The 72089-nt window shown below is 38.3% G+C and overlaps 1 protein-coding gene across 1 annotated transcript; it reads right to left on the bottom strand.

The window, feature by feature from the left end:
* Positions 1-11937: 11937 nt before the first annotated feature.
* Positions 11938-59671, bottom strand: LOC129647308 (craniofacial development protein 2-like; the record flags this gene model as incomplete). The annotated part of the gene is made up of 2 exons (XM_055574450.1): positions 11938-12025; positions 58830-59671. Coding segments are annotated over 2 exons (930 nt in total), but the record flags the coding sequence as incomplete, so codon positions are not given.
* Positions 59672-72089: the final 12418 nt, after the last annotated feature.

Below are 72089 nucleotides of genomic sequence, written 5' to 3'. Positions count from 1 at the left end.
TAAGTGGTGGCAAATGGGAAGTTTGACAAATACTGTAAGTATCATCAAAATTTCTGGGTGTTTTATATTTCTAAATGTAGATCATAAAGATTATACTGTTTTACCCTGAGTTAAATAAATATGATGTGAAGGATTCATATTTCATTTTTCCCTATAAAAATTAGCAGCAATTGTTTCAAAAATGAAAATTTTCATAAGTTTATCTTTTAAAAAATATCACAATAGTAATATTTTGTCAGTGAAAGTCTAATCTGCTTATAATGAATGAACTGGCTTATCAAAATGATCCCAGTTTTTCTTTTGGTTTCAACATTGGAGAAGCTGTTTATTGCTCTGAGTGCTTTACTTAATAAATGTTGCTTAAAGAACTAAAAAACCAAAAAAAAAACCCTGTGAAATTACATGATATATAATGGTCTGGAAGTGCAGTGTGAAGAATCTCTGCTATTAGGCATTGTCTACCATTTTAAGAAGAAAGATGAATTGATAAAAGCTATTAAAAAACTTGAATTAATGCATATTTTATGAATCTACAACATTAAGGGAAAGATTAAACTTAAAGGTGGCCACTTCAGGCTGTACACAGCAGTTTTTAATTTTATTTTCATCTCTTTGAATAATGTGGGTGTAATGCCAGCAGACCAATTATGTTCTAGAAATGAAATAACCATCTTCAGGAGCCTGGCAATCAAGGATCTATTGTCCAAAATCTTCCTAGTGTTTATAATGTAAAACTGCCCAAGCATCTGCTTTTTTCATCCTGGCTGAATTCAGATGGTTTCCAAGGTTCGCAGGCCCACATAATCATCTCTGACCTTCCACTCCAGTGCTCAAAAGGCATTTTATACTGAATTTCCAAGTGCTCTGGGCTTCCCAGGTAGCACTAGGAGTAAAGAACCCACCTGCCAATGAAGGAGATGCACAAGACAAGGGTTTGATCCCTGGGTGAGGAAGATCCTCTGGAGGAGGGCATGGGTCCAGTATTCTTGCCTGGAGAATCCCATGGACAGAGGAACCTGGGCAGTCTATGGTCTATAGTATTGTAATTTGAACATAAATGAAATGTTTTAATGTTTTAATATGAAGACATTCCATTTAACACATAACCAGGTGCTAGTCAATTTAAAAAGATAATACTAACAGTTTTTACTTATCAAACATCTATATATCCCAGATAGATCATTTATGAATGTAATATCAAGTCCTTACAAAAAATATACCAAGCACTATTATTATTTAAAAACTTAAAATAAGTTAAAATCTAAAAAAAAAATAAAAAACTAAGACTGCCAGGAGGTGGTGAGGAAGAGGCTAAGTGACTGCTGGCAGAGCTGCTATGTGAACCGACATCTGTGTAATTGCAAAGACTACATTCTTAGTCAAAGCTATGGTTTTTCCAGTAGTCATGTACATATGTGAGAGTAGGACCATAAAAGGCTGAGTACCAAAGCATTGATGCTTTCAAACTGTGGTGCTGGAGAAGACTCTTGAGAGTCCCTTGGACTGTAAGGAGATCAAACCAGTCAATCCTAAAGGAAATCACCCCTGAATATTCATTGGAAGGACTGATGCTGAAGCTGAAGCTCCAATACTTTGGCCACCTGATACAAAGAGCCAACTCACTGGAAAAGACCCTGCTATTGGGAAAGAATGGCGGAGAAGGGGACAACAGATGGTATAACTGGTTCAATGGACATGAATTTGAGTAAGCTCTGGGAGATAGTGAAGGATAGGGAAGCATGGAGTGCTGCAGTCCATGGTCGCAAAGAATCGGACATGACTGAGTCACTGAACAACAATAATAACAAGCTACATTTTTCCAAACACACTTTGTAATAATTGATCAGTCATATTTCTGCTGTGGTTGGTACTGAATAAACTCTGGAGCCTGCAGTCTGTATCTGATAACCTCTAACTTTATGGATTTGTTTCCCAACTCTAAATTCTTAGCCACCTACAACATTCTTTCATGATTGAGTTAGCACGTTTGATTATGATGGCATTTTTGCTAGTGAACAATTTTGGCATTGCTCAGTGGGTTGTCCAACCTCTGGCAAAGTACCCCCAAAGTATATACCTTGAGTATGTGGAACACCCTCCAGCCAAAATTCTGCTGCCCAAATAACTGATAGAATAATTGTTTGGGTGGGTTATTTATATATCATATATCCTAGGCTGCCATCTGGAGACATATTAACCATCATTAAATATGTAATTTTTTATACCAGAGCACACTCTTTGAAGTTTCCCCTATAAGAATCAGCTTTGTCACAGATCAATGCTTGCAAATCTATATATGATGCTGTGTATGTGTGTGTGTGTGTGTGTGTGTGTGTGACAGAGAGAGAGAGACAGAGAGAGACAGATCAGATTTGTGGGTCACATTTTCAATCACTGTTTGCCTGTCCTTTCTGAATGACAATTAAGCCTCAGATAGACTCTTTCTGGAAGATTTCAGCCTGTCATTTTGAAGAGTTTCTCTGAGATCTTCCAAAGTGATTTTTATATGATACAGTGCCTACATTTTAAGTTTGACTATTCTAAGCATTTTCCCAATTTGGTGATATTCCTCTGAGCTATATTTACAAAGTGGACAAAAATATTGAAATCTGATTTTCATTTAAACAGAATGTGACTTTTGATAAGTTGCTTATTTCTTATCTTTGTTTTCCTAATCTGAAAAATGGGGAAAATAATAGAATCCACCTCTGTAGATTATTTTGAGGATTAAAGTAAATAATATGAAGAATGTATATTTTTGCTAAGTGCTTAGGCATATGCAACACTAGATAAATGTTAGTTATTATTAGTCTATAGGATATGAATTCCCTTGACATTCTGTTCCATCATTTAACTGGTAGAGATTATGCTACTGAGAGAAAGAGAAGGCCTGAGAATAAAGCTATACTAGAAAGGGAAGAGAAGGATGGAAGAGAAAGAGAAAGGGAGGGAAATGGGAGAGAAAACAAAAGAGAAGAGGGGAGAGCAAGAATAGGAGAATGAGGAGAAGGAAGAGAAGAAGAGGGAGGGAGGAAAGGGTGCTCTGGATGCAGAGAGGAGGTGTAGGATGCAGGCAAGTATGAGATGGGAGAGAGAGGCTGTAAGCTTTCATTACCTCCAATTTTCAAAAGTTAGTTTAATTGTAAACTGTTTAAAAATAATTTACTCCATCCACATTTTCTTTTTCTCAAGGTGGAGTTTTCACGTGGATTGTATACAACTAAGATGGAAAGGGGGAGAGAAAAGAGTGAGACTGTGGACAGGGTAGCTGTCTCTCCCCAGGCCTGAGCTTATTTCCCTTTTTTCATGCTTGAACTACCGGATTTGTTGTGAAGGGGAATGGGAAGAGAAGTGAATGGTTCTCTTTCACTTCTAGTCCTTGTGAAGAGAAGTTTCATGTATGCAACCTTTTTCCTGTCCACTGTTACCTAGCCCTATCCATCCAAGGATAGGATGGATAGGACTTCTCCACTCCAAGGTTGTGCATTTGCTTGTTTTTGGTGTATGGGGTATGTGTGTGAGGTGGTGGTGGGCAGAGTTTATGCTAAATGGATTTCAGAAAAGTTGTAAGACTCATACTGTGCCAGAAAACAGAGAAACCATTGACTTGTGATTTAGCAAGTGAGAAGAATTCTGAAAAGAGAAAAAACATTTGACTACTTTTTTACTAAAGATAATGACTGTTTCATGGATAGGGCTTAAAGAAAACATTTACTGTGCTGACTTCTTTATAGAAAAATTGGTTGCCACTAGATCATAAAAGCTCTATAGTTATAGATTATTTACCAGGACCCAGAGATTGTCAAAATGCAAAATTTTATCTGTCTTGATCTATTGCTTGGAGGATTTGATATTTTTACAACTTGTACTGATCCATCTTATTATAACTGATTACATTGAACTACTTAAGTCCCAGTGGATTACATCCTCATGAAATGGTATATAATCAGTTTGATGAAGCATAACTGGTATGTCACTGTAGAACAGGTTATAGCTTACATATTAGAAGCTGGACCACTAAAAATAAATTTCACTCTTGCAAGCAAGCTTATATAGTCATTTTCTTTTTGTGGGTCAATATGCTGCAAAAATTCCTGTATACTTTGTTGAAAACGTGTAACTTTTGCATATCTATAGCTAGGTTTTTATTATATTAATAAATATTTAATGTGTATTTTAAAATAAAATTGTTTATTAGAAGATTAATCAGTTAAGAGAATTGTCTGCTTTATCTTTTAAGAATTTAAAATTATATTTGTAATTTCATCAAATCAAATACAGGATGTCTCAGATCTTATCTCCTGACCCAAGGCTGATTTCTGGTAACCTTGTTAACATGAAGTTTCTTTTTGAATCTAGATTTTGTCACTTGTTTCTAGGATCTTTGAGAAATGACATTTCCATGCAATTAAGTCTCATCATCTGCAAAATGTTGTCACAGTAGCTTCAGTTGAGGTTGACTTGAACAAACTGTTTTACAATATTACATGTGATACTATGCCAGCAAGCCAGCTTAGAACATGATGCATAACACTGCTCTCAGCAAAATTTTACTGCCAGTTCCAGCAATAATCTGTACATACCAAGATACAAAATTAGATAGTTACTATTCAATTTGAACTTTTATGAGCTCCTACAAAAGTAGCTCATAAATGTACAAAAAATGGAGAATTTTACCTCTTAGCTTAGGAGACAAAAAGAGACCAACTAATATCTGCAGCATGCAAGACTAGATTATGTTTAAGTTCACAGAGTTACAAGAGCTCTTACATGGTAAGCCCTCACATGGTAACTTTATTATCTTCTGAATTTGTATATGTAATTTTTCTCAGAACTTTTAGAATAAGCCCATCCAAGGTGGAATACATACACAATGCAATTAAAAAATTCCACCTGCATACTGAACATAGGTCAATATTATGATGTTATTAATTTTATCCTTGTAAAGTAGTTTCATGTACAGTATGATTTTACTGAATTTTTACTGTTACCTTAGAAGTCAATGAAAGTTGTGATCTCATGCAAATATCTTAACTGCACCATTGTGCTTGGGACTGAGACGTTACAGGAATACAGTATAATGACAAGAGAAATAAGAAGTCTCATAACTAGTTCTATTCCAGTGACACTAGAAGTGTATATTTCATGTTTGGTTTTTCCTCCTTTTAGGGGGAAAAAAACATTTTAAGTGGATTTGAATCTGGCTTATTTTACTTCTTTAAATCTAGATTGATTTACTTTTGCTTACATGCCAGTGTGTCAATTTTTTCTACATTGCATTATTGAATTTCCCAAAATAGTGGTTGTACAGATGGTATTTTCACATTTCCTTTCTGTATTATAATGCCTTAAAAATCCATAAGTCAAAATACAGATTTGGTAAATTACAGCATATTTATGTTAAAATTTCATTTCATAGAGTTTATTTTGATGATCTATGATTTTAACCAGCTAGTTGTTTCAGCTTTCTTGCTATAAACAGGTAGCTTCTGCTGCCTGACCAATAACATAGCAATACCTGCAACTACTTCTGATATTGATCCCTTGAGATCCTCTCAAGCAGCTTCCTGAAATGAAGTGTCACCAGAGGTTAAAATGCTGCTTCTATTTCTACCACAAATCAAGCTTTCAGAAGGTGAAGCCCAAACCAGAGACCAGATTCCTTTTTTTTCCCCTTGAAATCTTTGAGAGAAAACAGAACAAAAGGCCGGAAAGGACAAGTGAGGGATCTGAGTCAGCAAAAGACAGACAGAGATCAGTATACAAAACCAACATGCTTCAGAAGTGTTAATGAGTGTCTTTGTACTAACCAAGTGCAGAGCAGCAAAAGGAATTGGACAAAATCCACGAGTAATGGTAGCAATATGACATTCTCATTTTGTTTTCCTGGTGGTTTCTTGATGAATCTAAGCTAACTTGAACTATTGTGAAAATCCCTGTGAAAATAATTTCCATGTGGATGTGATGAGAGTTTTAAAAAACAATGGTAATAATACTCATAGTAGTTAATATTGTTTAGAGGCTTATTTGGAGAAGGCAATGGCAACCCACTCCAGTATTCTTGCTTGGAAAATCCCATGGATGGAGGAGCCTGGTAGGCTACAGTCCATGGGGTTGGGAAGAGTCAGACACGACTGAGTGACTTCACTTTCACTTTTCACTTTTATGCATTGGAGAAGGAAATGGCAACCCACTCCAGTGTTCTTGCCTGGAGAATCCCAAGGATGGGGGAACCTGGTGGGCTGCCGTCTATGGGGTTGCACAGAGTTGGACATGACTGAAGCGACATAGCAGCAGCAGCAGCAGAGGCTTATTATTTTCCAGAGACTTAAAAAACTGTTTTGCATGTGTTTCCTAATTTGCATAATAATTCCAAGTGATGGTTATTGTTTTGACAGTTTTATAGAGGAGGAAACTGAGGCACATAAACAAGGAGCATAAATAATTTAACCAATTAAGAACAAAGCAGGTGCTTCAGGTCAGATCTTAGTTTTAATCCCAATGCCTAAAGAACTGGAAGGAGAGCAGAATATCTCATCATTTTAAACATCTTAAAGGTTAATTCCAGCCCAGATTGCCAAGACCAGGGCTTTGCCAAATGGTTCATCACAGACAATCCATGCTAGAGTCACTCTTATAGACCATTATACTCTCTATATAATCTCCACATTTCTGTCCTTTTCTATTTTAATTTCTGGTATTCCTCTACTTAAACAACTATTTCTAATCATATTTGTTATTCTGACTGCTTGGGCAAAACAGAGTTTAGAGTATCTCCAAAGACAAAAATAAATAAAATATTTTCTGACACAATGTAACATCTTATATGCTACTTAACATCCTTCCTTGTACACTGATATTGGATAAGAGAAGTAGAGAATTGTGACAATGTTCTGAAATTTTTCAAGGGGAAAATGCCAAGGAGAATTAGATCTATTATTCAAGCAATTGTTAAAATTTTATGTTCTATTTATTTCTGGTTGAACTGAACTGGTTTTTGATTTTTACTTTGTATATAGTAGTTAGGTCTCTGAAGAAACACCAATGAATTGGTGACTTGGATACCTATTCATGTAACCCAGCCAATTGCTTTCCTCCTGCTGTTCTTCAAATGTCCTGAAGGCACTTGCCTCATTCATCACTACTGTTTTCTCATTTCTTTCACATTTTTTTTACTGCATAGAATTTTCTTCACTGACCTTACTTGAAATTTATTTCTGAATACATATATATAAAATAAATACTCACATATTCCTACTGAAAATCATATACATGTACTGCTTTACTTATGAGGGCTCATTGGTAATTAAAGCCACATTGGTGTGTATGTGTGCATGTGTGTGTGTGTGTGTGTATTTAACAAGCCCCAAATCACTGCAGATGGTGATTGCAGCCATGAAATTAAAAGATGCTTACTCCTTGGAAGAAAAGTTATGACCAACCTAGATAGCATATTGAAAAGCAGAGACATTACTTTGCCAACAAAGGTTCGTCTAGTCAAGGCTATGGTTTTTCCAGTGGTCATGTATGGATGTGAGAGTTGGACTGTGAAGAAGGCTGAGTGCCAAAGAATTGATGCTTTTGAACTGTGGTATTGGAGAAGACTCTTGGGAGTCCCTTGGACTGCAAGGAGATCCACCAGTCCATTCTAAAGGAGATCAGTCCCAGGTGTTCTTTGGAAGGAATGATGCTAAAGCTGAAACTCCAGTACTTTGGCCACCTCATGCGAAGAGTTGATCATTGGAAAAGACTCTGATGCTGGGAGGGATTGGGGGCAGGAGGAGAAGGGGACAATAGAGGATGAGATGGCTGGATGGCATCACCGACTTGATGGAGGTGAGTTTGAGTGAACTCCGGGAGTTGGTGATGGACAGGGAGGCCTGGCATGCTGCAATTCATGGGGTTGCAAAGAGTTGGACACACCTGAGCGACTGAACTGAACTGACCCTTTGGAAAACTATGAAACTAAGAGGAGAAAAGTTATTAAATACTTAGGGTAGTTGCATTCAGAATTGAGACAATTAAAAGCAAAAATTTAGTGTTTAATTATGGCTCAAAAGAGTGGAGATACTTCTATCTTTAGAATCTTGAATATTATGTAACATCTTTTATTTTAGAGATACAGACTACTTGAAATGTTAACATAATGAACATTTGAAAATTTCAAAAACTACAAAGGAGAAAGTAAACCTACCCAAATCTCCTCAATTTAAACACTGAAATAAAACCATTGATTTTTTTTTTTATGCATGGTAAAAGGTCTTATAACCTTTATATATATATATTTGCTGACATATAAAAAAACATTGTTGTTCTTTAGTGGCTAAGTCCATCTCTTTGTCACCCTATGGGCTATATAGCCTGCCAGGCTCCTTAATCCATGGGAGTTTCCAGGCAAGAATACTGGAGTGGGTTTTGCCACTTCTTTCCCCATCTATATATAGATACATATATGAAAAAATTGCATAATAAAAGCAATGTTATAAAATAACCACCATTTTTAATCTTATTTTTTCTTATCTGACTATAATAAAATACTTTTAATGTTGAATATTCTTCCATAATAGCATTCTTATCCTCTTTTATTACTGGGGCTGCTCTGGCTGTGATGCCTATTATTATGGACTGATCTGTGTTCCCCTTCCCCCTCCACAGCAATAGATATGTGGAAGTTCCAACCCTCAGTAACTCAGAATGTGACCTTGTTGGAGATAGGGTCTCTCTGGAGATAAATCAAAATGATGTCATTAGAGTGAAGCATAATCCAATATGACTGGTGTCCTTATAAAAAGGGGAAACTTGGTGACAGATACAGGGAGAATGCCATGTGAAGATGAAGGCAGAAATTGGGGTGATGCTTCCACAAAGTCAAAGAATATCAAAAATGGACAGCAAACCACAAGAAGGCAGGAGAGAGGTATGGAAAAGATTGTTCTTCACAGCCCTCAGGTGAAACCAATCTAACTGAGATCCTGATCTTAGATTTCTGGCCTCCAGAACTATAAAGCAATAAATTTCTGATGTTTAAACCACTCAGTTTGAAGTACTTTTTTTGGCAGCCCAAGCAATCTAATAATATACTATGGACTCCACTCTCAGAATAATGTTTTTAAACTTATGAAAAAAAACCTAGGGCTAAAAAACAGTTATGAAAATATTAGAAACATTTTGTGACAGAACAATTAACATATGACTGTGTACTGACTACACACCACGTTTCCCAGTAGGTCTAATAATTTACCAGGCCATAATTTAACAAGAGTGAGTCAAGTTACCCTTGACAACTACAACATGATAGGAAAATATCTGTGATTTCTGTTGCTGACAACATAACAAGTACTGTTAATACTACTGTGGTTTATTTTCTCGATCCATAATTGAAACATCAATTATGGTTTAGTGAAAATAAGGAGGTCAGTTTTTCTTTTTTCATCCAAGTTCATGGATCCCAGATAAAAAATCTTCATACAATATGACATTTTCTCAATGGTTCATACTATAAGACCAGTATTTGCAGGATACATGCTAGCAAATAGTAGATACTCGATGAGAAAAATAAAACATTTGTCAATTTTGAATATAAAATAATGCATCAAAGGAATCAAATCATGCATACTCCACTACCTCCCATTGTAAAATGCCTTATCCTCAGTCCAGATAGCCCTTTAGATTCCTGTACCTATTTATTTGCTGGCTATTTTCACTTGGATGTCTTACAGAGCCTCCAACTCAACATGCACAAAACTCACTAAAGCTCAGTATTAGACCACATTTTCTAGAAAAGAGAGCCTGAGGCAAAGCTACCTGCTAGCACCCCACCTACTGCAAGGTTTGATCCCAGGAGATTTCGAGTGACCAATAAGGCAGGTCTTGCCTCAGGATGTGTTAGGCAGAATTTAGCTGAGAGCAATGAGAGGCAGCCCATTCAGCTAAACATTCAATCGCTGCCTAATCCCACCAAGCAATTTACCAGCCCCGTCCCTAATACGTGGAGAAGGAAATGGCACCCCACTCCAGTACTCTTGCCTGGAAAATCCCATGGGCGGAGGAGCCTGGTAGGCTACAGTCCATGATGTCGCTAACAGTTGGACACGACTGAGCGACTTTACTTTCACTTTTCACTTTCATGCATTGGAGAAGGAAATGGCAACCCACTCGGGTATTCTTGCCTGGAGAGTCCCAGGGCAGGAGGAGCCTGGTGGGCTGCCATCTATGGGGTCGCACAGAGTCGGTTATCACTGAAGCGACTTAGCAACAGCAGCAGCCTCTAATAGGCTCCCATCAGCCATCAGAACACCAAAATAGTCAGTCCCCCAACCTGCGCTCCAAAATGCTCCCCACCGGGCAACTGGTGGGACTTTCCGTACTCTAGCACATGACATATCTCACACTATCCTGTAATAAAGTAACTTTTGGCGGCCTCTGAACTCAGAGGCCTCTGGACTCACGCTTCCCGTGGCACTAGTGGTAAAAGAACCCACCTGCAGGAGAAATAAGACACGGCAGGGTCAGTCTGTGGGTCAGGAAGATCCCGGGGAAGAGGGCATGGCAACCCAACTCCAGTGTTCTTGCCTGGGAAATCCCACGGACAGAGGAGCCTGGCGGGCTACAGTCCATAGGGTTGCAGAGATGGACGGGACTGAAGCGACTTAGAACACACACATTAACTGCTCCTAAATATTCCATGAATACATACATCCAATTCTAACAGACTGTGAATTATGCAAAGGACATGTGCAGTAGAGCATCTTGTTATATAAGCTACAGCTGTCAATCAACAACCCCCCTGGATTATGCAAAAGGCCTTGCCTTAAAAACTCTGTATCCCAGCGCTCTAGGAACACTGCCTCCCTTGGCGTGGCCCAGCTTTCTCTTGAGGTGTTCTCTCTGTTCTTTCTTTGTGTGTACTCAGTCCTGTCCGGCTCTTTGTGACCTGTTCTTTCTTTCCTTATTAATAAACTTTCCTGCAAGGGGTAAAAACCTTAGATTCTTCTTTTTATCCTTACCAAGCACAAAGGCCCACGAGAGAAAGGGTGCCCAAACTGCTCCGCTAACAGTTCGCAGCCAGTTTCACCTGTTGCTGAATTTCCCAGGACATCTTCCCGGAGCCACTCTGAAACAATCGCATCCTGTAATAGTCTCCAGTGGCGGGAGAGTAGAAAACAAGAATTCAGCTTCTTATCCTTTAGCGCTTATCTCCTCTCTTGCATGAGTCAGTTATACAGTTGGGTCTTCACTCAGCAGCCCTTCTAGGTTGTATTATCCAGCTCCTTTTTCTTCCCCTTTCTCCTTTTTTTTTTTTTTCCTCCTTAATTTAGGCGGCGGCCCAGGAGCAGGACCCCGTGGAGCAGGTGGGCTGCTGAGGGGAGAACACGGGCAAAGGGGGAGAGCAGCGGACAGTCTGCGGTAGGGCCACCTCGGCCTCTTTTGCTCACGCAACACTCTCTTCAGGGACTGTGTGGCCTCACTGTTGCCTCAGGGCCCGCCAGCGCACCACCATCACCGCCATCTTCGGGCGGCCTTTCTCGAGCAGTGGCCTTTCTCCGTCTTCTTTCTCGGGCCTTCGGGCAAAGGCACAGGAGATGGATTTCAGGATGGCAGCAGTGGCACGATTAGCGGCCTGCATAATGCCTCAGTACGGTGGTCGCAGCTTGTAGCCCCTCAGACTTTGTTGGGTGAACTTGTGCACCTGCGTGGGCAACGCTGGGTTCTCCCTTGAGGCCCAGAGCCAGGAAGGAATCCCCAGGTGAGAAGTTCAGTACTATGTATCATCTTTGGTAGCCGCAAAGAATTATGGGTAAGTGCTTACCTTTCCAAATCTAGGTGTAGTTCTATTCACACTTCGTTCCATGTAGGACCCTTACATGGACCAGAGAGGAGCATATTACTCATTTCAGGAAAAGTTGCATTATTTCAAGCAAACAAGCAAGTTACCGGTCAACTGTAAAGTTCCATCTTTACACTTGGAATAGTTCTGTTTCGGTTTTTACTTCTTTGTCCAGTTCCATTTGAATTGTCTTCTGCCCTATTGAATTTGGCAAAAATATAATAGTAGGATAGAAGACTTTGTGAGCATGTCTCCACGAGGGTATACGCTGTACAAATTATCTAGAAAACTACTAAATAATAAAAGACACTGCTACATCTTTTCTAATATTATTATTTTCAAATATTCTGAAATATCTCATTCCCCACAATATATTTTATAAAAGGATTAAATATAAATAGTTTGAAACACATTCTTGAAATTAAACCTTTCTTATTGATATCTAGTAGATCCTTGGAATACTTCTAGTATGACTCCCCAAGAAGCAGCTTTCAAAATCAATAGGGAGTCCTGAACCCAGAGAAATCTGCCCAGGATGGTAGTGGAATTAGGGCAAAAGGAAAGATATATTTAACAAAACCTTCAAAAGCTACTTTTTAAAAATAGCTATAGACTGTTAAAATGCCTATAGTCTGTTAGATGCAGGCTTCAAAATGTTAAAGAATCCAAGTGTGATACTCTATAGTTCTTATAATTTAACTTGATTTTTAGAACATTTATTTCTCAGTAGACAAGCTTAGAACATATATGAAAGAGCCATCAAAGGGGTAATTATTGCTGGTACTAATCTCACCTAAGAAAATGTGGAGATATGTTTTAAGGAAAACAGGTGAAGATTTGTAAGTATTTTATTTTTAATAAATTCTGTCGTGTCATTAAATAAAGATTATTTAATCTTGCATAGAATTTATGGATTGAGGAGTGAATCTGTTAATAGAGAACATATTTCCTGACTTTATTACTGGGCTATATATCTTTTTGTCTGCATAGTATAAGCAACCTTAGTCATTTTTATGTGCTCTGTTGAGAAAAATCTTCAACAAGCATAAATAAGTGACTCAGTTTTATATTTTTGTTCTCAAGATTGTACATATTCTATTATCTGGTCTAATGTCTATATGGTTAATGTCTACGTGGTACAAAAACATAAATTTTATAATCTTTTGGACAATTTAGTGCTTTATCTTCTGATACACCAGAATTAAACTCTAGGTATTATCTTACCCAGTCAAAAACCCTCTTGCTATTCTGTGATGCAAGCATGAAACGAGTATCCTGATATTACCTAACAAGTCTAGATGTTGGTTCAGATACAAATGGATGTGGATACAATCATTTTCTGGAATTGTTAATTGTTTCTCCCTATGAAACAATGTGTTTGTCAGAGTACTGAGAAGTAGTGTATTTCTTAAAACACTGCTCTGTCTATATTATAGTTATCTGTACAGTCTATCTGTGTTTGTTAACCAGGAATAAAAGTCTTTGTTTGAACTTCTTTATGGGATTTTGAGTCATCAATTTACTATATTTTAGTTGGAATAAAGTTATTTTTATTTTTTGGAGGAGAAATCATAAAATTATATCTAGGGTTGGTTAAAATAATTCTACATTATCATACTGTTTAATCTATTGCACTGTTTCCAGAGTAAGAGTGGTGGGCTCTATCTCAGGAATAATTTTAATTACAGTAGGGATTTACAAAGAGCAAAGACAGTGTTTGCTGTGGTAGGCTGAGGGGGGTCATATAACATCTGTGACCAAATGGAGTAATACTGCTTTTGGTTTAACGTTTTGGAACAACATAACTTCATATAGGTTTATGAAGAGATGTCCAGTCAGCACTCACTGTGTGGCATCATGTGGGCACAGAGGGAGGGTATGTGCATGCATGAATGTTGAGATCCTTACACTAAGAAGACATTTCATCCACAACCAAAGTGCTGTCACTTTGGGAGTCGGATGATGTGGAGAGTGATTTCCCAGCTCCAGTAACTCTGCACAGCAGTCTGCAGCAGGAACCAAGGGGTATAATAAGCAAATAATGCAAATTGCTGCAAACCAAATAAATTCTGTCATTGCCCATGATTAGTAAAGGATTCAGCTCATTTTGCAGAAGGCTCTGAAGATTAAATTCCAACTCAGAAATGTACAGCTTGATCAGTAAAGTTTGTAAATGGCTTTACAGATGAGGGATGCCATTCAATAGTGGAGATACACTTCAATTGCCAAAGCATTTTAAAAACTCTGCAGCTGAGTTGTGCTGCAGCCCAGAAGCAGGTGCCTGGATCTGTTACAAGTTGAATGGAATCAGCAGAGTATTCATATTCACTAAGAGTATGGTCTAAAAGAACATAAATGATATACAGTGAGTGTTATTTATTGAATTCTCCAAGTCAATTAGCAAAGGAGGCCACCATCTAACAGGTATAGTCTGAGACTAAATGAGGAAATTGAGCTTTCTCAGAAATAATGATGACATTGTGTCATTTAGGTATCTCAAATTTACCCTAGGCCACAGTCATCCTTCCTTACAGGGGTGTATCACAGGAAAAATGGCATACAAATGGAACGTACCAAATTATTGTTGGCTGGGCTTGGGTCCTCAACCATAATACAGAGAACTCTCTACTAAGCTGATCCATGGCCACAGTTTTTCTTCAACAAGTCAGGTTTCATAGCTTCATATCAAAAAAGCTATTGGTGGGTAAAGCCCACTCACTGGCACATTTCCCCAAAACCAAGTTTCAGGTTTTACTTCTAAACAATATATAGAAAGAAATCAAATGGACAGAGGTGAGGAAGAGGAAAACTGGAAGAGAGACAGAGAGATTGATACAGTTTCAAGTCTTTGTCAGTTCAGATGGGCTTCGTATTCACTGCTTTAGTTCTATGCAGTATGCATTTTTTTTTTTTTGCAGAAAATATTACCCACAAGTGCTAATACACAGCTTCCCTACCCTTTTGCAGATATGTTTGACATGTGTGTGGAGATGGGATCAAACAGGTTTTGACTCTCAGCCCTTGCCTCTCTCTGAACTGCTGATTTTCATATCACACTGTCTCCCAAGGTTGGGTGGAACTCTCACCAATTCTCAGACATAACATTTTTGAAGACTTAATTTTTTTCCCCCACCTAACTATAGTCTTACCTCTTTCACATTCCCATCTCAAAAGTTTTTCTCCATTTAGTAAGGTATTCCCATCATTCCCTTAGTTGCCCAAGGCTGAAATATAAGTGCCATCCTTGATTTCTCTCTTTCCCTCATACCTCACATCCAATCTTCCAATCCAGGATAATCAGTTCTTCCTCCCAGATGTATCTCCAATGTAGTCATCTTTCTTAAAATTTGACAACATCCATTCATTTAGACCAACACCTCTTCTCCATGGGACTACTGCAGCAGCCTCCCTGCTTCTACTCTTGGTCCTCTCCATTCTATTCTCCATACAGCAGCCAGAGAGACATGATTAAAACTATAAATTTGTTCATGGCCTTCTGCTACTTATAACAGCTCAGGGTGTTCTGTTGGATACAGAGTTGCTCTATAAGACAAATTTTTACCTGGCTTGCCCTCTCTCCCTCCTGCTCACTGTGTTCTTTATATCCTGTGTTGCTTTTACTTCTTTAGATACTCCAAGTTCTTCCCAGGCATAGGGATTTTGCCCATATTTTTCTCTGCCTAAACACTTTTTGTCCTGCATCTCATGACCAACTTCACTCAATCGTTCTGGTCTCACTCTGCATGCTACCTTTTCACAGAGACTATTCCTGATCACTCTGTCTGAAATAAGTCCTTAATTTCCATTTTCACGTTCCTTATTTACTCAGCAGCTTCTTTGTTCACTCCTTTTCATAGCCCTTATCACAAATAACAGTTGTCCAATTACTACTCTGTTAAATCATGTACACTATTTTCTGGAAATAATAACCCATATTGAGATATTTAGTGATTTGGGCCCAATCACACATAATGTTTTCCTCTTAATATGCACTCTTGCCTTATTGGTCATCTAGATACCACACAGTAGGTCTATTTTTTAATGATCAGTTTTGGTTATGCTATCCTGCATTAGTCCTTCCCTATTCTACCTGCTACTACAGACTCTCAGATATCCATTAAAAGCTAAACTAAGGTGTTGAAACTTTGTTATATAAAATCAGGTGCTAAAGCTTTGTTATTCAACAGACTATAAGTAAAGTTCAGTTTACAAAGGGTGTGATTAGAGAATGGGTCTCAATTGGATTTCTCAATTGGATTTCTTATCATACGTGAGTGACATGTGCTATCCATTGGAAATACTGAACAGATAAATAAAAATCAAATGACTTAGAAAACTATTAGAAATTAAGCTATGTTTTATACATGTTCAAGAGTAATATTTTTATGCAAGATTATACTCCAGGGAAGGAATTGATTATTGTGTTCAACTGTTGCAAAGTTGTTGGATTTCCCATCACTGGTCATTACTGCCTTTATAATGATCACATACTAAAAGACTGCATATTCAGTGAATTGCCTTTTGAATGTTTCTGTTGGGTTGGCCAGAAAGTTTGTACAGGGTTGTTCTTATGAATGAACTTTCTGGCCAACTCAATACATCAAGAATCTAAGATTACATGATGCAAACTAGAGACAATGGATATAACAAGGGATCAGAAAAATATTACCTTAAAGCACCATGCCTAGTTTAAAAAGTTCATCTAATTCTCTTCCTTTTCTCCCCTTACTTTCTTCCTTTTTTCCTTCCTTTTTGTTATAGTTTTGGAAGGTAGTGGTCACTGGAATAAGCAGTTATAGTCTGTGAAATGGTTTTAGATTTTCTTTCTTATTGTTTTGACCAATGCATTGATACTTGAATTAGTTTACTATGGATGGCTATGGGTATGGTGTTTTCCAGCATTTATTTATTTATGACCTAATTTATTTATGACCTAATTAAAATTAAAAGAATAAAAAACTATTATAGAAGAGAAATACTTACAGGTCGGTTATAGACTTATGACAAAATAATAAGAATTTTAATGCTGAAACACCAAGCATGAAAAACAATACTTGTATTTGATTTTTTAAATTGATTTCTATCATTCATTCATTTATTTACCCCCAAATTATTAACAACTACTGAATGCCAGACAGTACATTAGGGTTGGGAATACAACAATTAGTAAAATAAGTTTCTGCCTAATAGAATATACCTTCTATAGATAGAAGACATGAAATAGAGATACAAACATGGCAGAGGAGTGATGAATGCTATAAAAAACAAACAACAAAGGTAGGCTAAGGAAAACTGATCACAGAAGTGTGTGCATGGGTGTGCATGTGTAAAATGGTATTTTTAGAAAATGATTAACTTGGAATAGGCATTTAAAGGACCTAAGAGAGTAAGCCATATGACTATGGTCAAAAGCACACCAAGAAGAGGGGGAAAAAATGAGCAAAGTCTCTGAAACACAATACAGAAGTCAGAATTGGGAGAAAGGAGCTGAATAGAGATAATTGGTGTCACAAGGTACATGAGGTCGAAGTGATGGTGGAGGTCTAGACTATGCAGGATTTTAAAATATCCTGAGTACCAGATGAATTTATTTATTGATAAGAATATAAAAATATTTATTTTGTATTTTAAAATTACATATAAAGTTATTGGTGGTGAAAGTACATGTTAGAGCAAAGTCAGAATTCTTTTTTTTAATAAAGGGCATCTCTATGGACCTTTTGGATATTTGAAAAAATTCTCAACCTTTTATTTCATACATTTAAAACCATAATTTTTAAAACATTAAATCTACATACATTTATAAGTCACCTAGTTAAATGATTCCTTATTCTGCAAGGGTTCTTTTTTATTATAATATTAATTAATGCATTATTTCCTCTCCAAAAATAATTTATCTATAAGAAAGAAGTTTACTTTAGATGTGACTTTATGTTAGCATATAACTGATTCAACAGTGGGAGAAAAGAAAAAGGGAAGGCAAATCAATTTTGATGGCTTTGCTTTTCAAAACCTATAATAAATTCAAGATTGAGGATTGAGAGTGGCAATCAGAAATGGTGTGAACTCCTTTAAGCAGAATTATATTTCACTGACACAATCCAGCAGGCTGGGTAATAGAGAAAATTCATAACTAATTGCTGCTATATCAGTTTTAATAGCCACCCTCATTTTGAGAACTTGATATATCCCAACTCTCAAGGGTATGCCTATAATTATGCTTTTGAGGTGTTCAAGTGCTTTATCACAGAGAGACACTTGAACTCCACTGTGAGAAGGTTAATTATTTACAATATCCTTGAAAACATTCTCTGGTATGAGTGGATTACATGAAGACACCTTGAAGTGACTACAGAAGTCCCAAGAAAGATAAATATAAAAATCAATGATTTGTCTATGCTGTGTCTTAGAGGACTGCTTTAGAATATTAATGATATTAGCTGCTAACCTTGTTTTCAAAACTGTTTAAAAATGTTATTTCTCCCTCTAGCAATGAATACCTCTGGAGGATTGTGCTTAAATTTAGCTAAGATTTACAGTTTCCTGACTTCTATTATGGGATTAATCCATGTAAATCTTTTGGTGATGAATAAACATGGCTTGCCTGCCATGTGTGTCTCTCTGGTTTTTAGTGTATGATTTCATGATTATAAAGTCTTTAAATAATTAAAACAAGGAATTGTCATTATTCTGAACTACTAGTTAGAATGCTTTTGGGTTTAGACTATTCTCTGTTTAAAAGTCTCATGAGAGAAAATATTATATAACTTTATAAACATAAATTGGGAGGAAGTTTGAAGTTTCAATAGTCTACTTCCTTGCCCACATGTTAGATGTCCAAGAAATGTTTATAGACTGATGTCCTGAATTAAACAAATGTGTTTTTAGATCCTTATTTACATTTCTACCTCTTTTTGTAAGCCCACTTTCTTCATTAAAAATGAGAAATTTCCCCTAAAAATATAAAATTTTCTTTTTTATTCTATGTAATAACATAGAAGCCATTTTTTTCCTTCTTCATCGGTCCTAGCTTTTAATTCCTCTCTCTCTTCAGTGTTATCAGTGGTCCAAACAAAATTCTTACCTCAATAACCCCTTCTTCATGGAGTTTTGGTTCTCTCCAGGGTTGCCAATTGAACTTGGCTCAGTGTAGGTAACAGATTACATCATATAACTCAGTCAGATGATATTTTACTTACTATATTTAAAGAATCATTCTTTTGGAAGCTCCCTTAGCTTTAGCATAAAGGGCAATTTATTAGGTGGGTGCTGACTTATCTCACAGAGCCCTAAGAAGACTTGATCAACCCGGGAGGAACTAGGGCTCTCTGAAGCAGCATTTGTGGGTCTTCCTTAACTATACTGGTATTAATAGAATCTTGCTCCACTGACACCTAGTTTCTGTGACTGTTGGTAAAAACTACAAATTCCTGAGACAGAGAATTTGATTGGTTAGCTTAGGGTCTGGTGACCATCCCTGATCAATTATCTGAAACTATAAATGAGGTCACATAGTAGAAGTGTGGCGCTATTACAAAGCTAGTGGAGGTGATGGAATTCCAGTTGAGCTATTTCAAATCCTGAAAGATGATGCTGTGAAAGTGCTGCATTCAATATGCCAGCAAATTTGGAAAACTCAGCAGAGGCCACAGGACTGGAAAAGGTCAGTGTTCATTCCAATCCCAAAGAAAGGCAATGCCAAAGAATGCTCAAACTACTGCACAATTGCACGCATCTCACACGCTAGTAAAGTAATGCTCAAAATTCTCCAAGCCAGGCTTCAGCAGTATGTGAACTGTGAACTTCTAGATGTTAAGCTGGTTTTAGAAAAGGCAGAGGAACCAGAGATCAAATTGCCAACATCCGCTGGATCATGGAAAAAGCAAGGGAGTTCCAGAAAAACATCTGTTTCTGCTTTATTGACTATGCCAAAGCCTTTGACTGTGTGGATCACAGTAAACTGGGGAAAATTCTGAAAGAGATGGGAATACCAGACCACCTGACTTGCCTCTTGAGAAACCTATATGCAGGTCAGGAAGCAACAGTTAGAACTGGACATGGGACAACAGACTGGTTCCAAATAGGAAAAGGAGTACATCAAGGCTGTATATTGTCACCCTGCTTATTTAACTTATATGCAGAGTACATCATGAGAAATGCTGGAAGAGGCACAAGCTAGAATCAAGATTGCTGGGAGAAATATCAATAACCTCAGATATGCAGATGACACCACCCTTATGGCAGAAAGTGAAGAGGAACTAAACAGCCTCTTGATGAAAGTGAAAGAGGAGAGTGAAAAAGTTGGCTTACAGCTCAACATTCAGAAAAGTAAGATCATGGCATCTGGTCCCATCATTTCACGGCAAATAGATGGGGAAACAGCGTCAGACTTTATTTTATGAGCTCCAAAATCACTGCAGATGGTGATTGCAGCCATGAAATTAAAAGACGCTTACTCCTTGGAAGGAAAGTTATGACCAACCTAGATAGCATATTCAAAAGCAGAGACATTGCTTAGCCAACAAAGGTCCATCTAGTCAAGGCTATGGCTAGTCAAGGCTATGGTTTTTCCTGTGGTCATGTATGGATGTGAGACTTGGACTGTGAAGAAAGCTGAGCACTTAAGAATTAATGCTTTTGAACTGTGGTGTTGGAGAAGACTCTTGGGAGTCCCTTGGACTGCAAGGAGATCCACCCAGTCCATTCTAAAGGAGGACTGATGCTAAAGCTGAAACTCCAGTACTTTGGCCACCTCATGCGAAGAGTTGACTCATTGGAAAAGACTCTGATGCTGGGAGGGATTGGGGGCATGAGGAAAAGGGGACAACAGAGGATGAGATGGCTGGATGGCATCACTGACTTGATGGATGTGTAAACTAGATGGACTCTGAGTAAACTCCCAGAGTTGGTGATGGACAAGGAGGCCTGGTGGGCTGCAATTCATGGGGTCGCAAAGAGTCAGACACTACTGAGCGACTGAACTAAACTGAACTGAACTGAACTGAGTAGAAGTGTTACATGAGGGCTTCCCTGGTGGCTCAGTGGTAAAGAATCTGCCTGCAATGCAGGAGCCTCAGGGAGACAAGAGTTCAGTCCTGGGTTCTGGAAGGTCCCCTGGAAAGGGCATAGCAACCCATTCCAAGATATTCTTGCCTGGAGAATTCCATGGCGAGAGGAGATTGCTGGGCTATAGTCCCTGGGGTTGCAGAGTTGGACACAACTTAAGTGACTTAGTACTACCAATAGATATGTTAAAGACCCACTCCTGTGAGAAGAGGGGATGAAAGTGAGTTCAGCCCTGAACTCTCCTGTGATAGACAGGGAAGCCTAGTGTGCCGCAGTCCATGGGGTTGCATAGAGTCAGACACAACTGAGCGACTGAACTGAACTGAACTCCTCAACCATAGTAAGAAGTAGTAATATCACATACTGAGACAGGAAGGAAGGCAGGGCACCAACTTTAAAGGAATGATATAGGCTCCTGCTGCTGCTGCTAAGTCGCTTCAGTTGTGTCCGACTCTGTGCGAGTCCACCAGGCCCCGCCGTCCCTGGGATTCTCCAGGCAAGAACACTGGAATGGGTTGCCATTTCCTTCTCCAATGCATGAAAGTGAAAAGTGAAAGTGAAGTTGCTCAGTAAGTGTCTGACTCTTTGTGATCCCATGGACTGCAGCCTACCAGGCTCCTCCAATCATGGGATTTTCCAGGCAAGAGGATATGGGAATTAGTTTGGTTCTAACTGATTAGAATCAAATAGGTCCAGGATGGCAGACTAGTCAACTTCCACTGGATATTGAGCCTTAGTATACTCTTATTGTAACACAACAGTAAGCTAAGCCGCATACTTATAGCTGCCATGACAGTTCCAAGGTCAACCATAAAGGTCAAAAAGTGGGCAGTGGCCCAATTCCTGGAAATCCCCACCCTTTCCCCTAAATATGTGAAATACTCCTCCCATTCATTAGCCTATTAAATTACCCACCCCTATAAAAACTGACAACCATATATCCTGGTGCCTGTAGCCTTCCAAGATGGCCCACACTCTGTCTATAAAGTGTGTTTCTCCATGAATAAACCTTTTTTTAATTTACTAAAGCTCTCACTTGAATTCTTTCCTATGCGGAGCCAAGAACCCATACTTGGCAGCAGTCCAGGGGACTCGGACATGACCTGGGATGTGACCATCCTGTTGCACCCTACTCTCTTTCCTGCAACAGTAATACTTCTCAATATGAGTGCTTTCACATTTTCCATGCTTTGCTATTATATATAGTCACTGATAGAGTAAGGAAACTTTTTACAGTTTACCTAATTAAGTTACCAAACCAAAGCTCTTATGGGAAATTTTTTCTGATATTTTATTCTTATTTATCTTATTACTTTATTTTTGGCTTTCTTTTTATGTAATATCACATCAATCAAAAAGCAGATATTTAATAAATGTTGCAGATGCAAATGTCATTTGCTAACATTTACACAGATACTGATCAGATGTTTTGTTCCAGAAATAATCCATTATGTACCAGACACTGTCAGTGGTGAGGCTGAGGTGGTAGTCAAAGATAGAGAAGGTGGAGAGATTTTATTAAGTTATTGGCAGTGAGAATGAAGAAAAGTGGATGGAAGTGAGATATTTGTGAAGTACAATTACCTTTTTTTGGTAATTGATGAATGTTGGGAGGCACCTCTCTTCCATGAATGTATTGAATATAGTCACATGAGCAATTTTTGTTCTGCAAGTCTGAATTGGTTTCTAATAAAAGCATTTTAAAAAATTTTATTAGTGCTCATGTTCCAACAGCCTTATGAAAATAAACATATTTTGAAGATGCAGTTTTCCTGATTTTTTTTGTATCATTATGAAATTTATACAAAATATGTTCAACATAAACCTTTAAAATACACTAACAAGAAAGCAAAACAGATTTGTCAACAACTAAATAGGTTGTCAAAATAAATCTGTATAATGTCAGATAAAAGTTACAAACATTGAATAAAAAAATTGAATGTGTTTTTAAGGTTCCATTTTTAAACAACCTGAAACAAATGTTGTTTCAAATCTTTCTCTTGCCAGTAGATTTTGTTACTGAGGAGGGATAATTTCACTAGTAGGTGCATTACTGCCACCTAAAATAGAGTCCACATCACCACAGATGTTCCTCAGACAAGCAGATGGGGACTTCATGGACGATTTGTCCTTCTTCCCAGGAGCAAGTGTCATTATAGAGGAGATTTGAAAACCTGCCTTTTAGTACCAGGTCAAAACACTCATTTAATTTGAATTTATGTTCCAATGGTTACCACAATGTAGAAATTTTATCTTAAGTTTATCATATAAACAAAACATTAACCATGGGACAAGAGGGTAGCCTCACAGTTTTAGATGTGTTTATGTCTTTTCATTTTCTTCCTTTCCACAAAAGGACTGCATCCTGTGGTTGGTTTCTAAATAAAATATTTCAGGTATCCTATATGCCTAGAGAATAAGATACTTAGAAATGCACTTTCCAGCTTGTAAAGGACAAAAGAACTCTGTATACCTTTTCAGATCACATTTCTCTCTATAGCTGTCAGAGGTAGTCTCTATTTTGAATTTTGAGTATTCTCTTCTCATGCATTTCTTTACACATTTACTGCATATATATTAAATATAAATATTGTTTGTGTGTGTTCTAAGTCCCTTCAGTTGTGTAGGGACTGTAACCCCATGGACTGTGGCCCGCCAGGCTCCTCTGTCCATGGGTTTCTCCAGGCAACAATACTGGAGTGGGTTGCCATATAGCCTTCTCCAGGGGATCTTCCCAACTCAGGGATTGGACCCAAGTTGCCAAGCAGGTTATTAACCACTAGTGCCACCTGGGAAGCCCAAAATATTGTTTGTTATTGTAGTTTAGTCACTAAGTTGTATCCGACTCTTTGTGACCCCATGGACTGCAGCACACCAGTCTTTCCTGTCCTTCACTATCTCTCAGAGTTTATTCAAACTCATGTCCTTTGTTTGGTAGGTTTTAAACATTAAATACTGTGTCAGTTATTCAACAGTTATCTCTCAACTCTTGCCAAACTTCTAACACTCTGCTGTATGATGCTGGGGCAGGGATTGTACAGACCGCATTTCTGCTTCACCAGCTGGTTCCCTGTTGGGCTGTGCCATTAGAGGTACTAGAGAGAGACTGGCAGGTTGGAGAAAATAGGGATTTGCTTCTTGTTTGCTTCCCGTCCCTGTGACACTTAGATTGACAATTGCTTTCATGGTACAGCATCAGTTCCTTCCATAAGCAGCAGCTAAATCCAGTTTGCAGTTTTGACCCTCCCAGAAACAGCCTTGTTGCTGCCACCTCAGAGGCTAGGGAGCAGCCATAGATGCCTGTCACATTAAGGTTTGGTTCCCTGCCTTATGGGGTCCTTCTTGATTTGTAAACAATGTATCATTAATTAGGCCACTTCCTCCAAGTTCTGAGTTTCAGTTTTGTTCCCACAGCCCCAGGGAATCTAGGTACTTCCTACTCTTACTACTCTATTCCAAGAGTCCCCTTTTTGCTTTTTAAATAACTTCATTAACTAGAGATACGGTGGTTGTTGTTAACAATTCATTTTGTTAAATTCTCTGTGTTTTCTGATTCTAATTTAAATAGAACCATTAACATAGGTAGTATTCTTGAATGTACAATTTTCAGACAGAATTTTGTTTGAGGTCCATGATGGTGTTTGTGTGAGTCTAAAAGTGAAAGTAAAAGTGCAAGTAGTTGAGTCGTGTCCGACTCTTTGTGACCCCATGGACTATACAGTTCATGGAATTCTCCAGGCAAGAATACTGGAGTGGGTAGTCTTTCCCTTCTCTAGCGGCTCTTCCCAACCCAGGGATCAAACCCAGGTCTCCTGCATTGCAGGCAGATTCTTTACCAGCTGAGCCACAAGGGAAGCCCAAGAACACTGGAGTGGGTATCCTATCCCTTCTTCAGTGGATCTTCCTGACCCAGGAATTGAACTGGGGTCTCCTGCATTGCAGGTGGACTCTTTACCAAAAAGTAAGTCCAGTGAAATAGTTTTCACTGATGTATTTTATCTTGTAGATATGTCGCAATTTATTCATTCTTCTTGGAAAGCTTATTTTAAAAAGTGCCACTCTAAATATTTCTGTATGGACTTGGTGCAAATGCTCATCTAAACATTTTACATGTGTACTCATGTAAACAGAGAAATTACCAAGAAGTGAATTTATTAATCCATAGAATTTGTGCATTTTTAACTTTATAAAATATTGGCAAGTTGTTTTCCAATGTAGTTGTATCAATTTATACTCCCAAAAAGAATGGTGTAAAAATTCTCATTGTTCTTCTAGGTATTGTTAGATTTGTTAGATTTTTAAAAATTCTGTAATTCTTAATAAGAATGATATTTTACTGTGATTTTAATTTGCATTTTTTCTGCTGCTGCTGCTGCTAAGTCGCTTCAGTCGTGTCTGACTCTGTGCGACCCCATAGATGGCAGCCCACCAGGCTCCTCTGTCCCTGGGATTCTCCAGGCAAGAATACTGGAGTGGGTTGCCATTTCTAATGTTGTACATTTTCCTCTATGTTTACTGGTCATTTTTATTTCTTTCTTTAATTATTTGTTTACATGTTTTGTCCATTCTTTTCATGGCTCTTGGTCTTCTGTTGATTTAGTAATATTTTATACATATGATAGGATCTAATTTTATGCCATTTAAAATGGTTTTCAAGTATTTTCTCCCATTCTGTGGTGTCTCTTCATCTTTAATGGTATCTTTTAATGAACTGACATTTTTATTTTGAATGTACTCAAATTTATGAATCCTAATATTTATAATTTGTGGGTTTTGGTGCTTTGTTAAAAATTCTTTGACATAATAAAGTTATTCACCTGTATTTTCTTCTAAACATTTAAATATTTGTTTATTATCTTTTGGCCTTTATCTGATATTTTTGCATAGACATTCAATTTTTTTTTCATGTAGATAATCTATCACTTATTGAATGATTTATCCTTTTATAGTAATCTATAATGCCACCTCTAATATTTATAAAATTTCCACATATTAGTTTAGACTGTTTCCACGGTCTAGTGATCTATTTGTCTACCACCAAGATGGATTTTAATTGTTACCACTTCACAAAAATACTTGATTTTTTTTTTTAAAGAATGAAAATCTGTCCTGTTCCCCCACTACTACCATCACTTTCTTCTACTCCTTCAAAATTATCTTGGCATTTCTTAGCCTTTATTATTCATATAAAAAGTTCAGTGTTTATTAATTTCCATTAAAAATCATCTTGGAATTTTTATTGGGTTTTCATGATGCCTCTAGATTAATTGGAATTTTTGGCATCTTTATTATCTAGTCTTATTCTTCATGAATGTGGTATATATCTCTTTTTGTTTAGGTCTTCTTTATTATCTTTTAATATATTTTAATAATTTTCCCCTTAAACACCATGAACTTTTTAAAAAATACTCTTTCCTAGGAACCCCATTACTTTTTTTGTTGCTATTATAAATGTTTTTTTTTTTTAATTTGTATTTTCTGTTTGTTGCTATAATAGGGATGTGATTAACTTCTACATATCTTATATATGAAAGCTTGTGAACTCTTATTTTAACAATTTATAGCTTTTTAACATTTCCTATAAAAGCCATTGTTACCTTCAAATAATGACAATTTTGGTTTTTATTTCTAACTACTATACATTTAAGTTACTTTACTAGGTAGATTAGGACAACCTCCTATACAATACTAAATAATCAATGACAGAAAACACCCTCGTTTTTCCTTTTGCCTGATTTCAAGGAGAATATCTTTAAACTTTATCATTCAGGATGTGCTTCCCTTTGTGTAATTGATAGATACCCTTTTTTCAGATTTATATCAGATTGAATAATTTTTTCAGATTATCCATAGTTTGCTGTTTATTTATTTGCTTAACATGAATGGGTGTTTAATTTTATAGGAAGCTTTGTCTATATCTAATGAGATTATAACCCTTGAACCAGAAGTGGGACTCAATAGAATGTGAGCAGAAAACAGCCTTATTCTCATCTCTTCTCCTTTGCATCATACCTGTTTTATGCCCTAATTCTGACCTTGAATGGAATATAATGTAGATCCTGTGGTATTTCCTGCCACTTCTGGTCTTCAGTCATTTCTAAGCTCAGAAATAATCTCATTTCAGTAGCTAAATTATTGATGTGGGGGTAATTTCTGTCTAAAGCCTTTCCCCATTTTCCATCTTGGTTTTATATCAGGCCTGGAAGATTAAAGTAGGAAAGGAGTATGGTCAGCTTCTTTTCTCCAAACTCTTGTCTTCTAGTCTACTGCTCAGTAGCTGTTGTGGGCCCTCCAGAGTCACTTCTGGAAAAAGGAGTCTCGGGGGGAAAAAAGAACAGGCTTAAATAGCTGGTATTCTCCTGCTTCAGTGTTGGAAACTTCTGGACTTAGCTGACATTCAAAGCTGCTTTTTTTTCTTTCTGGAGAGCATTCCTGGTATATCCGGAGGATTTCCTCCTGGTAACCTTTAACCTCAATTCCTGTCTTACAGGCTATATCATCTTCAGCTTGGCATTTATGACTCTGACTCTCAGTTTCTATGCTTTCAGGAATTCTTTGATTTGCTTGTTTCCCTCTCTAGGAAGTTCTTTTTGGACCAAGTCCTATTTATGATGATTTCATATTTGTTGCATCTTTGAAAAAACTATGCCACCAGAAGTTTCACCAGCCTGTGATTCCACCTAACTTCTCTGCTGCCCTGGGTCTATAGCTACAATCTCTTACCTTTATTTTTTCAGGCATGTTTAAGAAACTAATTCTTTGTGAGTTCCAAACTCTAGGGACATACATATCAAGCAGTTGGCTTGTATTTCATCTCTATTAGCTTGAAGAATCCTCTTCCCACTTTACTTGAAAGTTTCCAGGAAGAAATACACACTATCCAATAGATCTCTGCAAAAGACTATTCTCAACCAGCTGATCAACACTTTAATTACCCCTTGTATATCCTCATATTAGGTGATGAACTAAGTAAGCATCAAACTAGTTTTATACAATGTCTTCTGCAAATTCTGAACTAGTTGGACTAGATTCTTGTTAAAATATGCAGTTTTATGAGACTTACTCTTTCTGTTCTTTGTGGTTTCATAAAACGTTCCATTTTAGCATACACTTATAAGATGATCAAATAGATGGGTAAACAATGGAAACAGTGACAAGCTTTATTTTTTTTTTTGGCTCTAACTGCAGACGGTGATTGCAGCCATGAAATTAAAAGACACTTACTCCTTGGAAGGAAAGTTTTGACCAACCTAGACAGCATATTAAAAAGCAGAGACATTACTTTGTCAACAAAGGTCAGTTTGGTCGAGGCTATAGTTTTTCCAGTAGTCATGTATGGATGTGAGAGTTGGACTATTAACAAAGCCAAAAGCCGAAGAATTGATGCTTTTGAACTATGGTGTTGGAGAAGACTCTTGAGAGGAGATCAGCCCTGGGTGTTCATTGGAAGGACTGATGTTGAAGCTGAAACTCCAATACTTTGGCCACCTGAGGTGAAGAGATGACACATTTGAAAAGACCCTAATTCTGGGAAAGATTGAGGGCAGCAGGAGAAGGGGACGACAGAGGATGAGATGGTTGGATGGCATCTCCGACTCAATGGACGTGGGTTTGGGTGAACTCCGGGAGTTGGTGATGGACAGGGAGGTTTGGTGTGCTGTGGCTCATGGGGTCAGAAAGAGTTGGACACTACTGAGCAACTGAACTGAACTGATAAGATGATCCACCATTTTTTTTTTGGTCTATTAATATAGTGAATTAAATTACATTTTCTAGTGTTAAACCATATTGCATTTTATCTATGTTTATAAGTAGTTATTCACAAAAGAACAGCAAAACATTACCATCTATACTTACTTGAGGTTCTCACGGCAAGTATACTGGGATTATTTACCATTCCTTCCTCCAGTGGGTTGTATTTTGTCAGAGCTTTCCACTGTGATCTGTCCATCTAGGGTGGCCCTACATGGCATGGCTCATAGCTTCATTGAATTACACAAGCCCCTTCACCACCACAAGGCAGTGATCTGTGAGTTCCAAAGAATAGTAAGGAGAGACAAGAAGGCCTTCTTAAATGAACAGTGCATAAAAATAGAGGGAAACAACAGAAGGGTAAAGACTAGAGATCTCTTCAGGAAAATTGGAAATATCAAGGGAATATTTTGCCCAAAGAAGGGCACAATAAAGGACAAAAACCATAGAGAGCTAGTAGATGCAGAAGAGATCATGAAGAGATGGAAAGAATACACAGAAGAATTGTACAGAAAGATCTTAATGAACTGGATAACTACAGAAGTGTGGTCAGTCACTCAGAGCCAGGCATTCTGCAGTGTGAAGTCAAGTAGGCCTTAGGAATCACTGCTGTCAATAAAGCCAGTGGATGCAATGGAATTACAGTAGAGCTATTCAAAACCCTAAAGGATGATGCTATCAAAGTGTTACACTCACTATATCAGCAAATCTGGAAGACCCAGCAGTGGCCACAGGACTGGTAAAGGTCAATCCTTATGCCAGTTCCCAAGAAGAGTAGTAGTAAAGAATGTCCAAATCATCAGACAATTACACTCACCTCCCAATTAGTAAGGTCATGCTTAAAATCTTGCATACTAGGCTTCAACATTACTCGAACCAAGAACTTCCAGACATCTAAATTGGGTTTAGACAGAGCAGAGGAACCAGAAATCAAATTTCCAACATTTGCTGGATCATGTAGAAAGCAAGGGGATTCCAGAAAAAAACATCTACCTCTGTTTCTTGGACTATGCTAAAGCCTTTCACTGTGTGCGTACTAAGTCACTGCAGTTGTGTCCCACTCTGTGTGACTGTATGGACTGTAGCCTGCCAGGCTCCTCTGTTCATGGGATTCTCCAGGCAAGAATACTTGAGTGGCTTGCCATTTCCTTCTCCAGGGGATTTTCCTGACCCAGGAATTGAAGCAGTGTCTCTTATGTCTCCTGCAATAGCAGGGGGGATATTTACAACTAGTGCCACCTGACTGTGTGGATCATAACAAACTGTGGAAAGCGCCTAAAGAGACAGGAATACCAGACCATGTTACCTGTCGCCTGGGAAACCTGTATGCAGGTCAAGAAGAAACATTTGGAACCCTGTATGGAAAAACTGATTGGTTCTGGATTGAGAAAGGAGTATGACAGGGCTGTCTGCTGTTACCCTTCTTGTTTAATCTATATGCTGAGCACATAATGAGAAATGCCAGGCTGGATGAGTTACAAGCTGGAATTAAGATAGGTGGGAGAAACATCAACCACTTCAGAAGCAATGATGCCATTCTAATGGCAGAAAGCCAAGAGGAACTAAAAAACCTCTTGATGAAGGTGAAGTAGTGAAGTGAAAGAGGCAGCTTAAAATTAAATATTTAAAAAGCTAATCATGGTATCTGGCGCATTCAGTTCAGTTCAGTTGCTCAGTTGGGTCCAACTCTTTGCAACTCCATGAATCGCAGCACACCAGGCCTCCCTGTCCATCACCAACTCCTGGAGTTTACCCAAACTCATGTCCATCGAGTCAGTGATGTCATCCAGCTATCTCATCCTCTGTTGTCCCCCTTTCCTCCTGCCCCAAGTCCCTCCCAGCATCAGAGTCTTTTCCAATGAGTCAACTCTTCCCATGAGGTGGCTAAAGTATTGGAGATTCAGCTTCAACATCAGTCCTTCCAAAGAACACCCAGGACTGATCTCCTTCAGGATGGACTGGTTGGATCTCCTTGCAGTCCAAGGGACTCTCAAGAGTCTTCTCCAACACCACACTTCAAAAGCATCAATTCTACAGCGCTCAGCTTTCTTCACAGTCCAACTCTCACATCCATACATGACCACTGGAAAAACCATAGCCTTGACTAGACGGACCTTTGTTGGCAAAATAATGTCTCTGCTTTTGAATATGCTATCTAGGTTGGTCATAACTTTCCTTCCAAGGAGTAAGCGTCTTTTAATTTCATGGCTGCAATCACCATCTGAAGTGATTTTGGAGCCCCCCAAAATAAAGTCTGACATTGTTTCCATTGTTTCCTAATCTATTTGCCATGAAGTGATGGGACCAGATGCCATGATCTTCGTTTTCTGAATGTTGAGCTATAAGCCAACTTTTTCACTCTCCTCTTTCACTTTCATCAAGAGGCTGTTTAGTTCCTCTTTACTTTCTGCCATAAGGGTGGTGTCATCTGCATATCTGAGGTTATTGATATTTCTCCCGGCAATCTTGATTCCAGCTTGTGCTTCTTCCAGCCCAGCATTTCTCATGATGTACTCTGTATATAAGTTAAATAAGCAGGGTGACAACATACAGTCTTGACGTACTCCTTTTCCTATTTGGAACCAGTCTGTTGTCCCATGACCCATTCTAACTGTTGCTTCCTGACCTGCATATAGGTTTCTCAAGAGGCAGGTCAGGTGGTCTGGTATTCCCATCTCTTTCAGAATTTTCCCCAGTTTATTGTGATCCACACAGTCAAAGGCTTTGGCATAGTCAATAAAGCAGAAACAGATGTTTTTCTGGAACTCTCTTGCTTTTTCCATGATCCAGCAGATGTTGGCAATTTGATCTCTGGTTCCTCTGCCTTTTCTAAAACCAGCTTGAACATCTGGAAGTTCACAGTTCACGTACTGCTGAAGCCTGGCTTGGAGAATTTTGAGCATTACTTTACTAGCATATGAGATGAATGCAACTGTGAGGTAATTTGAGCATTCTTTGGCATTGCCTTTCTTTGGGATTGGAATGAAAACTGACCTTTTCCAGTCCTGTGGCCACTGCTGAGTTTTCCAAATTTGCTGGCATATTGAGTGCAGCACTTTCACAGCATCATTTTTCAGGATTTGAAACAGCTCACCTGGAATTCCATCACCTCCACTAGCTTTGTTCGTAGTGATGCTTTCTAAGGCCCACTTGACTTCACATTCCAGGATGTCTGGCTCTAGGCGAGTGATCACACCATCCTGATTATCTTGGTCTTGAAGATCTTTTTTGTACAGTTCTTCTGTGTATTCTTGCCACCTCTTAATATCTTCTGCTTCTGTTGTGAAAGTGAAAGTGAAGTCGCTCAATCATGTCCGACTCTTTACAACCCTATGGGCTGTAGCCTATCAGGCTCCTCCATCCATGGGATTTTCCAGGCAAGAGTGCTGGAGTGGATTGTCATTTCCTTCTCCAGGGGATCTTCCTGACCCAAAATCGAACCTGGGTCCCCCACATTGCAGGCAGATGCTTTACCATCTGAGCCACCAGGGAAGCCCTCTTCTTCTGTTAGGTCCCATTATTTCATGGCCAATTGGGATGAGGAGAGGCAGTAGTGACAGATTTCCTTTTCTTGGGCTCTAAAATCCCTGTGGGTGGTGCCTGCAGCCTGATATCAGAAGATGATTGCTTCTTGCAGGAAAAGTATAACAAACCTGGATAGTGTGTTAAAAAGCAGAGACATCATTCTGCCAGCAAAGGTCCATATAGTCAAGGCTGCAGTCTTTCCAGTGGTCATGTATGGTTGAGAGAGCTGGATGTAAAGAAGGCGGGGTGCCAAAGAATTACCTTTGAACTGTGGTGCTGGAGAAGACTCCTGAGAGTTTCTTGGACAGCAGGGAGAACAAACCAATCAGTCTTAAGGGAAATGAACCCTGAATACTCATTGGAAGGACTGAAGCTGAAGCTCCATTATTTTGGTCATCTGATGTGAACAGCCGATTCATTGGAAAAGTCCCTGATGCTAGGAAAGGTTGAGGGCAGAAGGAGAAGAGAGCATCAGAGGATGAGATGGCTGGATGGAATCACCAATGCAATGGGCATGAACTTGGGCAAACTTTGTGAGATATTGAGGGACAAGGAGGCGTGGTGTGCTGCTGTCCATGCGGTCACAAAAAGTTGGACATGACTGGGTGACTGAATAATACTTAACTGAACAAAGTCAGTCTAATTGCCATTTCTTTGCAGAGAACGTGTCTCTTCTCTCTGGTTGCTTTACAATCTTCTTGTTGTCTTTGGTGTCCTGTATTTTCACTGTGATTTTTCCATATGTGGTTTTCTTTTGTTTATCCTGTTTCAGAGTCATCATATCTCTTGAATTTAAGAATTTATGCTTTTCATCAATTCAGGAAAATTTTTAATGATAATGTCTTTCAAATTTCCTTATTTTGCACCTGTTCATTATCTTTTGGAACTCTAATTAAAATATGTTCAAACTAACTCTATCCTCCCTGGCTCTTAACCTCTATTCTTTATTTTTCTTTCTCTGTCTTCCTAATTTATTTACATTTATTTTTCTCATTAAGAGTAATCTTTACGGATGTCTTTAACTTGCTATTTCTACATATTCAAAGTATTATTATTTCAATTTTTATATTATTTGTTTCACTTTAAAATTTGTCTGCTTGCTTCAGACAGTATACTATTTTCTGAATTTTTAGATTCAATGTTTTATTCTTTAAAAAATATAAAATATATTTATATTATATTCTAGGTCTTATGATTCCCATGTCTGAAGATATTGGGAATGTAATTTGCTTTTTTAATCTGATGGCTTTTTAAAAATAGTGGCTTGTTTCCTCTTATGTTTTAGTTGTATAATTTTGACATAGGGTGCATGTTTGGGGTGTTTTTAAGTACTTACCTTGTTAAGTGTATTTTGATGATGTCCCCATAGAGTGCTATCAACTAGGGACAACTTTATGGTAATTTCTGAGCATTGTTTTCTGAATACTGGTAACATAGATTTCAAGCTCAAGCCCTTGTAAAGACATCTAAGGTTGAGAATTTTCAGGGTAGGTGCTTCCTTTTTTACTTATCCAGAGCTCCATCCATTTTTATTTAGTTGGACTAGGCTAGACTGTGCTGTGGTAACACACCTTGAAATCTCATTGACTGAGTGCAACAAATGTTTATTTATTGCTCAGGTTAAATCCAGTATGGATCCTGTGGGGGCTCCTCTATATCTGATGACTTACAATGCAGGTCCCTTCTATCTTGTGACATCACCATCTTCATACAAGACTTCTAAAGATATGTGTCAGGAAGAATATTTGGACTCAGTTCAGTTCAGTTCAGTTGCTCAGTCGTGTCCGACTCTTTGCGACCCCATGAATCGCAGCACGCCAGGCCTCCCTGTCCATCACCAACTCCCGGAGTTCACTCAAACTCATGTCCATTGAGTCCGTGATGCCATCCAGCCATCTCATCTTCTGTTTTCCCCTTCTCCTCCTGCCCCCAACCCCTCCCAGCATCAGAGTCTTTTCCAATGAGTCAACTCTTTGCATGAGGTGCCCAAAGTACTGGAGTTTCAGCTTTAGCATCATTCCTTCCAAAGAACACCCAGGACTGATCTCCTTTAGAATGGACTGGTTGGATCTCCTTGCAGTCCATGGGACTCTCAAGAGTCTTCTCCAACACCACGGTTCAAAAGCATCAATTCTCTGGCTCTCAGCTTTCTTCACAGTCCAACTCTCACATCCATACATGACCACTGGAAAAACCATAGCCTTGACTAGATGCACTTTTTTTGGCAAAGTAATGTCTCTGCTTTTGAATATGCTATCTAGGTTGGTCATAACTTTGCTTCTATTTGGACTATCATAGTGCTAATATAGAAATCATGTATATGTCTTCAACTAGTATAATTCATTATTTGTGATCAGTTCATGGAATTTGAAACTCAAGAAAAACTTTAAACTTTTTATTCCCACTTGGCCAAGGAAATATTTTTTATGAAGTATAATATGTAAATAAATGTACATATGTATAAATATATGTATATATGAAAATATATATCTAAATATATTCATATATACATGTGTGCCACGTGCTCAGTCATGTCTGACTCTTTGCAACCCCATGTACTATAGCCCACCAGGCTCCTCTGTTCATAGAATTTTCCAGGCAAGAATACTGGAGTGGGTTGCCATTTCCTTCTCCAGGGAATCTTCCTGACCCAGAGATGAAACCCATGTCTCCGGTGATTCCTGCATTACAGATGGATTTTTAACTTGCTCAACCATCAGGGAAACCACATATATACATATGTGCATATATACATATATATTTGTTTTGCATATAATTTGTATATACATACACATAGATTAGTATACAAAAGACCCCAATTCCCTGAAGCCAAATGTGAAAACATAAAAAGTCTCTAAGAACAACTTCCCCTAGCCCTGCAACTAGCCATCTAATACCAGGCCTCACTAAGCAGCAGGGTAGGATTAGCCCTGGACCTCCCTGGGCCCAACAACCAATCAACTCCAGATCCATAGCCCCTTCTACCAGCAAGCCAACATCATCTCCAGATCCTCTTGGTCCCAAAGCCAGGCATGCCAAGACCTTGTGCTGCCAACCAGTCAGGTGGCAGCCATCACCTGAGGCATGGCCTAACAACTAACCAGGCCAGAAACCAGCCCTTTCTACCAGCATTCCACAATATATAGTCTCACCACAACACAAGTGCTCATACAACTCATAAGAATGGGTTTTTATTCACTTTAAAGAATAAGGGCAGATTAAGAGACTTTTGGGATAACATCAAGTGTACTAACATCCTCACTCTAGGGGTTTCAGAAGGAGGAAAGAGAGAAAGAGGCAGGAAACTTATTTGAAAGAAATAATACCTGAAAACTTCAACTAGGAAAAGGAAATTGCTGTTCATGTCCATAAAGCACAGAGAATCCCCAAAAAGATGAACCCAAAGAGAGTTGCACCAAGACATGTTATAATTAAATGGTAAAAATTAAAGATAAAGAGAGAATTTTAAAACAAGCAAGAGAAAAGAGAGCAACTAGTTATGTAAAGGTCAGCCTCCATAAGATCATCAGCAGAAACACTGCAGACTAGAAGGGAGTGGCACAATATATTGAAAGTGATTAAAAGAAAAAACCTAAAACCAAGAATACTCTAGCTGCAAAACTATCATTCAGATTTAAATAAGAGATAAAGAGTTTCACAGAAAACCAAAAGCTGAGAGTTCAATACCATTAAACTGGCCTTACAAGAAATATTAAAGGGCTCCTTTCTCTATGCAGAAAAGAAAAGACCACAACTAGAAATATAAAAATTATAAAAGAAAAAATCTGATTGTTAAAGGCAAATATACAGCAAAGGTAGTAGATCAACTACTTATAAACCTAGTAGGAGGGTTAAAAGACAAAAGTAGCATCTTTCATGGCTATCACTGATAGGGATATGCAAAACAGAAAGATAAGTGATATGCAAAACAGAAAGATATAAAAAATTTAATGTGAAGAGAGGGAGTAAAAATGCAGGGCTGTTAGAAGGCATTTGAACATAGATCATCAACTTAAAATAATATTAAAATCATGGTAACCACAAATTAAAAACTTATAAGGATATAAAGACACCAAAAAAAAAAAAAAAGAGAGAAAGAAATTCAAACATAACACTAAACCTAGTCATCAAATCCCCCACACTACCCAAGGCAATCTAAAGATTCAATCCAATCCCTATCAAAATACCATTGGCATTTTCCCCAAAACTAGAACAAATTATTCTAAAGTTTATGTGGAAATGTAAACAGCTCCAAGCAGCCAAAGCAATCTTAAGAAGGAACAGCAAAGCTGAAGGTATTATCTTTCCTGATTTCAAACTATACTACAAAATTACAGTCATCAAAACAGTATGCTACTGGTACTAAAAAAGATGCATATATCAATGACATAAAATTGAGAGCCCAGAAATAAACTTACAGAGTTAATTAATCTAAGACAAAGGAGGCAAGAAATATACAATGTGGAAAAGATAGCCTCTTTAATACATGGTTTTGGCAAAACTGGATTACTACATAGAAAAGAATTGAACTGAACTACTTTCTCAGACCCTATAGGAAAATAACCACATAGAAAAGAATTGAACTGAACTACTTTCTCAGACCCTATAGGAAAATAACTTCAAAATGGATTTAAAGACTTAAATATAGGTTCTGAAATCATAAAAATCCTGGAAGGAAATATAGGCAGTTCAATTTTTGACATCAGTTTTAGCAACACTTATTTTTGTATTATGTCATTTCAGACCAGAGAAACAAAAGAAAAATACAGCAACTAAAAGCTTTTTCCCAACAAAGGAAACTATCAGCAAAATTGAGAGAAGATATTTGCAAACTATATATTCAATAAGGGGTTAATATCCAAAATACACAAAGAATTCACTCAACTCAGCATTGTAAAACAACCTGATTAAAAAATGGGCAGAGGACCTGAATAGACATGTTTCCAAAGAACAACTGTAGATGAACAAGAGGCACATGAAAAGATACTCAACATCACTAATCATTAGGGAAATGCACATCAAAACCACATCACCTCACATATATCAGAATGGCTATCATCAAAAAGACAAGTGTTAGCAAGGATGTGGAAAAAATGGAACTCTTAAGCACTGTTGATGGGAATGTAAATTGGTACACACACTATGGAAAATAATATGAAAATTCCTCATAAAGTTAACAATAGAACTGTCATATGATCCAGCAATTGCATTTGTGGGTATTTTTCTGAGGAAAGGAAAAGACCAATTCAAAAGGATACATGCATTTCAGTGATCATTGCAACATTATTTACAATAGCCAAGATATGGAAGCAATTTAAGTGTCAATAAATAATAGATGAATGGATATAGGTGATATGGAATACACATGTGTATTAATCAGCATTAAGCTATATTAATCAGCATTAAGATAGAGTAATGGGCTTCCTGGATGGCTCAGATGGTAAAAATCTGCCTGCAGTGCAGGAGAATTGGGTTCAATCCCTGGGTCAAAAAGATGCCCTGGAGAAGGAAATGGCAACCCACTTCAGTATTCTTACCTGGAGAATTCCATGGACAGAAGAGCCTGGTGGGCTACAGTCCATGGGGTCACAAAGAGTCAGACACGACTGAGTGACTAACATACACACATAAGATAGAGTAATATTGAAAGATAAATACCATATGATATCACTGATATGTGGAATCTAAAATATGATGCAAATGAACTTACTTACAAAACAGAAAAAGCCTCATAGATATAGAAAACAAACTTATGGTTACCAAAGGGAAAAAGGGATTGGAAGGGATAAATTAGGAGCTTGTGATTATCAGATACAAACTACAAAATATAAAATAGATAAAAAACAATGCCCTACTGAATAGCTCAGGGAACTATTTTTTTCAGTTCAGTTCAGTCGTTCAGTTGTGTCCCACTCTTCACAACCCCATGGACCACAACTCACCAGGCCTCCCTGTCCATCACCAACTACCAGAGTCTACTCAAATTCATTTCCGTTGAATCGGTGATGCCATCCAACCATCTCATCCTCTGTCATCCCCTTCTCCTCCTGCCTTCAATCTTTCCCAGCATCAGAGTCTTTTCAAATGAGTCAGCTCTTTGCATCAGGTGGCCAAAGTATTGGAGTTTCAGCTTCAACATCAGTCCTTCCAATGAATATTCAGGACTGATTTCCTTTAGGATGGACTGGCTGGACCTCCTTGCAGTCCAAGGAATCTCAAGAGTCTTCTCCAACATCACAGTTCAAAAGCATCTATTCTTCAGTGCTCAGCTTTCTTTATAGTCCAACTCTCACATCCATACATGACTGCTGGAAAACCATAGCTTTGACTAGACGGGCCTTTGTTGGCAAAGTAATGTCTCTGCTTTTTAATATGCTGTCTAGTTTGGTCATAACTTTCTTTCCAAGGAGTAAGTGTCTTTTAATTTCATGGCTGCAGTCACCATCTTCAGTGATTTTGGAGCCCAAGAAAATAAAGTCAGCCACTGTTTCCACTATTTCCCCATCTGTTTGCTATGAAGTGATGGGACCGGATGCCATGATCTTAGTTTTTTGAATGTTGAGCTTTAGGGCGGTGATCTTCCATCGTGATTATCTAGGTCGTGAAGATTTTTTTTGTACTGTTCTCCTGTGTATTCTTGCCATCTCTTCTTAATATCTTCTGCTTCTGTTAGGTCCATACCATTTCTGTCCTTAATTTAACCCATCTTTGCATGAAATGTTCCCTTGGTATCTCTAATTTTCTCGGAGATCTCTAGTCTTTCCCATTCTATTGTTTTCCTCTATATCTTTGCACTGATCACTGAGAAGGCTTTCTTATCCTTCCTTGCTATTCCTTGGAACTGTCTATTCAAATGGGTATATCTTTCCTTTTCTCCTTTGCTTTTTGCTTCTCTTCTTTTCACAGCTATTTGTAAGGCCTCCTCAGACAGCCATTTTGCTATTTTGCCTTTGTTTTTCTTGGGGATGGTCTTGATCCCTGTCTCTTGTACAAATCACAAACCTCCATCCATAGTTTATCAGGCACTCTGTCTATTAGATCTGGTCCCTTAAATCTATTTGTCAGTTCCAATGTATAATCATAAGGCATTTGATTTAGGTCATACCTGAATGGTCTAGTGGTTTTCCCTACTTTCTTCAATTTAAGTCTGAATTTGGCAATGAGGAGTTCATGATCTGAGCCACAATCAGCTATATAACTGGGATCAAATGTTGTCAATGATAGAAGAGAAGTGTGACCTGGGTACAGTTCAGTTCAGTTCAGTTCAGTCGCTCAGTCATGTCCAACTCTTTGCAACCCCATGAATCGCAGCACGCCAGGCCTCCCTGTCCATCACCAACTCCCGGAGTTCACTCAAACTCAGGTCCATCGAGTCTGTGATGCCATCCAGCCATCTCATCCTCTGTCGTCCCCTTCTCCTCCTGCACCCCATCCCTCTCAGCATCAGAGTCTTTTCCAATGAGTCAACTCTTCGCGTGAGGTGGCCAAAGTACTGGAGTTTCAGCTTTAGCATCTTTCCTTCCAAAGAACACCCAGGGCTGATAGTGGAGCACAAAAAAGTAGTATTTTCAATTCTACCTGCTAATTCAAGGAAAGTTTCAAATAGGAATTTATCCTTGAGGGGTAAGTTGAAGTGAAGGATGAATAGCTACTCTATAAACAGGTACACTATGCTGTGTGGTAAATAGGAAGCCACTGGAAGATTTTAGTTGGAAAATAAAGTGATCAGATCTAACAAGATCATTAAATTGAAGTTAGGCAAGACCGGAATCAGGAAGTCTGTTATAGTCCAGGCTTCTACAGCTGCATCTTTGATATACTATGTACTCACTCTCAATCATTAAGCTGCACCAATGAAGTCACCTGTATCTGCTACAAACTCAATGATTTCTTTTCAGTATTCATCCTCTCTGATACATTTGCTAATTTCTGCTCTTCTCTTCCTTTTGAAATTGCTTTCCTCCAATCAACAGAACACCATTTACTGGAGAAAAGTATTTTCTCTGTATCTGGAGAGTTGAAGGCAGAAATAATGATCAAACATTTCTCTGCTTTCCCCATTCCATGATGATATGATCTTCTTGATGCTGAATTTGGTTCAGATCCAGGAGAGCCTGATGTTGAAAATATCACTTTAAACAGAGGTGCAATAACTATAAATATAGTTTCTTTCTGGAAGGTAAGTGTATAAACAAGGAACACAGCCCAAAATGTGTCTGTTTTTTCAGTTTTAGTAGCAGTGCACTTGAAGAGGTTAAGCAAAAAGTACTGAGGTATGTTTATTGCATGTCCATAGATTTCAGTATTCTTAGTTAAATAAACCTGGAAATTGCATGTGTGGGTTTTGGGGTGCATTTCTTGGTGGGAGCAGGGGAATCTATGATGGCAGGAATGTGAGGTTCTAGCCAATCTGTAACTCTCCTGAAGTGCTGTACTTTCTCTTTACTGTAAAGTCTCCTCTAATTGACCCATCTAGTGTTGTTTCCTTAGTTTTATGCCTACTATTGCAAACTACACCCAAGTGATGCTCCAAGACACATTTTTCTGATATGGAAGGCTGATCTCTCAGTACTCCTCCTTTATCATACTTCACAATCTTTTTCTCCCCATATAGAATTCTCCAATGATATACTTCATCTATTTTTAATAAGAACAGATTTTCTACTTTATTTTGAAATAACAAAGCCACACTGTGAGGACCCAATGAAGGCGGAGACAGAGTATTAGTTTCCCATTCTGGTCCTCTGCTCTATTAATCTCTAAAACCTCCTAATGATGCCAGTAGACAGCTTGACTCTTGTGTAGATGCCAAACAGCTTACTCTTCTTTGGTTCCTTTCCTTAACACCTGGGCCAATGGTTACGTAGGTCTCAAAGATCCCCTCTGCTGGAATCCAAGCATTTTGTTTAGCAAGGGTGAGCAAAGAACCAGTGAAACAAATGAAAGAGGTCATTGAGAAAAACATTTATAATATGTTTGTAAATTTGAGCATAACATTACCCGTCCTTTCATAAAGGGAACTGAGAACAACTTGCTGTGTAAAATCAAAAGTGGAACTTCTCATGAGTTCCTTGGTGTTATTAAGCTATATTCACTCTTCTGGAAAGTATTCAACATCCTTCATCTGTTTAAGGCTTTGAAAATTGTGCACATCTAAAAAGAAAAGTTCTCAGTTTTTCTCTTTAGAATAAATGATGGTGTGATGATGATAGCTTCTCAGACAATACATGCATTTATGTGCATTGACAAGAGAAGATAGAGTACTAGAAATAATGGTAATGTGCATTCAGACATTAACTGCATATTCAAAAGTGTTTTAAAAACAGCTCTATAGAAAACACATAAAATTATGTTCCTTGAACACTGAAATCTAGTCATACTTAAGGGGTTCTACTGCTTGAATATACCCATTTGAATGAAGAGTTCCAAAGAATAGCACAAAGAGATAAAAAAGCCTTCCTCAGTGATCAATGCAAAGAAATAGAGTAAAACAATAGAATGGAAAGACTAAAGATGTCTTCAAGAAAATTAGAAATATCACAAGCTGGAATCAAGATTGCTGGGAGAAACATCAATAACCTCAGGTATGCAGATAATACCACTCTTATGGCAGAAAACGAAGAAGAATTAAAGAGCCTCTTGATGAAAGTGAAAGAGGAGAGTGAAAAAGCTGGCTTAAAACTCAACATTCAGAAAACTAAGATAATGGCATCCGGTTCCATCACTTCATGGCATATAGATGGGAAAAAAATGGAAATGGTGAGAGACTATTTTCTTGGGCTCCAAAATCACTGCAGATGGTGACTGCAGCCATGAAATTAAAAGACACTTGCTCCTTGGAAGAAAAGGTATGACCAACCTAGCATATTAAAGAACAGAGACATTACTTTACCAACAAAGGCAGATCTAGACAAGACTATGGTATTTCCAGTAGTTATGTACGGATGTGAGAGTTGGACTGTGAAGAAAGCTGAGCGCCGAAGAATTGATACTTTTGAACTGTGGTGTTGGAGAAGACTCTTGAGAGTCCCTTGGACTGCAAGAAGGTCCAGCCAATCCATCCTAAAGGAAATCAGTCCTGAATATTCATTGGAAGGACTGATGCTGAAGCTGAAATTCCAATACTTTGGCCACCTGATAAGAAGAACCGACTCATTTGAAAAGACTCTGATGCTGGGAAAGATTGAAGGCAGGACGAGAAGGGGACAACAGAGGATCAAATGGTTGGATGACATCACCAATACGATGGACATGAGTTTGAGTAGACTCTGGGTGTTAGTGATGGATGGGGGAGCCTGGAGTGCTGCAGTCCATGGGGTTGCAAAGAGTCGGACATGACTGAATGACTGAACTGAACTGAAGGGAACATTTCATGCAAAGATGGGCAAAATAAAGGACAGAAATGGTATGGACCTAACAGAGCAGAAGATATTAAAAAGAGGTGGCAAGAATACACAGAAGAACTATACAAAGAGATCTTCATGTTACAGATAACCACAAGGTTGTGATCACTCACCTAGAGCCAGACATCTTGGAATGCGAAGTCAAGTGAACCTTAGGAAGCATCACTATGGACAAAGCTAGGTGATGGAATTCCAGTTGAACTATTTCATATCCTAAACGATGATGCTGTGAAAGTGCTGCACTCAATATGCCAGCAAATTTGGAAAACTCAGCAGTGGCCACAGGACTGGAAAAGGTCAGATTTCATTCCAGTCCCAAAGAAAGACAATGCCAAAGTTGTTCAGACTAATTTACAATTGTACTCATCTCACAGACTAGCAAAGTAATGCTCAAAATTCTCCAAGCCAGGCTTCAACAGTTTGTGAACTGTGAACTTCCAGATGTTCAAGCTGGATTTAGAAAGGGCAGAGGAACCAGAGATCAAATTGCCAACATCTGTTGCATCACTGTAAAAGCAAGAGAGTTCCAGAAAAATATCTACTTCTGCTTTATTGACTATGCCAAAGCCTTTGACTGTGTGGATCACAACAAACTGGAAAATTCTGAAAGAGATGGGAATACCAGACCACCTTACCTGCCTCCTGAGAAATCTGCATCCAGGCCAAGAAGCAGTAGTTAGAACTGAACATGGAACAACAGACTGGTTCCAAATAGGGAGAGGAGTATATCAAGGCTGTATATGGTCACCATGCTTATTTTACTTATATGCAGAGTATATCATGCGAAATACCAGGCTGGATGCAGCACAAGCTGGAATCAAGATTGCCGGGAGAAATATCGATAACCTCAGATATGCAGATGACACTACCTTTATGGCAGAAAGGGAAGAAGAACTAAAGGGTCTCCTGATGAAAGTGAAAGAGGAGAGTGAAAACGTTGGCTTAAAATTCAACATTCTAAAACTAAGATCATGTCATCTGGTCCCATTACTTCATGGAAAATAGATGGGAAAACAATGGAAACAGTGGCTGACTTTATTTTTGGGGAGTCTCCAAAATCACTGCAGATAGTGACTGCAGCCATGAAATTAAAATACTCTTGCTCCTTGGATGACAAACTATGACCACCTTGACAGCATTTTAAAAAGCAGAGACATTACTTTGCCAACAAAGGTCCATCTAGTCAAAGCTATGGTTTTTCCAGTAGTCATGTATGGATGTGAGAGTTGGACTGTGAAGAAAGTTGAGCACTGAAGAACTGATGCTTTTGAACTGTGGTGTTAGAGAAGACTCTTGAGATTCCTTGTACTGCAAGAAGGTCCAGCCAGTCCATCCTAAAGGAAATCAGTCCTGAATATTCATTGGAAGGACTGATGCTGAAGCTGAAACTCCAATACTTTGGCCACCTGATGGGAAGAACTGACTCATTGGAAAGATCCTGATGCTGGGAAAGGTTGAAGGCAGGAGGAGAAGGGGATGACAGGGGATGAGATGGTTGGATGGCATCACCAGCTTGGAGGATATGAATTTGAGCAAGCTTCAGGAGTTAGTGATGGACTGGGAAGCCTGGCATGCCTCAGTCCATGGGTCAGAAAGAGTTGGACAGGACTGAGTGACTGAACTGAGCTGAACTGTTTGAAGAAATATTAGATTTGGAGTTAATATTTGGGAGGTTCCTAAAGGAATGTTATAGCAATTTGATTGCAGTAAAATGAATGTTTACAGTTCATGGAAGGAGACTATGTAAACTAGATTTATGGAAACAATCAGAACAATTAGAATTGGAAAGTACTGGTTCCTATGTTGCTGAAGGATTTTTGCCAAAATAAACTTACAATAGTTCATTAAAGACAGTTAATAATATTATGAGAAACAATACTAACAAGTAATTCAATAAAATATAAAGTGAAAATATGCTTAATAGTCTAAAGGTCTATATTATTTTGGAAATAGTATACCTTTTAAAGTCAGGAATTCAAGTTTCTATTGTCACTTACTAGTAATGAGGCCTTGGAAAATTCTCAAACCTCAATTATTGTAATTCTAAAATGGATTATAGGAATTACTTTATTAGATTTCTGTGAGGATTACTTGAAATTAAATATATGTCAAAGCATTTTTTAAACTGTAAACTATATGTCAATGCTACACTTTAATGCTACCTTTACATTTACCATTATGAACGGCATCATACTTACTAATTATATTGTGACCTATTCAGTCAAGGGAGAGAAACCTGCCATAAACTGATTTAGAGTAAAAAAAAAAAAGAAACAATGACAATTTTAGATATAGCTGATCCCATTTCTCAAATAGTGGAAAGGCAAACATATTAACGTGAGGCAGAGAGAATGAGCAACATCAAAAGTCTTTTTATAACACCAATAAAATGGACAAACTGCTAGTGTGAATAAGCAGGGGATAAAGACAAGAAACAAATTGTCAGCAACATTTGTGAGATAAGTACAGCATTAGAAGTACTGAAAAAATTAATCAGGTAAAAGTGGACATTTTTGGTAACTCATATCAATAAATTTGAAGATTATATAAAATTTAAGAATCCTTAGAAAAATATAATTTATCAAAAATTAGTCAAGAAGAATGAGAAATCTGTACAGTTCAAAGCAATTAAGAGATAGAGTGAGTGGTCAAAAATTTCTCATAAAATTGGCATATCTTGTGAGTTCTAAGCTTAATTGTTGTTTTTTTTAAATTAATTGATTTTATTTTTGGTTGAACTGGGTCTTCATTGCTGCATGAGGGCTTTCTCTAGGTGCCGCGAGTGGGGATACTCTTCACTGGGGTGCCTGGGTTTCTCCTTGCAATGGCTTAGTAGTTGTGGCTCACAGGCTTAGTTGTTCTGCAGTATGAGATCTTCCTGGACCAGGGATTGAACCTGTGTCCCCTGCATTGGTAGTCGAATTCTTTAACCACTGGATTACCAGGGAAGTCCCAGCCTAATTGATTTTACTAGTGAGTTCTGTCATTTTAAAGATAACCAAAAACAATTGGGAATACTCCTTAACTTGTATAACAAGACTAGAATAACTTGTTACCCAAACCTGTAAGGACAGTATTAAGGCCAATCTCATTTGTGAACATAGATGAAATATTTATAAAGAAAATAGTAGCAAAAAGAATCTCCATTAAAAAAAAAAAAAGAGTAATATGTTATGACAGAGTTGTGTTTCTCCCAAGGTTTTAATCTTAGTTTAACTTTAGACAATTATTAATAACTAAATTCCCAACATTATTAGATTACAGTCCTATCAATAGATGCAGAAAAGGCATTTGATAAAATTTTATATCCTTTCTAAAAGGAATAGTAAGCAAACTAGAACAAATATTTGGTAACTACAATGAACTTAAATAATGTACTTACTGTTGACAGTGTTGAACTCTCTCCTTAAGACTGGTTTATCCCTTGCCACATCTAGACAACATTATATTTGAAGTGGTAGCCAGTTAAGTAGAGAAAGAAAAAAAAGAATTAGAAAAGAAAACACAAAACTGACATTATAGTGAAGATTATTTAAATAGAAAACCAGAGGTTCCACAAACAAATTATATTAATGAGTTTAACAGATTTTTTAATTTAAAGTGAATTATTAATATACCAATAAGAAATATAAAATAACAAAAAATTTAATGTCATTCTAATACCATAAAAACTATCACATACTTAAAACAAATATATAAAAAGCTATGCAGGGCCAACAATGTAGAAACTATAAAACATAACTGAGAGACATTAGAAAGATCTGTGTAGTGATATGTACCATGAACTTGAATTTCAAAACAATGGTAATTTAGAGCTTGACTATAATTCCAGATCTCAATAGGCTGTTTTATTCTGTTTTGTTTTCAGTAGAACTTGGAATATAGGTTCTACAATGCACATGTAACAACAAAGGGCCAAGAATGGAGAAGACATATATAAAGAAGTAAATAGTGAAAATAGTTTCTCCACAAGATGTCATTTTTGTACAATAAATTGCAGTGATTAAGACAGAGGTAGATAAATAGGCCAATGGAGTGTCATAGAGAGCCCCCCCCCCCAAAAAAAACCCACACCTATGTATCCTTGATATAGGATATCAGTCATATCAGCCTGATAGACAAATAAGGACAAATTTTTAAATAAATAGTTCTAGGTCACTTGTGTATGTATATATGTGTGTATTATGTATGTATGTACCCATCTATCCTGTTATCCACCTATTCTCAGCATCTGGTCACCTTTCCACCTATTCATATTTCAATATTTTTCAAAAGATTTGAGATAGCTAAAATTCATGGAAGAGGAAAAAAAGAATTGAAAGGATCAGGAATTGTCTTTTTAATGTATAAATTGTTATTTCTGTTGGAATAGTCCAAGGATAACAGAAAATCAGGAAAGGGGTTCCTGTGGATGTGAAATGGCATAAATCAGGACAAACTCTGTTTCCTTTGCATGGCCATCCATCAAAAGGATTTGTAGCTTCTTAGAAATAAATTTTGGACAGTACTTTTAAAACTGGTTATAATTTAAGATTGAGAGATGATTCTATTTGGCAGAAAAAAGGACTAATTGACATTAGAATCATGTTTCCCGATTATTTAGCTTTATGCTTTTATGGCAGAATTGAATTGATACTGTGAGATTACTGTGACCTTTGCCGGTTTCTAGGTCTAGCTAAGTGAATTGTTTTGATTTGTGGTTCATGTGCCAAGAATTTTAGCTCCATAATCATTAACCTATATGGGTCAGATACCCTATTAAATGAGAGTATATATTATCCACAGCATGTTAGGTATATATTGACTATGTTAGTGCATATTATGGTATTTATTATAAACTAGTGTGTTTATAATCCGTTAGCATTTTAGTATATTTTAGGCTCAAAAATTTTCCAAACTGTGATTGTGTTAAACAAAACCATTTATTTTTTCTTTAAAGATGATTAGAAATTAGTAAGCTCTTATTTAGCAGCAAACCATAACCCACATCAGAAGGGACACACACACACAGATACGTACTTAAGTATATACATACATAACCTGAGAAAGGAAGCTATTTCAAAGACCTTTCAATAAATCTCTTAAATTAGATAACTGTATAGTACTGTTTTGTAGACAAGAAGAGACCATGGTGCTGGGAATATGTAAAGTTGCATTTGTAGAAATCTTCAGAGTATGAAAGATGCCTCACAGACAGTTTATCATTAACAAAACTTCAAAATATTTGAAGACTTTAATATCTGAAAGAAAATGTTGGATTGTATAGGTTAAAAATACTAGCATTTATAGGTGACAACACCTTAAAATTACTATGAACTGAACAGACCATGCTAGATGATATCACAATATCTCTCCAATTTGGTATTTTATGAAAGTGAAGTCATTCGAATACTCGTGTCCAACTGTTTGCAACCCCATAGACTGTAGCCTACCAGGCTCCTCTGTCCGTGGGATTTTCCAGGCAATAGTACTGGAGTGGATTGCCATTTCCTTCTCAAGGGGATCTTCCCAACCCAAGGCTCGAACCCAGGTCTCCCACATTGTAGACAGACACTTTACTGTCTGAGCCACCAGGGAAGTCCAACAATTATACCGAGAGTTACATATAGTACTGTTAAAAACTTCAGAATAAAATCCTTCAAACAGAAAATTATAACAGATGCAATTTAAGGGAAGATCTGGTACATACAAAGATGGTTCTCAGGATGGATTTTTGAAGCCTGGAACTTACACACTTTTCAGAGCAAAAGTTTAAAATCTTCCCAGGAGTAGCCAACAGACAGACTGTGTGTGCTGAGTTGCTTTCAGTTCAGTTCAGTCTCTCAGTCGTGTCCGACTCTTTGTGACTCCATGAATCGCAGCACGCCAGCCTCCCTGTCCATCACCAACTCCCGGAATTCACTCAGACTCATGGAGTTGCTTTAGTCATGCCCAAATCTTTATGACCCCATGGACTATAGCCTGCCAGGCTCCTCTGTTCATGGGGATCCTCCAGGCAAGAATACTAGAGTGGGTTGCCATGTCCTCCTCCAGGGGATCTTCTCCTGTGGTTTAGACTCTGCGCTTCCAGTGCAAGGGATGCAGTTTTGATCCCTGGTCAGTTAACTAAGATTCCACATGTTACTCAGTGAGAACAACGAACAACAACAAAGACAAAATAAAGAAAACAAAATTAAAAAGTAGAGGGTTGCCTAATAGTGGACCTAAAATGTGGAACTGGATAAATACTATATGTAGGGCAGCATTAGGTAGGCACCTTACCATCCAGTCAAGCACACTGGTGACTCATACTATGCAACCATGAAACACTGGACTCAACTATTTCCTGTACCTTAAGATGCAGGTACCAAAAATGCAATAAAAATATGAAAAATAGTAGGAAAAACTGGGGATCTTAAGGCATATTTGTTACTTCATACAGTTTTTAGCAAAATAAGTATGGCAAAAGAAAAAGCCAGTCTGAGGGTCACTACTCTAGAAGTAGAAAGAGAAGGAACTTTGTTAAGAGAGCAAATATCTGCCCTTGTCTACACAGTGAATTGTCTAAGAGACTAAAAATTGACAGAATAGCAGAGTCAGATAATTGAAGCAGAAATAAAGAGGACACACAGCAGAAGAAAAACCTTAAAGGACTCCTACACAGTCTCTGCTAGACAAGGAAATGGTGTAAAACCAAGATCAGATTAAGTGTGGCCTCTCCAGCCAATAAAAGTGACTCAACATCATAGCAAACTACTGTACATGTACCAAGGCCGGCAAGATCTGGGCCATTTACTACTCAACATCCCATGAAAAAATCCAAAGTAATGATGAAATTTCTTAACCCTAAAACACTTCCATCTTACTACTTGACTTCTTTAAGAATCAAACTTAGGAGGCAGTCCTAAGACGGCAGAGGAATAGGACAGGGAGACCACTTTCTCCCCCACAAATTCATTCAAAAGAACATTTGAACGCTGAGTAAATTTCACAAAACAACTTCTGAATGCTGGCAGAGGACATCAGGCACCCAGAAAAGCAGCCCATTGTCTTCAAAAGGAGGTAGGAAAAAATATAAAAGATAAAAAAAGAGACAAAAGAGGTAGGGACAGAGCTCTGTCCTGGGAAGGGAGTCTTAAAAAGAAAGAAGTTTCCAAACACCAGGAAACACTCTCACTGCTGAGTCTGTGGCAAGCCTTGGAAGCACAGAGGGCAACATAACAGGGAGGAAAAATAAATAAATAATTAAAACCCACAGATTACAAGCCCAGCGGTAACTCCCCCAGTGGAGAACCAGCACAGATGCCAGCACCCACCACTAGCAAGCAAAGGCTGGGCAGGGAGGCGCGGGCTGCATTATTTAGAGTAAGGACCAGGCCTGAATGCCCCGAGGGCAATCTGAGCGAACTAACTTGTGCTAGCAAACCAGACTGTGGGATAGCTACCACGTGAAAAGCCCTAACCTAAGACACCACCAGGCCCGCGCACAGAACAAAGGACTGAACAGAACTAGATGGCTGCAGATCATCCCCCTCTGGTGACAGGCAGCCAGAGCCAGAAGTGGGTAATCGCAGCCCCAGAGAGACATTATCTACCAAACTGCAAGCAGGCTTCTTTGCTAACTAAGACTTCTTGGGGTTCTGGACGGTCAACATCCACCTGAGAAGTTGCACCAGTTGTACACCCAGAAAACCGAGAGGCAGGGACGGGGGAGGTGATAAGTCACAGGGACCATGCTCGCCAAACACCTCATCACCTGAGCTGCTCAGACCTGGGAAGGGCACAAAAAGAAGGCCCTACTGAGTCTGCGCCTCTGAGGACTACCTGAGTGCCTGAACCTGAGCGGCTTAGACCTGGGAGGTGCATGCAGCCCAGGGCTGGCCTTGGACGGTTTCCGGTGGAGCAACCTAGAGCCTGAGCAGTGTGGGCAGGGAGGGGACACGTGCCGTGAGTGGGGGCAGGCCCAGTGTGGCTGAGACACTGCGAACACATGCCAGTGTTATTTGTTTGCAGCGTCCTTCCCTCCCCACAGCATGACTGAACAAGTGAGCCTAAAAAAGTGTCCACCACAGCCCCCTTGTGTCAGGGCCGAAATTAGACACTGAAGAGGCCAGCAAACAGAAGAAGCTAAAATAGAGGGAACCACCTTGGAAGTGACAGATGCAATAGATTAAAACCCTGTAGTTAGTACTGACTACATAGGAAGGGGCCTATAGATCTTGAGAAATATAAGCCAGACCAAGGAACTATCTGAAAATGAACTGACCCCACACTGCCCACAACCACACCAGAGAAAGTCCTAGATATATTTTTACTATTTTTATGATCATTCTTTTTTTAATTAAAAAAAATTTTAAGTCCTCTATTACTCCTTTAATTTTCATTTTTATAACCTACTATTACTTTGCAAAGAAAAAAAAAAAGACCCTTTTTTTTAAAAGCAAACTTCATATATATATATTTTTAAAATAATTTTTGTGACTTTTTTTTTCTTTTTTTCATCTTTTCTTTAACATTGTATTTTTGAATATCCAACCTCTTCTCTAGATTTTTAATCTTTGCCTTTTGGTATTTGGTATCAGTTTTGTACCTTTAAGAACCCAATCTTCAGTACCCATTTTTACTTGGGAGCGAGATTACCGGCTGACTGCTTTCTCCCCCTTTGGATGCTCCTTTTTCTCCATAAGGTTGCCTCTGTCTCCTCCATCCTGCTTCTCTTCTCTACCCAACTCTGTGAATCTCTGTGTTCCAGATGGTGGAGAACACTTAGGGAACTGATTACTGGCTGGATCTGTCTCTCTCCTTTTGATTCCCCCCTGTTATCCTCCTGGCCACTTCTGTCTCCTTCCTCCCTCTTCTCTTCTCTGTATAACTCCATGAACATCTCTGAATGGTCCAGACTGTGGAGCACACATAAGGAAGTGATTACTAGCTAGCTTGCTCTCTCCTCTTTTGATTCCATCTCACCTCATTCGGGTCACTTCTAACTCCCTCCTCCCTCTTCTCTTCTCCATGTAACTCTGTGAAACTCTCTGGGTGTCCCTCACTGTGGAGAACTTTTCATCTTTAACCTAGATGTTTTATCAATGGTGCTGTATAGAAGGAGAAGTCTTGAGACTACTGTAAAAATAAGACTGAAAACCAGAAGCAGGAGGCTTAAGTCCAAATCCTGAGAACACCAGAGAACTCCTGACTCCAGGCAACATTAATCGATAGGAGCTCATCAAATATCTTCATATCTACACTGAAACCAAGCACCACCCAAGGGACAACAAGTTCCAGAGCAAGACATACCGCGCAAATTCTCCAGCAACACAGGAACACAGCCCTGAGCTTCAATATACAGGCTGCCCAAAGTTACTCCAAAACCATTGACATCTCATAACTCATTACTGGACACGTCATTGCACTCCAGAGAGAAGAAATCCAGCTCCACCCATCAGAACACCGACACAAGCTTCCCTAACCAAGAAAGCTTGACAAGCCACCCGTACAACCCCACCCACAGTGAGGAAACTCCACAATAAAGAGAACTCCACAAACTGCCAGAATACAGAAAGGCCACCCCAAGCTCAGCAATATAAACAAGATGAAGAGACAGGAATACACAGCAGGTAAAGGAACAGGATAAATACCCTCCAAAACAAAAGAGGAAGAGATAGGGAATCTACCTGATAAAGAATTCCAAATAATGATAGTGAAGATGATCCAAAATCTTGAAATCAAAATGGAATCACAGATAAATCACAGATAAATAGCCTGGAGACAAGGATTGAGAAGATGCAAGAAAGGTTTAACAAGGACCTAGAAGAAATAAAAAGAGTCAATATATAATGAATAATGCAATAAATGAGATCAAAAACACTATGGAGGCAACAAATAGTAGAATAATGGAGGCAGAAGATAGGATTAGTAAAGTAGAAGATGATAGAATGGTAGAAATAAATGAATCAGAGAGGAAAAAAGAAAAACGAATTAAAAGAAATGAGGACAATCTCAGAGATCTCCAGGGCAATATTAAACACCCCAACATTCGAATCATAGGAGTCCCAGAAGAAGACAAAAAGAAAGACCGTGAGAAAACACTTGAGATAATAGTTGAAAACTTCCCTAAAATGGGGAAAGAAATAATCACCCAACTCCAAGAAACCCAGAGAGTCCTAAACAGGATAAACCCAAGGCGAAACACCCCAAGACACATATTAATCAAATTAACAAAGATCAAACACAAAGAACAAATATTAAAAGCAGCAAGGGAAAATAAACAAATAACACACAAGGGGATTCCAATAAGTATAACAGCTGATCTTTCAATAGAAACTCTTCAGGCCAGGAGGGAATGGCAAGACATACTTAAAGTGATGAAGGAAAATAACCTACACCCCAGATTATTGTACCCAGCAAGGATCTCATTCAAATATGAAGGAGAAATCAAAAGCTTTACAGAAAAGCAAAAGCTGAGAGAATTCAGCACCACCAAACAAGCTCTCCAACAAATGCTAAAGGATCTTCTCTAGACAGGAAACACAAAAAGGGTGTATAAACTCGAACCCAAAACAATAAAGTAAATGGCAACGGGATCATACTTATCAATAATTACCTTAAACGTAAATGGGTTGAATGCCCCAACCAAAAGACAAAGACTGGCTGAATGGATACAAAAACAAGACCCCTATATATGTTGTCTACAAGAGACCCACCTCAAAACAGGGGACACATACTGACTGAAAGTGAAGGACTGGAAAAAGATTTTCCATGCAAATAGAGACCAAAAGAAAGCAGGAGTAGCAATACTCATATCAGATAAAATAGACTTTAAAACAAAGGCTGTGAAAAGAGATAAAGAAGGACACTACATAATGATCAAAGGATCAATCCAAGAAGAAGATATAACAATTATAAATATATATGCACCCAACATAGGAGCACCACCATATGTAAGACAAATGCTAACAAGTATGAAAGGGGAAATTAACAATAACACAATAATAGTGGGAGACTTTAATACCCTACTCACACCTATGGCTAGATCAACTAAACAGAAAATTAACAAAGAAACACAAACTTTAATGATACAATAGACCGGTTAGACCTAATTGATATCTATAGGACATTTCACCCTAAAACAATGAATTTCACCTTTTTCTCAAGCACACACGGAACCTTCTCCAGGACAGATCTCATTCTGGCCCATAAATCTAGCCTTGGTAAATTCAAAAAAATTGAAATCATTCCAAGCATCTTTTCTGACCACAATGCAATCTCAATTACAGGAGAAAAATTATTAAAAATTCCAACATATGGAAGCTGAACAACACGCTGCTGAATAACCAATAAACCACAAAAGAAATCAAAATATGCATAGAAACGAACGAAAATGAAAACACAACAAAACCTGTGGGACACTGTAAAAGCAGTGCTAAGGGGAAAGTTCATAGTGATACAGGCATACCTCAAGAAACAGGAAAAAAGTCAAATAAATAACCTAACTCTACACCTAAAGCAACTAGAAAAGGAAGAAATGAAGAACCCCAGGGTTAGTAGAAGGAAAGAAATCTTAAAAATTAGGGCGGAAATAAATGCAAAAGAAACAAAAGAGACCATAGCAAAAATCAACAAAGCCAAAAGCTGGTTCTTTGAAAGGATAAATAAAATTGACAAACCATTAGCCAGACTCATCAAGAAACAAAGGGAGAAAAATCAAATCAATAAAATTTGAAATGAAAATGGAGAGATCACAACAGACAACACAGAAATACAAAGGATCATAAGAGACTACTATCAGCAATTATATGCCAATAAAATGGACAACGTGGAAGAAATGGACAAATTCTTAGAAAAGTACAACTTTCCAAAACTGAACCAGGAAGAAATAGAAAATCTTAACAGACCCATCACAAGCACGGAAATTGAAACTGTAATCAGAAATCTTCCAGCAAACAAAAGCCCAGGTCCAGATGGCTTCACAGCTGAAATCTACCAAAAATTTAGAGAAGAGCTAACACCTATCCTGCTCAAACTCTTCCAGAAAATTGCAGAGGAAGGTAAACTTCCAAACTCATTCTATGAGGCCACCATCACCCTAATAGCAAAACCTAACAAAAATACCACAAAAAAAAAAAGAAAACTCCAGGCCAATATCACTGATGAACATAGATGCAAAAATCCTTAACAAAATTCTAGCAATCAGAATGCAATAACACATTAAAAAGATCATACACCATGACCAAGTGGGCTTTATCCCAGGGATGCAAGGATTCTTCAATATCCACAAATCAATCAATGTAATATGCCACATTAACAAATTGAAAAATAAAAGCCATATGATTATCTCAATAGATGCAGAGAAAGCCTTTGACAAAATTCAACATCCATTTATGATAAAAACTCTCCAGAAAGCAGGAAGAGAAGGAACATACCTCAACATAATAAAAGCTATATATGACAAATCCACAGCAAACATTATCCTCAATGGTGAAAAATTGAAAGCATTTCCTCTAAAGTCAGGAACAAGACAAGGGTGCCCACTTTCACCACTACTATTCAACATAGTTTTGGAAGTTTTGGCCACAGCAATCAGAGCAGAAAAAGAAATAAAATGAATACAAATTGGAAAAGAACAAGGAAAACTCTCACTGTTTGCAGATGACATGACCCTCTACATAGAAAACCCTAAAGATACCACCAGAAAATTACTAGAGCTAATCAATGAATGTAGTAAAGTTGCAGGATATAAAATCAACACACAGAAATCGCTTGTATTACTATACACTACACTGATAATGCGAAAATAGAAAGAGAAATTAAGGAAACAATTCCATTAACCATTGCAATGAAAAGAATAAAATACTTAGGAATATATCTACTTAAAGAAACTAAAGACCTATATATAGAAAACTATAAAACACTGGTGAAAGAAATCAAAGAGGACTCTAATAGATGGAGAAATATACCATGTTCACGGATCAGAAGAATCAGTATAGTGAAAATGAGTATACTACCCAAAGCAATCTATAGATTCAATGCAATCCCTATCAAGCTACCAACGGTATTTTTCACAGAGCTAGAACAAATAATTTCACAATTTGTATGGAAATACAAAAAACCTTGAAAGCCAAAGCAATCTTGAGAAAGAAGAATGAAACTGGAGGAAACAACCTACCTGACTTCAGGCTCTACCACAAAGCCACAGTCATCAAGACAGTATGGTACTTGCACAAAGACAGAAATATGGATCAATGGAACAAAATAGAAAGCCCAGAGATAAATCCACACACCTAAGGATACCTTATATATGACAAAGGAGGCAAGAATATACAATGGATTAGAGACAATCTCTTTAATAAGTGGTGCTGGGAAAACCGGTCAACCACTTGTAGAAGAATGAAACTAGAACACTTTCTAACACAATACACAAAAATAAAGTCAAAATGGATTAAAGATCTAAACATAAGACCAGAAACTATAAAACTCCTAGATGAAAACATAGGCAAAACACTCTCCGACATAAATCATAGCAGGACCCTCTATGACCCACCTCCCAGAATACTGGAAATAAAAGCAAAAATAAACAAATGGGACCTAATTAAAATTAAAAGCTTCTGCACATCAAAGGAAACTCTAAGCAAGGTGAAAAGACAGCATTCAGAATGGGAGAAAATAATAGCAAACGAGGCAACTGACAAAGAACTAGTCTTAAAAATATACAAGCAACTCCTACAGCTCAATTCCAGAAAAATAAATGACCCAATCAAAAAATGGGCCAAAGAACTAAATAGACATTTCTCCAAAGAAGACATACAGATGGCTAACAAACACATGAAAAGATGCTCAACATCACTCATTATCAGAGAAATGCAAATCAAAACCACTATGAGGTACCATTTCACACCAGTCAGAATGGCTGCGATCCAAAAGTCTACAAGCAATAAATGCTGGAGAGGGTGTGGAGAAAAGGGAACCCTCTTACACTGTTGGTGGGAATGCAAACTAGTACAGCCACTATGGAGAGCAGGGTGGAGATTCCTTAAAAACTGGAAATAGAACTGCCTTATGACCCAGCAATCCCACTGTTGGGCACACACACCAAGGAAATGAGAATTGAAAGAGACACGTGTACCCCAATGTTCATCACAGCACTGTTTATAATAGCCAAGACATGGAAGCAACCGAGAAGTCCATCAGCAGATGAATGGGTAAGAAAGCTATGGTACATATCACAATGGAGAATTCAGTTCAGTTCAGTTCAGTCATTCAGTCGTTCAGTCGTGTCCGACTCTTTGGGAACCCATGAATCGCACCACGCCAGGCTTCCCTGTCGATCACCAACTCCCAGAGTTCACTCAGACTCACGTGCATCGAGTCAGTGATGCCATCCAGCCATCTCATCCTCTGTCGTCTCCTTCTCCTCCTGCCCCCAATCCCTACCAGCATCAGAGTCTTTTCAAATGAGTAAACTCTTTGCATGAGGTGGCCAAAGTACTGGAGTTTCAGCTTTAGCATCATTCCTTCCAAAGAAATCCCAGGGCTGATCTCCTTCAGAATGGACTGGTTGGATCTCCTTGCAGTCCAAGGGACTCTCAAGAGTCTTCTCCAACACCACAGTTCAAAGGCATCAATTCTTCAGTGCTCATCCTTTTTCACAGTCCAACTCTCACATCCATACATGACCACAGGAAAAACCATAGCCTTGACTAGACGAACCTTTGTTGGCAAAGTGATGTCTCTTCTTTTGATATGCTATCTAGGTTGGTCATAACTTTCCTTCCAAGGAGTAAGTGTCTTTTAATTTCATGGCGCAGTAACCATCTGCAGTGATTTTGGAGCCCCCCAAAATAAATTCTGACACTGTTTCCACTGTTTCCCCATCTATTTCCCATGAAGTGATGGGACCGGATGCCATGACCTTCGTTTTCTGAATGTTGAGCCTTAAGCCAACTTTTTCACTCTCCACTTTCACTTTCATCAAGAGCTTTTTAGTTCCTCTTCACTTTCTGCCATAAAGGTGGTGTCATCTGCATATCTGAGGTTATTGATATTTCTCCCAGAAATCTTTATTCCAGCTTGTATTTCTTCCAGCCCAGCGTTTCTCATGATGTACTCTGCATATAAGTTAAATAAACAGGGTGACAATATACAGCCTTGACGTACTCCTTTTCCTATTTGGAACCAGTCTGTTGATCCATGTCCAGTTCTAACTGTTGCTTCCTGACCTGCACACAAATTTCTCAAGAGGCAGATCAGGTGGTCTGGTATTCCCATCTCTTTCAGAATTTTCCCCAGTTTATTGTGATCCACACAAAGGTTTTGGCATAGTCAATAAAGCAGAAATAGATGTTTTTCTGGAACTCTCTTGCTTTTTCGATGATCCAGCGGATGTTGGCAATTTGATCTCTGGTTCCTCTGCCTTTTCTAAAACCAGCTTGAACATCTGGAAGTTCACAGTTCACATATTGCTGAAGCTTGGCTTGAAGAATTTTGAGCATTACTTTACTAGCGTGTAAGATGAGTGCAATTGTGCAGTAGTCTGAGCATTCTTTGGCATTGCCTTTCTTTGGGATTGGAATGAAAACTGATCTTTTCCAGTCCTGTGGCCACTGCTGAGTTTTCCAAATTTGCTGGCGTATTGAGTGCAGCACTTTCACAGCATCATCTTTCAGGATTTGAAATAGCTCCACTGGAATTCCATCACCTCCACTAGCTTTATTTGTAGTGATGCTTTCTAAGGCCCATTTGACTTCACATTCCAGGATGTCTGGTTCTAGGTCAGTGATCACACCATCGTGATATCTGCGTTATGAGGATCTTTTTTGTACAGTTCTTCTGTGTATTCTTGCCACCTCTTCTTAATATCTTCTGCTTCTGTTAGGTCCATACCATTTCTGTCCTTTATCGAGCCCATCTTTGCATAAATGTTCCCTTGGTATCTCTAATTTTCTTGAAGAGATTTCTAGTCTTTCCCATTCTATTGTTTTCCTCTATTTCTTTGCATTGATCGCTGAGGAAGGTTTTCTTATCTCTTCTTGCTATTCTTTGGAACTCTGCATTCAGATGCCTATATCTTTCCTTTGCTGCTTTGCTTTTTGCTTCTCTTCTTTTCACAGCTATTTGTAAGGCCTCCCCAGACAGCCATTTTGCTTTTTTTGCATTTTTTTTCCATGGGGATGGTCTTGATCCCTATCTCCTGTACAATGTCATGAACCTCATTCCATAGCTCATCAGGCACTCTATCTATCAGATCTAGGCCCTTAAATCTATTTCTCACTTCCACTGTATAATCATAAGGGGTTTGATTTATGTCATACCTGAATGTTCTAATGGTTTTCCCTATTTTCTTCAATTTCAGTCTGAATTTGGCAATAAGGAGTTCATGATCTGAGCCACAGTCAGCTCCTGGTCTCGTTTTTGTTGACTGTATAGAGCTTCTCCATCTTTGGCTGCAAAGAGTATAATCAATCTGATTTCGGTGTTGACCATCTGGTGATGTCCATGTGTAGAGTCTTCTCTTGTGTTGTTGGAAGAGGGTGTTTGCTATGACCAGTGCATTTTCTTGGCAAAACTCTATTAGTCTTTGGCCTGCTTCATTCTGTATTCCAAGGCCAAATTTGCCTGTTACTCCAGGTATTTCTTGACTTCCTACTTTTGCATTCCAGTCCCCTATAATGAAAAGGACATCTTTTTTGGGTGCTAGTTCTAAAAGGTCTTGGAGGTCTTCATAGAACTGTTCAACTTCAGCTTCTTCAGTGTTACTGGTTGGGGCATAGACTTGGATTACTGTGCTATTGAATGGTTTGCCTTGGAAACGAACAGAGATCATTCTGTCATTTTTGAGATTGCATCCAAGTACTGCATTTTGGACTCTTTTGTTGACCATGATGGCCACTCCATTTCTTCTGAGGGATTCGTGCCTGCAGTAGTAGATATAATGGTCATCTGAGTTAAATTCACCCATTCCAGTCCATTTCAGTTCGCTGATTCCTAGAATGTCGACATTCACTCTTGCCATCTCTTGTTTTACCACATCCAATTTGCCTTGATTGATGGACCTAACATTCCAGGTTCCTATGCAATATTGCTCTTTACAGCATCGGACCTTGCTTCTATCACCAGTCACATCCACAGCTGGGTATTCTTTTTGCTTTGGCTCCATCCCTTTATTCTTTCTGGAGTTATTTCTCCACTGATCTCCAGTAGCATATTGGGCACCTACTGACCTGGGGTTTTCTCTTTCAGTATCCTATAATTTTGCCTTTTCATACTGTTCATGGTGTTCTCAAGGCAAGAATACTGAAATGGTTTGCCATTCCCTTCTCCAGTGGACCACATTTTGTCAGATCTCTCCACCATGACCCGCCCATCTTGGGTTGTACCACGGGCATGGTTTTGTTTCATTGAGTTAGACAAGGCTGTGGTCCTAGTGTGATTAGTTTGACTAGTTTTCTGTGAGTATGGTTTCAGTGTGTCTGCCCTCTGATGCCTTCTTGCAACACCTGCTGTCTTACTCAGCCATTAAAAAGAATACACTTGAATCAGTTCTAATGAGGTGGATGAAACCAGAGCCGATTATACAGAATGAAGTAAGCCAGAAAGAAAAACAACAATATTGTATGCTGCTGCTGCTAAGTCGCTTCACTCTTGTCCGACTCTGTGCGACCCCAGAGACGGCAGCCCACCAGGCTCGCCCGTCCCTAGGATTCTCCAGGCAAGAACACTGGAGTGGGTTGCCATTTCCTTCTCCAATGCATGAAAGTGAAAAGTGAAAGTGAAGTCGCTTAGTCATGTCCGACCCTCAGCGTTCCCATGGACTGCAGCCTACCAGGCTCCTCCGTCTATGCGATTTGCCAGGCAAGAGTACTGGAGTGGGGTGCCATTGCCTTCTCCAGTATACTAATGCATATATATGGAATTTAGAAAGATGGTAACAATAACCCTGTATGCAAGACAGCAAAAGAGACACAGATGTATAGAATAGTCTTCTGGACTCTGTGGGAGAGGGAGAGGGTGTGATGATTTGGGTGAATGGCATTGAAACATGTATAATATCATGTAAGAAATGAATCACCAGTCCAGGTTTGATGCTGGATACAGGATGGTTGGGGCTGGTTCACTGGGATGACGCAGAGGGATGGTACGGGGAAGGAGGTGGGAGGGGGGTTCAAGATGGGGAACACGTGTACACCTGTGGTGGATTCATGTTGATGTACGGCAAAACCAATACAATATTGTAAAGTAATTAGCCTCCAATTAAAATAAATAAATTTAAATTAAAAAAAGAATCATACTTATTTGCTCTTTGTTCAGTGTTTTGAAAGGTTTAATGTATTTAAAAAGTTGTATGACCATTGAAATGAAAGCTGAAAGAAGTATATAGCACAGTCACTAGGAGTTCAATCTAAGTGGCCTAACCCAGATTTAAAGACATGTATGACCCTGTGACACTAATTTCTCTCTTCTCTCTAAGCTTCAGTTTCCCAATCTTTACATTAGGTCCTGTCTCTTGGAGTTTACAAGGGAATTAAATAAAATGAGGCATATAAGCTTCAAAATATATTCCCAGGCCCATAGCAAGCAACAGATCATTATTATAATGAGTTCTATTATAAAACATTCATATGGACATGGATCCCAAATGAAGATTAAAAGATAAACTCAAAACTGTTCCTTGGGATTTTTAAAGATATTTTCATAATTAAAAGATTTTATATGATAATGGCTTATAAGAGAAGATTATGAGTTATGGCTAAAAAGAGAAGATTCACAGCAACACTCTGACAATTTAATATTAAAGTTTTCATCATTTAAATAACAGATATAGATGTTAGAAATATAGAGCAGTGAAGATAATCAGGGATGTCAGATAATAGGAAATACTTAAGGGAAAATATCCTACTGAGGATGGCAAAATAAAACTGGGTTAAGAAACTCCTCTGAAAATTTAACAAAGTTCAATATTCATTTAAAAAGAAGGGACTCAACAAACATAAGGCACTACCAGCACAAAACAGCAAACAAGACAAAGTTCATGACAACATTGTTCCCATCACACCAATCCAAAGTCTTCACTAGGAAAAAAAAAAAGAGGGTAAACAAAAATCCTCAGAATCCTTATTAACACAATCTCCATGCTTTTTCCTAATCTCCATTGTTGGGGTTGGGGTTGGGGGGAGGGAAGAAAGGCAGATAAGAGAGGAGGAGGTTTCACTCTGGGAAAATGTTGAGAAAAGCCATCATCAAATGTGGATGTTCCTGTCAAAAGCAAAATAAACAACTAGAGATTTCCATTTTGATATCTCCCTTTGATATTCTCCAGAAAAGCCATGATCACACTAGCACCAATAGACTGTGACTTAAAGAAACTGAAAGAAATAGAGAAAACAAACTTGAGAGGAAACAAGACGCTAACTGATAAACAATGGAATTCTATAAAACAATGAAAACTCCAACTACATCCAACAACATAAAGAGATCTCCCCATTGTAATACAGAGCTAAAGAAAAAATTCATTAAGAACACATAAGTTTAATTTCATGTTTCCAGGAGTACAGAAATAATTTATCATCTGAAAAGTGAAAGTGAAAGTCACTCAGTCATGTCCAACTCTTTGCAACCCCATGGACTATATAGTCCATGGAATTCTCCAAGATAGCATACTGGATTGGGTAGTCTTTCCTTTCTCTAGGGGAACTTCCCAACCCAGGGATTGAACCCAGGTCTCTGGCATTGCAGGCAGATTCTTTACCAGCTGAGTCAGAAGGGAAGTCCAAGAATACTGGAGTGGGTGCAGCCTATCCCTTCTCCAGTGGATCTTTTGGACCCAGGAATGGAACTGGGGTCTCCTGCATTGCAGGTGGATTCTTTACCAACCGAGAGAAGCCCAATTATCATCTACAAACATTTAAATATTTTACTTTCAAACATAAAAACGTATGTTTATTTGCTTATATTTGCTATATGGATAAAGATTCTTTTTTTCCCAGTAGAGGTCTGCAGATTAGTTCCTCTTCAATTTTTTTCGTCATTATTAATTTCCATTAAGAAACAAAAACTTCAAAACAACTGTGAAACAAACTGAGGGCAGAATCCTTTGGGGAATCTACTAAGTTGTTTACATTTTATTGATGCCAGTTGTGTCAGATTTCATAGCAATTTTTTTTTCAGGAATTTACCTTCATCAAATTTTGCAAAAGCATAAAATTATGTTTTATAGAAACATCTCCCTTGCTTTTACATGTTAACTGAATTTTTAAAAATGCTTAATCAAATAATGTAATCATAACTTCCACAACATGTAAAATGTGTTTGAGAAAAAGCACAACTTAGTCTTGACAAGCACGCAACTAAGTTAGTGAAAACAGAATATATGGGCCACAGGTGACCACCACAGGTCATGCTTGTTCTGTTTTATAGATGAAAGAGTATCAGATGATTGGACAGATTACTTGAATGACACAAGTCAGCTAAAGTGACATAAAACTGAGATTAATGTCAGAAAAAAATAAAATAGAAGAAAATGGCAGAAAGATAAATGCAATTAAAAAAAAGATTATTGACTTGGGTGGGGCGGGGGAAAGGAGATCGGCATAAGGAACAGACAATGATTATTCAACAAAAGTTATTTAACCTTAAGTACTGAACTCATACAGAATATTTACATACATAATAAAATTTCATTTCAGTAAATAAAGGAAAACCTGAATCTGCAAGTAGTAAGGCACAGCATATCACAGGCAAATATTAATATAAGCTAAATTAGTAGTAATCTTTTTTAAAAAGTCTTAATTATGCTAAGTTTTCAAGACAAGAAATATTTCCTGAGACACTGAGGTAGGCAAAAAAAAGAAAAAATGTGTCATTTAAATGAGTAAAAAGTTAAGCTAGCCTCATAATACTCCAGACAATGTGCAATGCCAAAAAAAAAAAAAAATTAGAATAACAATGTTTATAAATTTCTGAGGTAAATAAAATATAAACTAGGAACTTAGACCCAGCTAAGTTGTTATTCTAGAATACAGGCATTACCAAACATGAAAGTATTCAGAAAATATAGCACCAAATGTACATGATCATACAACTGAACTAAACAAGAGAGCAATTTACATTTCAAAAGTGTAAAAATGACATAAAACTTGACAATATGATAATACAGTGTCTCTAATAATCTTTTCAATTTAAAAGAAATCTTTTAGGAAATAATTTCTGTGATGAAAAACAAAGTTATAATCTGTCTAGTCTTCTTTCATTATAATGCACACAAATAATATGAAATTATAATTAGTTAATGTTAACACAATCATTATTTCTGGGTGGTAAAATTTTAGATTTTTTTCCTGTAAGTTTGAACTTTTTGTAATGGATTTAATAATGCCTCTGTAATGTATTTTATAAAGACAGTTAACATGATTATTCTAAAAGAAAAGTTAGAATATACAGGAAATTATAAGTAATTTGGGCTAACTGTCTGGACCTTTGCTTTAACAAAGCTCTTCATTTTCAGCTGATCAAAATACTCAGCTGATCAAAATCCTATATCTGACTGCATAGTGAACACACCATTAATTTTTAAAAACAAGTTAATAAAAAAGCAGACTGCTATGCTAGCAGCCAGTCCTGCAGAAGACTTTTAGAAATTTCCCTCATTAATCCCTTGTCAAGCAAAAGTCCTAATTGACTCCAGAAGAGAAATTGGTGGAGGAAGAAAGGAAATGGTTTAAGAGGATGCAAAGCTTTGCTTTCTCACAAATCACATAAGTGATTATTATTCTGTGTTACAGACTGAATAATTATAATATACTCTGTTTAGGACCCTGTTGTATTTTCCGGTGAGTGCAGGTTTTTCTAGTATTTTTGAGGTTATAAGGCACACTGGGAGCCTTCTAGTTCCAAAGCATATGTTAATGCCACATATTAACAACTTTTCCTATATATGGAAAGTTAAAAATGAAATTCATTCTAAAAAATTAAATGGTCCCTTTTATAGGTGAAAAATAAAAGAAAGCCATTTTAAGTTAGAAGAAAACTGAACATGTCAACACTGTGAAACAAAAGTTACAGTAGTTTCAAGTTTGAGAAAAGAAGAAGGCTTTTTTATGAAGGGCAATTATGTTTTGCCTTTGTCACATGAAGACTTCTTTTTTAATGATCTGTTTATTTCTAGTGTTGAGCTAAATTTAAGTTTAAATTGCTTTATCTGGAAATATAGTTGAAAAATGATAAATACTTAAACATCACCTAGGCAAGTTTGGTGACCTCCAATAGGAAAAAAAAAAAAAAAAAAGCCATTCAAAGGGAAAACAGCTGTGCAAATCTCAGGTCCTTATAGGCCCTGTAAATCTAGTTAACACTCTAATTAACATTCTAAATATGATTTTGTGTGTGTGCATGCTAAGTCTCTTCTGTTGTGTCTAACTGTGACCCTATGGACTGCAGCCTGCCAGGCTCCTCTGTCCTCGGGATTCTCCAGGCAAGAATATTGGAGGGGGTTGCCACGCCCTCGTCCAGGGTATCTTACTGACTCAGGGATCAAACCCCTGTCTCTTATGTCTCCTGCACTGGCAGGTGAGTTCTTTACCATTAGAGCCACATGGGAAGTCCCAGTTAAATCTGTGATAACACATTATGCTGTTTTTTAGAAGACACATAAAGTTACTCATTTATTAAAAAAAAAAAAAATTCACATTATAGAGGTAATTGTTTCTATTGTGTTTAACTATGGTTTACATCGGAGAAGGCAATGGCAATCCACTCCAGTACTCTTGCCTGGAAAATCCCATAGACAGAGGAGCCTGGTAGGCTGCAGTCCATGGGGTCGCTAGGAGTCAGACAGGACTAAATGACTTCACTTTCACTTTTCACTTTCATGCATTGGAGAAGGAAATGGCAACCCACTCCAGTGTTCTTGCCTGGAGAATCCCAGGGACGGGGGAACCTGGTGGGCTGCCCTCTATGGGGTCGCACAGAGTCGGACACGGAAACGGAAGTTGCTCAGTAAGTGCCGACTCTTCACGACTCCATGGACTGCAGCCTACCAGGCTCCTCTGTCCATGCGATTTTCCAGGCAAGAGTACTGGAGTGGGTTGCCATTGCCTTCTCTGATGGTTTACATATTTTAAAATAAATAAAAAGAAAGGAAAAAGAGGTTCTGGGTGTGAGTAAAATATAGCATCAATTATTTATATTGGGAATAAATCAAAAATATATCCTTAATTAATTTCCTGTGCCTCTTTAACTTTTGAATATTTACTCTACACTTATAAAATATCAGACCTAGTGCTATAAACTGGAGCCAGAGAAATAATAAAAACAGGTACACTGTCTTTATGAACAAAATTAGAGGAAGGAAAAAGACAATCCAAGAAATGAAAAACAAAATTGTATTTTTGACTAGTGGTTCAAGGTGTGATATATAATCCTATGAAGATTTATAATAATGTATTTGACATGGAAATATTTTTTTTTTTTGGCCAAAAGCTATTTTTTGTTTGAAGCTAAAACCTAAGGACATTTTAAACATGTTTGTTTCCAATAGCAACCATCTTTGAAATGCTGAGGTCTGTGTTACATTTTAGAAACAACTTAAGTGCCATTGCAGCATGGAGAACTTGGAAAGAGAAACTGAATTCCAAGGTTTCACCAAAAATATTCACATGTAAAGGTGAACACTCTCTAAAGAGAAAAATTTCCATTGAAATGATAATGCAGTGAACTTTCAAAAGCAAAAGCAACAGAATTCATATATATGAAAGAGAAGGCATTCAAATGTTAAAAAAAAGTAGACAAAGTAGGAGAAAAATCTCATACAGTAAAAATTACTCTTTTTAAACTCTTTGGGGAATCTCAAATCTATCAAGTACTTATAAATTCACTAATAGAAATATAATGTCATTTTAAAAGATGAAAGTATCTTAAATTTCATGAGCAGATTTTAAAACTTTATATCTCTTTGATATTTGATTCATTACAGTTAAAAGTGTAACAATGTCTAAAATATGATACTTTAAGTAACTTTAAAAGGAAACTAAAGAAATAAATCATACACGTCTTTTATCTTGCAAAGCACAGTAAACAAGGGTATGCCTATTATGCAGATTTAAGTTCATGCTTTCTCCATTAACCATGAGCCATGGACTTCCCTGGTGGCTCAGACAGTAAAGCGTCTGTCTACAATGTGGGAGACCTGGGTTCAAGCCCTGGGTTGGGAAGATCCCTTGGAGAAGGAAATGGCAATCCACTCTAGTACTATTGCCTGGAAAATCCCATGGACAGAGGAGCCTGGTAGGCTACAGTGCATGGAGTCGCAAAGAGTTGAACACGATTGAGCAACTTCACCTTCACTTTTCTCCATTAATAAGTTTCTAGAGACTTAGTTCATCTTCCTCTTCAGATACAGATAGGGAGACACTCTTATAAATGGAGACTTACCTTATAAATATAATTTCTCTTATAAAAGGGTAACTTCTACCAGTTTTTTGAGATTTTTGTGTATCTGCAGTTACTTAAAAATAACTGGCTCAAGATAAACCTTATGCCAGAGTCAAATTTGAGGGTGCCAAATCTTGCTACCTTTTGCTGGGCTTCAGGTACATCCATATTTAGCTTACAAGGATGCAGACACAGTTGGACTGCAGTGTTCCAAGGCTTGTACTCAGAACTAGTGCGGGTCACTCCTGCTCCCATTCCATTGGCAAGAACATGGTCATATAAGGACATTCTAGGAATGCTGGGCTGGGAAGTATAGTCTTCAGCTGGTGGGCACTTGGCTCACTATAACTTTATTTCCTACCAAAGAAAGGGAAAGCAGATTTTGGTGCTGTCAGGAAGTGGGAAATTTTCCTTTCTCCTCCTTTCTTCCTGGTCCTTTTGGCTAGTTGAGTAATTAAAATAGCATAAGCTGGATTAACGAAAGAAAATCAAATTTAGTTTTGTATGTATGGGAATGATCTTGGATGGTCTTGGCCTGCAGTGGCTTGAAGCAAGACTTTGGTTCCTATCCAGAGACTGAAGTCAGGCTGCATCAGTGAGAGCTCTGAATCATAGCCACTAGGCCACCAGGGAGCAGTGGCCAGTGACAAGGCCTTGGCCCATCTCCTGTATAGAAATGAATCTGCATAGAGATGAAAAGTAGTTATACAAGTGTTTATTAGGAGAAAAAACAGTAAGTGTGGATGGACAGACAGGCAGGCTCAGAGATAGAGTCATACCTGTGTTAGTTTGAATTGCTTTTATGGGACATTTCTTCTGACTTCCTTTGACCAATTATGTTGCTTTGCCTGGTTCTAAGTCCATATTTGGTATATCTCAGAGTCCTCCCATATGTGCCTACACATCTCTTAGACAAGTTGGATTCTAGCAAATAGATCTATGGGTAGTTGCATCACTTACTGTGAGATGATGCTCCCTCCCCTTTAGACCTTCAAGGAGCCTTTCTGAATTGTCTAGTCTGTAAGGTCTCCTAGACTTTGAGAATGAGGAATATGTGGTCTTTTATCTTTTGTCTGGGCAGGGCTCAGCTTTCTTTCTCCTTCTGCTCAGCCTGTGACCCATCTATCTCCTTCCTGAGTAACACCACATAAATAAGCCACAAGCATAAGTGGCTCAAAGACAGAAAGGTAAAATAAAGTATATGTGCCATCCTGAGCTAAGAAATGAGATTGGGCCCTGGGGCTTCCAAGGAGAGGAGGGTCATTCACAAGATGGTAAGAAGAGTATATGTTTGGTAATTAGTTGTTTAATCAGATGTTTGCCCTACCATATAAATGGGGCCATTTAGATTTTTTTTATTCCTGGTAATAACTCCTTTTCTGGGAAAAATCCCCAATTTAAATTCATACAGATAATTTAGGGATGGGTAGTGGTTTCTTTTCAATCCACAGTTGTCTCTGCAGCCTTTAGCCCAAAATAATTCACATACCAAAGTGGCACATGGAGGCCTGTTCTGAACCCTACCCACAGTATGTATTTAGCAGTTTCTCCCATAAAGTTGACTTACATTGAATTTAATTATGCTTAAAATATCATGTATCATCAAATTTTTTATTTAAAAAAATTTGCCACTCACAACCTTGTTTTGTCACCTAAAATATTCATTCTTTCTACAAATACTTATTGAGCAACTACTACATACTGATACAGTAGTAGGAATGTAGGATACAGAGTATATGTCAGAGTCCTAGAATTTCAGAAATTTGCCATATAGTTGCAATGGATATATGTCAACTACTGTGGTAGGTGATTTGAACAAGTCTGTCTTTTAATAGTAATGAAAACTCTTAGAACAAATCTATAAATATCAGAAAAATTTGGGGTTGTAAAAGTAGCACAAATCTAAAGACCAGGATTCACAGACCTATCTTTCCTAAAGCCAGTATTATTTGTTATATATAATGAAGCTGAACTAACACAATCCAATTGTTAAATTAAAAATCTTCCACAGTATCAATTTTTACTGAATTTCAAGAACCCAAGAAGCGAAGAGGCTTATACATAGCAGACGAAAACAGATAGCTACAGCTTTACATCACAATTGCAGAGTATATGCATGCATGCTAAGTCACTTCAGTTGTGTTGATGCTATGTAACCATATGGACTATAGTGTGCCAGGTTCCTCTGTCCATGGGATTCTCCAGGCAACAATACTGGAGTGGGTTGCCATTTCCTTCTCCAAGGGATCTTCCCAACACAGGGACTGAATCTGAGTCTCTTATGGCTCCTGCATTGGCAGGTTGGTTCTTTACCACTAGTGCACCCCATGCCCTCCTTCAGGAGATCTTTCAGACCCAGGGATAAAACCTGTGTCTCTTACATCTCCTGCACAGGCAGGTGGGTTCTTTACCACTAATGCCACCTGGAAGCAACAACTGTAGAGGACCATTCATAAATGTTAAGCTTCAAAATTATGCAAACCAAGAACTTCCAGATGTCCAAGCTGGATTTAAAAAAGGAAGAGGAATGAGAGATCAAATTGCCAACATTCACTGAACTATAGAGAAAGCTAGGGAATTCCAGAAAAAAAAATCTACCTCTGTTTCATTGACTACTCCAATGACTGTGTGGATCACAATGAACTGTGGAAAGCTCTTAAAGAGGTGGGAATACCAGACCATCTTACCTGTCTCCTGAGAAACCTGTATGCAGGTCAAAAAGCAACCATTAGAACCCTGTACGGAAAAACTGATTGGTTCAGGATTGAGAAAGGAGTATGACAGGGCTGTCTGCTGTCATCCTTCTTGTTTAATATGTATGCTGAGCACATCATGAGAAATGCCAGGCTGGATGAGTTACAAGCTGGAATTAAGATAGGTGGGAGAAATATCAACCACCTCAGAAGCAGATGATGCCATTCTAATGGCAGAAAGTGAAGAGGAACTAAAAAGCCTCTTGATGAGGGTGAAGGAGGGGAGTGAAAGAGCCAGCTTAAAACTAAATATTAAAAAAGCTAAGATCATGGTATCTGACCCCGTTATTTCATGGCAAATGAAGGGCTGGGGGAGGAAGTAGTGATAGATTCCCTCTTCTTGGGCTCTAAAATCCCCGAGGATGGTAACTGCAGTCATGAAATCAGAAGACAACTGCTTCTTGGCAGGAAAGCTATGACAAACTTAGACTGTGTTGAAAAGCAGAGAAGTCATTTTGCCAACACAGGTCCATACAGCCAAGGCTATGGTCTTCCTAGTGGTCAAGTATGGGTGTGAGAACTGGACATAAAGAAGGCAGAGTACCAAAGAATTGATACCTTTGAACTGTGGTGCTGGAGAAGATTCCTGAGAGTTCCTTGAACAGCAAGATCAAAGCAATCAATCTTAAGGGAAATCAACCCTGAATACTCATTGGAAGGACTGACGCTGAAGCTGAAGCCCCAGTAGTTTGGTCATTTGATACAAACAGCTGACTCATTGGAAAAGTCCCAGATGCTAGGAAAGATTGAGGGCAGAAGGAGAACAAGGTGTCAGAGGATGAGATGGTTGGATGGCATCACTGATGCAATGGACATGAACTTGGCAAACTTCAGGAGATGCTGAGGGACAGGGAGGCTTGGCATGCTGCAGTCCATGGGGTCCCAAAGAGTTGGACATGACTGGGCGACTGAACAACAACAAATCCAAATCAGTATGTCTGTTTACTATAAACAAGCTTAGACAATTAGGTGCACCCTGAGATAAGGATTCCAGAGATAAGGTCTCCCAGGTAACAAATACTGTGTGTTTGTTTGCCTAATCCAGATCAGATCAGATCAGATCAGTCGCTCAGTCCTACTCTTTGCGACCCCATGAATCGCAGCACGCCAGGCCACCCTGTCCATCACCAACTCCCAGATTTCACTGACTCATGTCCATCGAGTCAGTGATGCCATCCAGCCATGTCATTCTCTGTCTTCCCCTTCTCCTCCTGCCACTAATCCCTCCCAGCATCAGAGTCTTTACCAATGAGTCAACTCTTGGCATGAGGTGGCCAAAGTACTGGAGTTTCAGCTTTAGCATCATTCCTTCCAAAGAAATCCCAGGGCTGATCTCCTTTAGAATGGACTGGTTAGATCTCCTTGCAGTCCAAGGGACTCTCAAGAGTCTTCTTCAACACCACAGTTCAAAAGCATCAATTCTTCGGCGCTCATCCTTCTTCACAGTCCAACTCTCACATCCATACATGACCACAGGAAAAACCATAGCCTTGACTAGACGAACCTTTGTTGGAAAAGTAATGTCTCTGCTTTTGAATATGCTGTTTAGGTTGGTTATAACTTTCCTTCCAAGGAGTAAGCGTCTTTTAATTTCATGGCTGTAGTCACCATCTGCAGTGATTTTGGAGCCCAGAAAAATAAAGTCTGACTCTGTTTCCACTGTTTCCCCATCTATTTCCCATGAAGTAATGGGACCGTTAGCCATGATCTTCGTTTTCTGAATGTTGAGCTTTAAGCCAACTTTTTCACTCTCCACTTTCACCTTCATCAAGAGGCTTTTTAGTTCCTCTTCACTTTCTGCCATAAGGGTGGTGTCATCTGAATATCTGAGGTTATTGATATTTCTTCCGGCAATCTTGATTCCGGTTTGTGTTTCTTCCAGCCCAGCGTTTCTCATGATGTACTCTGCATATAAGTTAAATAAGCAGGGTGACAATATACAGCCTGATGTACTCCTTTTCCTATTTGGAACCAGTCTGTTGTTCCATGTCCAGTTCTAACTGTTGCTTCCTGCCTGCAACTAGGTTTCTCAAGAGGCAGGTCAGGTGGTCTGGTATTCCCATCTCTTTCAGAATTTTCCACAGTTTATTGTGATCCACACAGTCAAAGGCTTTGGCATAGTCAATAAAGCAGAAATAGATGTTTTTCTGGAACTCTCTTGCTTTTTCCATGATCCAGCAGATGTTGGCAATTTGATCTCTGGTTCCTCTGCCTTTTCTAAAACCAGCTTGAACATCAGGAAGTTCACAGTTCACATATTGCTGAAGCCTGGCTTGGAGACTTTTGAGCATTACTTTACTAGCGTGTGAGATGAGTGCAATTGTGTGGTAGTTTGAGCATTCTTTGGCATTGCCTTTCTTTGAGATT

This window comes from Bubalus kerabau, chromosome 3 (genome assembly GCF_029407905.1).
Source record: "Bubalus kerabau isolate K-KA32 ecotype Philippines breed swamp buffalo chromosome 3, PCC_UOA_SB_1v2, whole genome shotgun sequence".
NCBI lineage: Eukaryota > Metazoa > Chordata > Mammalia > Artiodactyla > Bovidae > Bubalus > Bubalus kerabau.
The sequence above is the reverse complement of the archived record's forward strand: the minus strand, read 5'-3'. Positions and strand labels throughout refer to the sequence as shown.